We start from the raw sequence: 70,208 nt of genomic DNA on the forward strand, positions 1-70,208 counted from the left end.
GAATGATGCCAAGGATATCCGGGACATGGTCATTAAGCCCCCAAAGGCGTTAAACAAACAAAACAGCATTTTCAAACGGGTTAATTTGACTGCACATAACCAAGACCGGTTAAGGTCAATTCCCCAACCAAGCGGTATTTTATATACCGTACCCCAAGCCCGTATAGGGAAAATAAGTTAAACGTATTTACCTGAGCAAAGTATAAACCAAATATAACGAGTGCACGTAGCTTTTACTGGGCTCCTAGATCTGGAAATTAAGGTTTTAATAACCTATTAGAATCCTAACGGGTCTTAAGCTTAGACCGGTTAGTTTTATATAAAGATTACGGTTTTAAACGCGCAATAAGGCGAAGACCGTTTTAGAATGTGGTTTTGTCCCAACAAGCTTGCACACTTGTTTTATATGGGTAACATAATCACATTCTGGATTTTGAGACCAAAAAAGATATGGTTTGACCCGTTTCGGCTAAAATGGCCAAACTAGTCACATAAGCCGATCCGAACGCGTATAATGCGTAACGAGTAACCATAAGAGTCAAATACAAGTTTCTGAAGTCAATATGCTCAAAATATGTTGTGATATCAGAATGATACCTTCCATTATGCCCCAAATGATTTTAAACCAAAACTATGCCTCAAAAGGGCGTTTTGGTCATTTTATAAGGTGAAAAAAAGGGTTAAAACGATAACCTGAGTTACAGGTCTGAATATATTAGTAAATATACTTAATTTACTAAGTTATAACAGTAGAGTATCAAATTTATGTGAAATTTATTATCTTTAACCTTACTCTGCACCGTAGGGGCATTTTGGTAATTTCACATGTCCCTAAAAGGTCAATTCTGGAATTCTGAGTTCAAAACATTTGCCTACTGTTTAAAATATAAAAATTTACTAATTACATCAGTAGGTTCAAACCCTTATGCTTAATAAGGTTCTAGTGCACATTTATGCGTTAAAAATGCCTAAAAAGGCGATTTGGAGCCATTTCCGCGTTTTCTGTAAAAAGCTGATATTTTTAATATTCCAGAAGGCTCAAAATAATTTATTTATCATAACAAATCAGTAGAAATTGGTTTGAGGTCAAAAGGATTTGTAAAACTCATTTTATGGCTAAAAAGGGCAAAACCGGCATAAACCGAATAAATCTTAGAACCCTAAGTTATGCTCAGCCTAAAAATAAATAAAAATCTCCAAAAATCCCAAAATATTATTTTATAACAGTGGGTAAAATGTTTGGTATAAAAATTTGGGTTTTGATAGGCTATACGTAATTTACGCCATTTAATTAGTAAAGATGCTCTTAATTACGCTATTGAGCATAACTCTTAATCTAGACCTCAAACTGACTTCAAATTTTGGGTGCAAGTTTATAAATCAGTAGCTAAGGTGCCTACCCTTTTACGTTTTCAAAAATCATGTTTTAAGGTCAAATTGGCATAATGGTCAACATATAAGCGATTAACGGAAACATGCATGTGAATAGGATATCCAATGAACCAAGTTGTATAATCTCAGAGAGTTATACTAACATGTAAATAGGTTCAAAATAAGCTCTAAGGCAATCCTAATCTTGGCTTAAACGGGTCAGAACTGGAAGTCAAAGCAGAAGTCAAACTTTGCGACCTTCGGTTCCAAACCGAGCCTAAACTGAAAATTGTCGAGTTGAACATGTTGGAACATGTTCTTACATTAATTACCAAGTTATTTTACTGATCAAACAGGTTGCATGTAACCTACATTGCTAATTATGCATTAATTCGCAAATAACCTTTCTGTTGACTTTTTATAATAAGCTTTGACTCGACAATTAGCATAGTTAGAGTGGGATTCTGGAAATACCCTTTTATGGGTTTGTTATCCACATAATTACCTACTTATAGGTATTTTTAATTCGGGATATTAGTGAGTAATTATAGACTAATCCCAAAGTCAAACCTTAATTACGATGGTTTGACTTTTAGCTAAATAACTAAGCTAAAAATAATTAGAGAGGATTAAGGACACTTACAAGGGTCCTAAGAAGGATTAGGGATTTAATGAGAGCTTGTTGCTGTCCAAGGAAATTCCAGAGAAGTCTTGAACCAAAGTTGCAAGTGAGCATGTAAAGTGTTCACAACTTCAAGCTCTTATATAGTGAACCTTGAGGTCCAAGATGATGCCAAGATAGTCTAGAGTGGTTACAAGATCATCCCAGGTGTCTCTATGATGCTATATACTGCCTAGCAAGTCCCTGGTTTCGAAAACCATTCATTTAAGTCGGTGTAACAGGCTGAACAGGCAGCTGTCCATTTTCTGCTGCCAGCGACTGCCTTACGGACCGTAAGCTTAAGGCCTTGCGGTCCGTAAGCTCCTCTTGCGGACCGTATGCTGAAACAGTTACGGTCCGTAACCGACCCTTGCTGAAATCGCCCAGGTACCCTCCTTACGGACCGTAAGACTAGGGCCTTACGGTCCGTAACCGGTGATCAGAGGACAAAACTTTTAAAACTTTTAAGTCATGACCATGCAACCAAAACAATTCCGAATTCAGTCCATCTTTTTCAGTTGTGGGGCCATCTGCTCAGCCATTGCATGCTTGGATGGTTCTTACATGTCCCCTCCTTTATTTGACTTCTTAAGGGACTTGCAAGATGACGGAAATACCAAGAACATGTCTTGGATTCTCATAATAGTTTAATAAGCTACATAACTATTCTTGATTCCCTATTTACAAGGACTTTATTTAGCATTTTCAGTAGTAACAAACCTACTAATCCGAAGTTCATAATAAAGATGGAACTTTATTTATTTGGAACAACCGGTTGGCATATCAGATGTTTATCAAACAATTTAAGGGTCTTGGGATTTATGAATTCGGGTTGCTCAGAGGTGTTTTAATAACATGTCGCCCCTTGGGTCGTTCAGAGGTATTTTAATAACATGACGCCCTTTTTATTAAAAATCCTACCATACATCTTTTTATTTGACCCGGTTTTCCTGACACGTCTGTCTCTCATGACACGTGTCTTTGTTTTATTGGACAGGAATTTCCGAGGTGTTACACTTGTTGGACATGCTCTCAAGCTGACACATCAGCTTTTCTTATGTCACTTGGATTTCTCCTTTTATAGAAAGTATAGATTATTATTATTATTATTATTATTATTATTATTATTATTATTATTATTATTATTTAAATGATTAAAAGAAAAAAAATTATAAAAATGGTTTTGGATGAAAATGGCAATTTAGAAACCTTTTTCTTGTTAATGCCAAAAATACCCCTAGTTATAACCAGGTTTTTAGATTGAGTTAGGTAATGTGATCAAAATGGCAAAATAATGAAAAATTCAGGGACCTAGAAAAGAAAAAAAAACTATTTGAACTAAAACGGCAATTTATAACAAACCTCGGGTACTAAAATAGCAATTTACTCTTTTCCCTAGACTGCCTAATTTAATTGAACCTACTAATCAAACCACATCTAACATACTAAAAATGATTAAAAATAACAAAAGATACATATATCGTTGAAAAAGCTTTTATTGGAACCTACTAAAAAATGATTAAAAAAATAACAAAAATTATATATGCCGTTGAAAAAGCTTTTATTGAAACCTCATAATCGTTATAACTAATTCAGCGAATAATGATAGTATAGCTAATAGTTAAAAAATATTAAAAGATGGGAACACAGTTAATAAATTAATAATTAAAGTATCAATGCCATTTGTTTTCAAAAAAAAAAATTATGTTAAAATAAAATTTTCAAAAATAAAAAATTATGTTAATATAAAATTATCATACAAACATTAAATGCATGTCTAATATATTACAAAGATTATTAATTTTCGTCACAAACTCATTAATTTGGGTGAAAGCCACAATCTTCTCTCTCTATATATGTGTATAACTTGAGACATGGAAGTATTTGAGTATCCTTTAAAACCATGAAGTTCTTATCGAAATGGTGTTTTTTTCTTTACCTTATGTTACATTTTTGTATCATTGTAAACGGTTTTGACACTTCATTGACAAGCAAAACTCCACCTTCAAGCAAACTTTTTGAACCATATAGAGTCTACATTAGTGATAAAGATGTTAACCATGTAGTCTTTCAATGTACTGTACCTTCACCATGGGTACTTCGACCGGGAGATACGTTTACATGGAAATTTCGTAGAGATTTCTTTGGTACTAACAAATACTATTGTTACTTTGGATGGATTGCTTCAGGTTTCTTATGGAAGATTCAGATGAACGTTTTCGACCCAGATGTAGCCAAGATGTGTGGCCAGAATTTGTTTCACATGAATCGATGTTATTGGTTGCTTACTAAGGATGGTATGTATTTCTCTAATAACAATGAGACGTTTCAAAATGTCGAAGATGACAATTGGCGATTTATGTATACATGGAATCATGATTAGTTATAAAAGAGCTAAAGATGTATTGATGTTTGTTTCTTTGATATTTCTTATTCAGTGTTATAATAAACATGCATTCTCGTGTCATTTTAGTTGTGTTTATAAACACAAATCGACTAAAACTATTTATAACAATCATTTATATTTTGAAAGCAGATTATAAATCAAATTTTAATAATGTAAACTAATTTGATATCCAAAACCCGATGATCATTTCATTTGAGATGATTGACTATTTTAAATATTTAAAAAGAACCAATTGATTAGTATAATAAAAAGTTTAATAAACATAATTGATGTTTGACTATTTTAAGTCCATGATGATGTACAAACTACGTTGTTAAATCTAATTAAAATTGATATAAAAAATTTCTGTTTTCTAATACTTCATGTGATGAATAATGCCAATAAAGGTGAACAATAACTATATGTCGGCAAAGAAGTTAATAATCATTATTACGTATCAATGAATTTGTAATACAATGAAAAAAATGAAGAATGAAAGCTAGCTAGCATTAATATTAATAGTTTAAAATATATTAAAAGATAGGATAGGATGACACTCGTTTTTTTTTCTAATGGTCAACGAATCTTTTAAATGGGCTACTGGCAAAATTCACCACATCGAGATACATTTGCCTTCGAATCGGGGAAAACTCTCACTTAGGGCCGAATCCTGTGAACTTGTTAATTAAAAGAAGTTGCGTAGAGATTTATGAATTACTGATATTGTCTAAAAGAGATATATGTATTATGTTAAATTATTGATTTTATTTGTATTACGCTTTATTGTTTTAAAACAATTTAAGACGTTTGTTATTCATTGATCGTTGACAAAATGTTCCTACTTAAGCTTGTGTATCATACAATTCTTAACCTAGTAAATAAACATAAAAGAAAAAAAATTACACTGAATCATATATTCATATGAGTGTATAAGGTTCTATTTGTTTATTGAGTGAAACACCATGACGAATGAGTTTATTTTAATTTACTTTGAGATGGATAAATACAATATTATGAAATTTGGAATGACAATACTTGGAATAAGAAACATCATTTTACAAGAACTAGTGGGATTTCTTCGCGTTGCGCCGCGAGAACTCGATCGGTATCGGTTCGATTTGTTATGCTACGGATATCCGTTGCTACCGTAGAAACTCGGTCTTTATCGGTTCAATTCATTACGCTACCGACATCCGCTATAGCAACGACGTCGCCGAAACCAACCGCCAGTAATTCAGGCAGGGGAATAGTGTAATTTCCGATAGCACCTACGTGTGTGTGAGCTTTCACCATCTCTTTCTCTCTACTGACTCTTTATGTGCTTGGTGTCTTTTGAATGAAGCACAAGACTTTGGTGGCAAGGTTGAGAATCAGAGGCGTCTCTCAGAATTCACGTACTTTGTTCAAGCTTGAAAAAATGTGCCCTTCTATAATGTTTTATTATTATTTAAAAATAATAATCAAATTAGTATTTGCTCAATAAACCTAATGCCAAGTGGACTAAGTTCTAAACCATAAAAATGATTTGTAAATAGACTTATGTTGGAATTGATATGTGTTTACTATTTAATAAAAAATAACATATACATATCGGATTTTCTTTTAAATCGCGTGCCCCTCGAAATCACGGGCCTTGGGCGGAGGTCCTCCCCGCACACCATCAAAGTCGCCACTGTTGAGAATCATACAAAGTCTCTTGGCGCTAACATGTTGTGCAATTGCATATATAACTAGGTTAAATGGCCGTGTGTTACACGAGTTGTACAATTTAATTTTGACAATGAAACCTTTTATATAATAAACGTTATACAAAAATATTTGTGACATTAATTGATTTTTGAAATAATTTTCGACACACAGTTATGGTGTTGGTGTGCGACTTGAATTATTAAATCGTAAAGGGAAATAGTCTTCGAACACATTAGCAGCCGGAGCAAAAGAATAGGTGTCAAAAAGGCTGCAGTCGACCACCAGACAACTCCAAAACCAAGCATCTGTTTACCAAACTTTTGTGTGCTGATATACCAAATTACCACCAAAATCTGCAAGCGAAAAATCATGTAAAAATATTTATAGAACATGAGATTTATTGACAAAATGCCGATATATGACAACAAACAATTAGACCATAGGGTGTGGTTTGCTTAGTCCCCAAAGGGACTACCCGCCATGTAGGCGTCACATCACCAAGGGTGGAGGATCATCCCCTTGAGACTACCCAAGGGTGTGGAAGATGGATCAGCCACTTATTTTTATATATAAAAATGGATGAGGGACCCACTTTTAATGAGGGCACCACCTTTTGGTTCGTCTCAAACGTCCTAGAACCGCCGAAAGCGACGTGCCGAGCCCCAAGGGGGCAGTGTGGGACGGAGGGGGGTGAGCAAAGCCCCCAAACATCCCCACACCCTTCGGTCTTATAGTTATGTTTTCCATTCTATCTATGTAGTTCTTCAATATAAAATATTGGAGATTAAAAACAATAAGTTCAACCATATATATGATAGTTACAGTCATGTCTCTCAAGAAGTGATGCAACACCAACAAAAGTTACACAACCACAAACTTCTTTAATATAAAAAGGTCAATTTTGCAAAGACCATAACAAATATATAAATGAATATAAAAATGCTCATTATAATGTCCCAAAACTAGGTAGTTTTGATGGAAACCAATTAATTTTATTATATCATTTTATTTCATTTAAATCATCAGGGCAAATTACATAAGGATAGCAGGTAGACGAGTAACAAACTGCGCCGCCATCCCTTTCTGAATAGAAAACCCTAATCTACTAAAAACAAAGCCTCGTCCCCAAGGGGTCGAAAAGTTGTTGTGGACCACACGCTGAACTCTAGACAAGAACCGAACTGCCTCTGGCGTCAAGGAGCCGAACGTGTCAAACGCCAAGGGGACAAAGGCATGCTGATTATCCTCACAAGCTTTCGCGTGCTTTTCCACCTTCTGCGACTCTGCTTTCAGCACCGCTTGCCCCGCCACAAACCCATTTTCCCGGAACCCGGCTAGGGGGGATACACCTGTGAGATCGACACAAACATGTTTCCCGCCCTCCCAACCAAAAACTAGCACGTCAGCCGGGCGTAGGGTGGATCTCCCCTCCGACGGGTGATGCGTGTCGTGTGTTATATGTTTTTTATATATATTTTGAGCCCTTTTACACTTTTTAGCCAAGTTTTAAATTTATAAAACACGATATTTACTAACACTAAACACACATATGGGCAAGTGCACCCATCGTGGACTAGTATAGTGTTGGTAAGATACCGAGGTCGTCCAATGACACAAGAGCTTTTAGTACCGGTTTATCCTCAACGTCTAATCAAATCAAAAAGTTAGAAAAAAGGTTTTTAAAGTATAAAAATAAAACTAACTAAAATGCTGAAAAATAAAATAAAAGTAAAAACAGATAGACAAGATGAATCACTTGGATCCGACTCGTGTGTAGTGTAACCTTTGATTATTTCCGCACTTTTGCACTTTTTAAGAGATTATCTTAGTTATTGTAGTAGGCCCCTCTTTTGAAGGTGACGTTACCCTCAACCCAGTGGTTTGAGTCAGCAAGGATACAATCTTAAAGGGTCGGATTATTGAAAGATAATTAATTAAGTTATTAATGCATAATGTGGTAGGCCCCTCTTTTGAAGGTGACGTTACCCTCGGCTAAGTAGTCTGAGTCAGCAGGGATACAGTCCTAAGTAGCCGGGTTAAAGTTTTAATAGTAGCTTACTTATGAGGGGATCAAAGAGTTTGGACCCCCGTCATCCAATACTGGTGGGTATTGAAGGAGGTCCTACTAAATTTGACCCAGGTCCTTTGCAGGATCTATACACTGAACAATGGCAAGACTCTTACCAAACCGTTCCCTTAACCCCCGACCAGGTAGCCAACATATCTCCATATAGACCGTGGAGATATGAATGGTGAAAATCTTTTATTTTATATAGACAGTAAAATATTGACAAGACACCACGGACAAACGATAAGGAAGAATCACCTTCAACATAAGAAACTAGTTATTAAAGTCATTAATACATAACCAAATAAAAAGTGCGAAAAGATTATAAATAAAAAGTATTACACTAAACACTTGTCTTCACCAAGTGATGTAAGAGACTTAGGCAAACATGGTCTTTGATTGTCAAGAACTCTTACGATCAATCTTGGATCCCGAGACGACTCACACACTCTATGATGGATGACGGATGATGGTGGTGGATGATGGTGTTCTCATGGTTGTGGTGGGTGGGTGAAGTGTGAGAGAGGTGGTGTGCCAAGGGATGGTTTGCAAATGAGCCAAGCACCCCTATTTATAGCCTGAACAGCAGCTCGGGCACGACCTCGTGTCCATCTCCTTCTCTTTCTTCATTAATTGCAGTTTGTCTGCATTAGTTGACCACGCCCCCATGTCCGCTGAGCACGACCCCGTGTGCAGAAACGTATCTGTACTATCAAGATTTCCCTAGATTCTGCGAATCTTAGAGTTGACCACGACCCCGTGTCCGCTGAGCACGACCTCGTGGTGGGCGATAGAAGCTTCTACAACTTTGTCTTTTCTGCTGACACTTGGGCACGCCCCCGTGCTCATTGAGCATGAGGCGTGTCTAGTCTTTTGTTCTCTTGTTTTTGCTTGGGAAGATGTTGTCGGGGGGGGGGGGTCGGGAATGCCACGTTTGTTCCTTTTCTTGTATTTATGATTTAGCTGCCTTTTTGCTTCTTTTGTTCATTTGAGCTCATTTAATCCTGAAAATACAAAAGGAAGACAAAAACACACTTTTTCCAACGTTAGTACTAAAAAAATGGTTAGTTTTATGCCACAATTGATGTAATTTATATGTTGCATTTTGTGCACATCAACGGGTCTGTAAGAAAATTAACCGGTGCCTCTTTCTTTGCCGAGATCCCTGCTCGTCTGAGAATATCCATTAACGCGTCTCGAACAAAGTCATGGCGATACTTAAACCCCGACAACTCTCTACAGTGTAACGCATGCTCCGCGTATTTATCCAGACATGCTTTACAGCAGACTGGGCAAGTTTCATCATTCGGGAACATGGGGATCATCAAACTGTACTTAAGGATTGACCGGTACTCCACTGCTGACATACGTTGACCCAAACCTTCAATAGGAATAACAGTTAAGAAATCCTGAGCGTGAGGCCCCTGTAGGCATTCAATGACGACTTTCTGGCGGGGGGACAAATGAAAATCTTCTCCCAAACTTTGTGCGATTCGACAACAAAGGGCATTCGCCAAAGTTTTCTGTGGCTTTTTGGGAGCGGTGTCCTTGTTAGAGAAATCACCGAGATCAAAGTTAGGTAGAGATTCATGCAAGCGTTCCAAGGCGCTGACATAATCCGGATCAGTGTTAGCAACCTCACTGTTACGTAAGATGTGGTCCTACAACTCCCAAGATTGAGACCTGGAAGCCACAAAGGCATAGGTAGCCACATCCCGGGCCGAGAGAAGGCCCAACCCACCAAGCCGCATTGGCAAGGTCGCGATCTGCCACTGTAGTTCACCAAAAAAAAAGGACCCCCACATACGACAATGTCTTTTATTGCCTCCCGAACACCTTTATCAAAACATGAAACAACATCATCCACAAAGGGGGGCTGACAAGTTCGCAAACCAAATAGCAACTTTGCAACCCCCATACAAGATCTAAGCAAGAGAAGTTTGCATTAAAGATCCCGCAACAAGGGAATGTGTCCCATAATGTCAACAGCACGCGTTGCCCTCTTAGCCGCTAGACCACTAATAAAACTGGCATCACGGCTGACTGCCCCTACCTAGCAGTTTGACACCTCTCTCCGGCCTCCCAATCTCACTGGGGAAAAGCCCTGGCCGGACCTTCACCACGTTGCATGTCGGCCAAAATACTTCAGTTTTTCTAATATTAAGTCATAGCCCCAAGGTTGGACCCTCCAAACCAATGATGTCGAGAGCTTTAGCAACCTGAACAGCGTCCCCGATAATCATCCTGTCATCCAAGTACCAAGAATGGAAAGGGGGTTACATTTTTCTTGCACCTGAAGCACTAAGGGGTGTAAGGCTAGGGCAAAAAGCAAAGGTCCCAGGGGATCCCCTTGCTGCACCCCCGTGAATGCCCCGATGCGGTCATTCCCCACGTATAGCCTAGCAGGCTGAGCATACAGAAATTGAACCCACGGGAATATGAAGGGGCAATAACGATGGACCTCGCGATGCAAAACCGAACGGTCAACTAAGTTGAAAGCGTTGGAAAAATCAATCGTAAACATGGCCAGTGAGCCATCTGAATGAAAAGAATTAAGGAACCTGTTAGCGTTGTGCAGCACCGCCTCCGTCCCATTGGGGACCCCCACCCCAAATTGGTAGTCCCCCAAGTACTTAACAACTTCTTTCCCAACTTTCTTCATGGCTACTTTGGAGACTAATCTTCTCCAAATTGCCCCCACGGCAATGGGGCGAATTCCATTATCAGGCTTCAACAAAGGGGTTAGGGGCGCCGAGGCAACAAAATTCGCGAGCACCTTAGGACATAACTCCCCTAGCCAAATGTGTTAGGCTCGGAGGCCATCTCGCTCACAAGATGTCCATTTCGGGAAAGATTTCACACACCTGTGGACGCAGTCTTCATCCACGGATAACGCAGGTTGGGAAAGAGGGGTTGAAGGGAGGTTCGGGGGCAGCTCGAAGGGATGTTTGTCGATAAGGGCTTGCATGGTAGATTCCCCCCCCCCCCCGGGAGCAACCCCACTGGAACACAACACCTTAACTGCAGCACTGAAGTGACCATCACTCACTTTTCTGAGACATTGCTTGATGTTGGGGCTAACCTCCTCAACTATCTCCTGTTGTGCCTCCCCCCCCCCGCACGACCCCTTCTCCACTATCGGCAAGGAGGGAATTGACCAAAACCGCAAAACCAGAGCCCTCCTTCCACATAGCTAAGGCCCGCAAAATACTATCACATTGCAAGGACTTTCGATTACCCAACCTTCGCTCTTGCCTGGAAGACGGCTTAACCACCTTAAGGGTACAACGGGGTAAGAGCAAGAGTTTGACCCGGCTTTCAACAGTCCCAAGGGAAGCTACTACTTTATGGATGGCACCTGTCAAAGCTTATGCAAATGCCAAACGACAGCTTAGGGGATGCTCTTAACAGTTCGAACCGGAAGGGAGAAAACACGTTCAAGGAGAGCGACATCTCCCATCACTCCCTGCAGGGTCCTAAGCTCAAAAACCATCACAGGATCTTCGGGCCTTGGGATCCCCACAACAAAATCCTCATCAGACCCGGATTTTCTAGAGAACGTGAAAACACCATCAGGATGATGACACCCCCTACTAAGTGCGTGTGTCTTCATGCACCTCCCACACAACCAATATCCAAAAACTTGCAGGGTTTCCCCAACATTTGAAAACAATTCTAAATCCTTAGAAAGCGCATCTTGAAGGGATTCTTTACGATCATCTTTAAAATGAAATTGCTGAAAATGCGCGATAATCTGTTATATCCAGAAGACCCAGGCTTGCCGTCTTTACACTCGTGGAAGTTCCTGAAGGGGCATAGCCATACTCCATTGGACGAGGTGGAGCCAACATCCCCTTCAGAGGCACTGGATACTATGCTCCTACCCTTGGCAGAGCCCATTGGAAACAATCAAAACCGAGAAGTGATAACAAGTCCTCCGTCTCGATGTGAGGATGAGGCTAGGTATCAACCCACCCAAGAAACAAAGGAGAGGAAAGCAACCTACAGTTGCTCACCCTCCCTGTAAAACCCAGCTTATAAAACCAGATTTATATACATAAAAACCTTGCATTAGATGTCAAAATATTGACTTAACAAAAACTTTCATCATTTTAATCCATCTAAGCACCACAAACTTGTACAATCTTTACAAAATCATAACCAAGACATTAACTACAATTGTTTACATGGTTTTTAAAACAAAAGGTTATATGCGGAAGCGTTTGCTAGAGTGTTCGGTTCGAGTTAACTAGCTTGATCTTCATCCTTCACTTGGTACCTGAAAGCTATCATGTTTAACAAGCATTAGTAGTGTTAACCATGGAAGTCACGAAATTGGATTAGATTCGAAAACTTATTCAAAACGAGAATAAAGTTCATCAAACAGGGCTTCACCGTAATTTACGGTGTCACCGTAAATTACGGTGGCTCCTGAACATTTGGGGGTCTACCGTAACACAGTAGAGATCCACCGTAACAGAGTTGCAGGTCACCGTAAATTACGGTACCACCGTAATTTACGGTAGACTCTGCACATAACTCCCTTGTTAAATATGCAGGATTCTTGCTGATTCTTTATGTTACAAGACAGCATAGTTTCACATAAATCAATAGACGGCTGGGCTAGTTTTTCATGTATGTATTTCGGTCATCACATTCCTCAATTACAACTTAATTGGGCATGTAACGGGAGTTAACATTCACTATAAATTGCAAGATTTCCATTTATTCTTTCGTACTACAATCATGCATTCTAACCAAAACGTAGCATCTATAATAAGAACAAGGTTTAAGAGTTTATCTATGGTATTCACTACACGGCCTATGCTTCAAATGATATTCGCACAATACATTAAGTCATGGTTTGTGTTTATTTCGAGAACTTGTTTGACCCGTTTAGGTGCTGAAATTAGACACCTTACGGATGCTCAATTTTCATGCTTATAACTTGTTTTAAGGCAATAGCCGATTTCATGATATAATGGAAATTCTCGGTACTCATGCTTTCCTTTCTTTCAAGCAACGCATAAAGCTAATAATAATTATAATGTGATGAAACAATAAAATTTCATACCTTTTAGAGCGCGTCTTTTCCTCGTGAATTCCCTCCGGCTTGTCCGCTAGATGAACCGGACTCCTTGCCTAGAAAATTCAGTTTTCATAACATGTTTAGAACTCCTTTTTATGACCATAATCACATAATCATGGACCATTATCAAATCTGCGGTTTTATTCAAAATTCACATTTAATTTCCCACTTAGGCATTTCTACAAACACCTAGCGGGTCGAATTTTCCCACCTTCATAAACAAGTTCATGACTTTATGATTTGCCATCAAATATCACTATAATAGAAATTTTGCATACATTTAGCATCAATATCACTGGAATTACATCTTATAATGGACTTTATACTAGGATTACACTCGAAATCCCAATATTCATCATCAACATACAAAACCCATAACTTAACATCTATGGATTCATGGAATTTTCCTGAATTAGGGCATGATTTCACATATAGTTGTCTAGGTTTTAATCCTAGACACTATATCATCTTTAATCTAACTAATTACTATCATGCATCAACAAAATTTCAGATTTGCTAGATTCATGAGAATTTCAAGTAGTGAATTCTCACAAAATTTTACATACCTCTTAACCCTCTCGCGATGAGGAACACGATTCTAAGCTCGGATTTTGTTTTGGTTAGGATTTGAGCCTTCAATTTGCAAGAAATGGTGATGTTAGGGTTTTGGAACAATGGGGGTCGCCCCTTGCCTTGCTTCTGTCGACCAGACACACTAATTTGGTGTGTTTGGTTTAATTTTGTTACAATTAACAATTTACTTTTGATTCTTGGCAAGATTAGTCCCTTAGTTACCATTTCTTTTTAAATACAAGAGTTTTAACTAAGTGTAAGTTATTTTCAAGACTTGTAAACTTTAACTAGGTTAAAGTTTCTACATGTTTATTTCTTGTTTATGAAATCCTTATATTCTTATATAAAGATTTATATTTTCGGGGTGTTACAAGTCCACCCCCCTTAAAAAGGGTTTCGTCCCCGAAACCGAATTACGTACCAAATAATGTCGGGTGTAGACGTCGCATTTCCTCTTCGGATTCCAATGTAGTGTCTGACCCTTTTCTGTGCTCCCACTTGACCTTGACTTGGGTTATCACTTTGTTCCTCAAACTTTTCTCCTTACGATCTAAAATTGCAGTTGGTTTTACTGCATAGTTGAGGCTGTTATCCACTTCGATATCGTCGTAGTGGATATGAGCAGTTTCGTCGGCCAAACATTTTCGAAGATGTGATACGTGGAAAGTGCTATGAATTCCACTCAATTCTTCGGGTAATTCAAGTCGATAAGCTACCTTACCAACCCGTTCAATGATTCTAAATGGCCCAATGAATCTCGGGCTTAATTTTCCCCTTTTTCGGAATCTAATAATACCCTTCCATGGGGAAACCTTTAGCATGACCATATCGCCAACCTGAAACTCGATTGGCCTATTTCTTTTGTCTGCGTATGCTTTTTGTCGGTCTTGAGCCGCTTTCAAATGTGTCCGAACTATATCAATTTTCGCATTTGTAGCTCGGATTACATCAGTTGGTGCTAGCCCTCGCGGCCCCACCTCTCCCCAACATACCGGAGTCCGACACTTTCTGCCATATAATAGCTCATACGGGGCCATTTTAATGCTCGCGTGATAGCTATTATTATATGCGAATTCGACCAAGGGTAAATGGACATCCCAACTACCCCCAAAGTCAATAATGCAAGCCCGTAGCATATCCCCCAATGTTTGTATTGTTCTTTCGCTCTACCCATCCGTTTGTGGATGATAAGCAGTGCTAAGGAACAATTTAGTTCCCATCTGTTCTTGGAATTCACGCCAGAATTTCGAGGTGAACCGAGTATCTCTATCTGATACAATGGATATCGGTACCCCATGCCTTGCTATGATTTCATTGGTGTATACCTCCGACATTTTCTCAGATGTATAAGTTTCACGAATCGGAATAAAGTGGGCGCTTTTAGTTAACCTATCCACGATCACCCAAATAGCATCATAACCACGACTTGTTTTAGGTAGTTTAGTCAATAGGTCCATCGTGATTTGCTCCCATTTCCAAACCGGAATTTCTAACGGTTGGAGTTTACCATACGGCTTTTGGTGTTCCGCCTTGACTTGCAGGCATGTCAAGCATTTTTCCACGTATTTCACAGTGTCTCGCTTCATTCCGGGCCACCAATAGTTTTGCTTCAAGTCATGATACATTTTGGTCGCCCCCGGGTGAATGGAATAACGGGATTTATGAGCTTCATCTAGCAGAAGCTTCTTAACACCACATGTGTTAGGAACCCAGATTCTACTAAAACGAGTTCTTAGGCCGTGACTGCCCACTTCAAGGTCTTTAACTTAACCAATTATTCTTTCCTTTTTCCAGTTTTCCGTCTTTACAGCTTCATCTTGTGCTTCTCGAATTCGTTCTAGTAAACTTGAAGTCACAACCAGTTGCATTGATCGTACCCGTATCGGGGCATAATCTGTTTTGCGACTCAGCGCATCGGCAACTACATTGGCCTTACCGGGGTGGTAATGTATTTCGCAGTCATAGTCCTTGACGGTTTCTAACCACCGCCTTTGCCGCATGTTTAATTCCTTCTGGTCGAAGAAATATTTCAAGCTTTTATGGTCGGTAAAGATTGTAAACTTTACTCCGTACAAGTAATGTCTCCATATCTTTAAGACAAACACCACCGCCGCCAATTCTAAGTCGTGAACCGGATATTTATTTTCATGAATCTTCAATTGCCTCGAGGCGTAGGCGATAACCTTACCTCGTTGCATTAACACACATCCGAGCCCCAATTGAGAAGCGTCCGAGTAAACCACCATGTCTTCAGTCCCTTCCGGTAAGGTCAGTACCGGAGCGTGGGTCAACTTTTCCTTGAGTGTTTGGAAAGCTTCCTCTTGTTTAATGCCCCACACAAACTTTTCCTCCTTACGAGTTAGTTTGGTCAAGGGTAAGGCAATTTTGGAGAAATCCTGTATGAATCTCCGATAATATCCCGCAAGCCCTAGAAAGCTTCGGATTTCCGAGGGATTTCTTGGAGGGTTCCATTTCGTCACAGCTTCTATCTTTGACGGATCTACTAGTACTCCATCAGCACTAATAAGATGCCCAAGAAACTGTACTTCTCGTAACCAGAAAGCACACTTCGCGAATTTTGCATACAGCTTCTCTCGTCTAAGTGTGTCTAATATTTCCCGCAAATGACACACGTGCTCGGCTTCACTCTTTGAATATACCAGAATGTCGTCGATAAATACAATTACCGACTTATCTAGCATGGGTTTGCAAACCCGGTTCATGAGGTCCATGAAAGCCGCGGGCGCATTGGTCAATCCGAAAGGCATTACAAGGAATTCATAATGCCCGTACCTCGTACGGAAAGCCGTTTTGGGTACGTCCTCCTCCTTGACTTTCAATTGGTGATAACCGGATCGGAGATCAATTTTGGAAAACCAACTTGCTCCTTGCAGTTGGTCGAATAAATCGTCAATTCTTGGAAGTAGGTATCGATTCTTCACCGTGAGTTTGTTTAACTCCCGGTAATCGATACACATGCGCATACTGCCATCTTTCTTTTTCACGAATAAGACTGGTGCGCCCCACGGTGACACACTCGGTCGGATAAATCCCTTGTCAAGAAATTCTTGGATTTGAGACATCAATTCTTGTAACTCCGACGGTGCAAGTCGGTATGGCGCCTTGGCCACGGGTTTCGCGCCTGGAATCAACTCGATTCCGAACTCTACCTCCCGTTCTGGCGGTATCCCCGGTAGTTCTTCCGGAAACACGTCTTCATAATCTCGCACGACTGGTACATCCCCAATTTTGAGGAGTTCCTTTTCCGTTTCGCTCGCATATACCATAAAGGCCTTGCATCCATGTTTCATGAGTTTGCGAGCTTCTAGCGTTGAGCATATCACCGGGTTACCTCCCTTTTCTCCATATATTGTAACTTGCTTTCCACTAGGGGAAGTTAGTTTTATTTCCTTTCGGAAACAAACCACTTTTGCGTGGTAACGGGATAGCCAATCCATTCCCACTACCACTTGGAATTCTCCCATCGACATCGGGATCAAGTCTATTGCATATTCCTCGTCATCAATATTCATCGTGCAGTTTTGACATACATCACAGACAACAAAGCTTTTATTATTACCTATCTCTACCTCTAAAGGCATAGGTAATTTTGTTAGAACAAATGAGGGGTGTCGAATAAATCCATATGAAACAAAGGATTTATTCGCACCGGTATCAAATAACACACGTGCGGGAATTGAATTTATAGTGAATATACCTGAGACCACGTCAGGTTCGACCTTTGCTTCAGCAGCGGTCAATTGAAAGGATCTTGCTTTGGCTTTTGCGGCTTCACCTTTTGAGTCTTGCCCTTCTTTCTTTCCCGCCAATTCTGGGCACTCCGATCTTTTATGACCCGTTCGGTAACAGTTGTAACAAACGGTTACTTTTTCCGGGCATGATATAGCCATATGTCCCGTTTTTCGACATATAGGACAAGGCTTATCTTTGAAGCGACATTCACCCTTATGATTCTTGCCGCAGATTTTACAACTTGATGTACCGCCCTTTGCATCTGATTTCTTTGACGTTTCATTCGTTCTTGCTTTCTTGGTAGGGCTTGGATTTATATCCTGTGCCCTTCGTTCACCCCGCTCTATACTCTTCTTCAACTCAATCTCCCTTTCCCGAGCAGCATTGACAATCTCGGTAAGGGTCTCATACTTTGAAGGGGTTATGAACTCCCTGTATTCAGCGCTCAGCATATTATGGTAGTAATAGACTTTTTGTTCTTCGTTCGTGATCAGATCGTCACAGAACTTCATTTTGTCCATAAACACCCCTGTGATCTTGTCTATGGATTCACCCTTATGTCTGAGTTGCATGAACTCTTCCTTGATCTTGTTTATAACCGCTTTGGGGCTATGGTGTTTAAGAAACGGCGTCTTAAACTCCTCCCACGTCATGGCCTTAGCCGCTTCGTTTCCAATCTCCTTCTTTTTGTTATCCCACCAATCCTTCGCTTGACCTCTTAACTGACCCGTGCCATAAGCTACGTAGTCATTTTCATCACAATGTGTTCTCTCGAACACTCCCTCGATATCGCCTATCCATCGCTGACACACGATTGGATCAACTTCCCCATTATAGATAGGCGGTTTACAAGCTATGAATTCCTTGTATGAACAAGGTTTTCGTTCCCCGGATTTTTCCTTTGCTAGATTTGAATTATCTTCTAGCTTCTTGATTCTTTCTTCTACCACTGATAAAACCGTATTTTGGATTTTATCAATGAAGTTCGATAAGTTGTTTTCGATCGCCTTTCCAACTTCTTCGGCAATCACTATTCTCATCTGTTCGGTGACTCTTGGCACCGCATCACCGTCACCTCCGCTTGCCATCTTTGATACTGAAATGTTTACATATATTGTTAAACATTTCATTGTAATACATGTTTTACTTGTTTTGATTTGATCAAGTTCGCAACTTGACTCAATCATTCTTGTCTCATGCTTTTCTCGTGTTTGAGTGTGCTTACCCACTCTTGATTCTATTATTCTTGTTTCATGCTTTTCTTGTGTTTGAGTGTGTTTATACACTCTTTTCCATGTATATTCTTTTGTGAATTATTTCTATACTTCTAAATTTTACTTAAGCAATAACTCTTACCGGATGTTGATCAAGCTTGAACCGAACACTTATTGGCAACCTTAAGCTCTGATTACCAACTTGTAAGACCCAGCTTATAAAACCAGATTTATATACATAAAAACCTTGCATTAGATGTCAAAATATTGACTTAACAAAAACTTTCATCATTTTAATCCATCTAAGCACCACAAACTTGTACAATCTTTACAAAATCATAACCAAGACATTAACTACAATTGTTTACATGGTTTTTAAAACAAAAGGTTATATGCGGAAGCGTTTGCTAGAGTGTTCGGTTCGAGTTAACTAGCTTGATCTTCATCCTTCACTTGGTACCTGAAAGCTATCATGTTTAACAAGCATTAGTAGTGTTAACCATGGAAGTCACGAAATTGGATTAGATTCGAAAACTTATTCAAAACGAGAATAAAGTTCATCAAACAGGGCTTCACCGTAATTTACGGTGTCACCGTAAATTACGGTGGCTCCTGAACATTTGGGGGTCTACCGTAACACAGTAGAGATCCACCGTAACAGAGTTGCAGGTCACCGTAAATTACGGTACCACCGTAATTTACGGTAGACTCTGCACATAACTCCCTTGTTAAATATGCAGGATTCTTGCTGATTCTTTATGTTACAAGACAGCATAGTTTCACATAAATCAATAGACGGCTGGGCTAGTTTTTCATGTATGTATTTCGGTCATCACATTCCTCAATTACAACTTAATTGGGCATGTAACGGGAGTTAACATTCACTCTAAATTGCAAGATTTCCATTTATTCTTTCGTACTACAATCATGCATTCTAACCAAAACGTAGCATCTATAATAAGAACAAGGTTTAAGAGTTTATCTATGGTATTCACTACACGGCCTATGCTTCAAATGATATTCGCACAATACATTAAGTCATGCTTCGTGTTTATTTCCAGAACTTGTTTGACCCGTTTAGGTGCTGAAATTAGACACCTTACGGATGCTCAATTTTCATGCTTATAACTTGTTTTAAGGCAATAGCCGATTTCATGATATAATGGAAATTCTCGGTACTCATGCTTTCCTTTCTTTCAAGCAACGCATAAAGCTAATAATAATTATAATGTGATGAAACAATAAAATTTCATACCTTTTAGAGCGCGTCTTTTCCTCGTGAATTCCCTCCGGCTTGTCCGCTAGATGAACCGGACTCCTTGCCTAGAAAATTCAGTTTTCATAACATGTTTAGAACTCCTTTTTATGACCATAATCACATAATCATGGACCATTATCAAATCTGCGGTTTTATTCAAAATTCACATTTAATTTCCCACTTAGGCATTTCTACAAACACCTAGCGGGTCGAATTTTCCCACCTTCATAAACAAGTTCATGACTTTATGATTTGCCATCAAATATCACTATAATAGAAATTTTGCATACATTTAGCATCAATATCACTGGAATTACATCTTATAATGGACTTTATACTAGGATTACACTCGAAATCCCAATATTCATCATCAACATACAAAACCCATAACTTAACATCTATGGATTCATGGAATTTTCCTGAATTAGGGCATGATTTCACATATAGTTGTCTAGGTTTTAATCCTAGACACTATATCATCTTTAATCTAACTAATTACTATCATGCATCAACAAAATTTCAGATTTGCTAGATTCATGAGAATTTCAAGTAGTGAATTCTCACAAAATTTTACATACCTCTTAACCCTCTCGCGATGAGGAACACGATTCTATGCTCGGATTTTGTTTTGGTTAGGATTTGAGCCTTCAATTTGCAAGAAATGGTGATGTTAGGGTTTTGGAACAATGGGGGTCGCCCCTTGCCTTGCTTCTGTCGACCAGACACACTAATTTGGTGTGTTTGGTTTAATTTTGTTACAATTAACAATTTACTTTTGATTCTTGGCAAGATTAGTCCCTTAGTTACCATTTCTTTTTAAATACAAGAGTTTTAACTAAGTGTAAGTTATTTTCAAGACTTGTAAACTTTAACTAGGTTAAAGTTTCTACATGTTTATTTCTTGTTTATGAAATCCTTATATTCTTATATAAAGATTTATATTTTCGGGGTGTTACACTCCCAGACACCCCACCAAGAAATAGAGCTACGTCATGAGTGCGCCACTTGTGGCAGATTCAATTTTAACTTCAATAAGAATTAATCACCCAAGAGCCCTAAAATGTTCCCATTTTGCTCCAACCAATTGCAGCCAAAATTCCCCCCAAATTTCAAAGAAATTAATCAAACAAACAAATGAAGAGTTATTACCTCGGTTGACTTGTTTGGATTAGAATGCAGATACTGATGGTGAAATTGAAGTGTTGTCAAATGCAGACACTTGTTTGGATTGGAATTACAACAAAATCATGTCCATAACCAGATCAAATCAGAAGCTAACCTCCAAAACTATTCTCATATCAGAAACCGAAACCGATAGCAATCAATTCACAGCTAAACGTCCAATTCTCTAACCAATTTCTAAACCCCAGACCGTGCCCTAATAAACAAAATACCCCTTCTTCAATCTCCATACTTTATTTCAAAACAATTACGAACATAACAAGAAAACATCGAAACAATTCATTGAAAAGTAAATAATCAAATAAGTTTTGTAAGAGAAAACGAACCAATGACGAGTGGAGCGAAGAATCAAGGAGAGAGGGGAAATTGCGAGTGTTTTTTTACAGGGGCAGGCTCCGTGTTCATCACTCGTTACTCGGTTGTCCAGTATCCCATTCCAATCTATAGTTTCTCTTTCAATACAATAATAATAATATATTCCCTCCATCTCACCACAGGTACGAATTGTATGAGAATATATACATGTTTTTATTTAGGAAAATTACCAAAATGTCTCTTGACCAAGTGCATTTGCAAAATTGTCACATTCCTGCGTCCTTGGAAGGTCCTCCTAGCATCGGAAGCGTCCGCCTTTCGCGTTTAAGCGTCCGCCTGTCACGTTGAAGCATCCGTTCCCTTTCAATCGACACGTGTTGAAGCGTCCGTTCCGTTACGAAATTGCGTCAGTCACCGACGTATGATCAGATCGGTTTTGCAAATTTGATCAGATCATATCGGATCGGCTCATTCTCGGATTGAATTACAACCGATCCGATCTGATCTGATCAAATTTGCAAAACCAAGTACAAAAGTGATGCTCATGCTTAGATTGAATTTGAATCGATCGGACCGCTTTCGCTCGGTTTCGCTCAGTTTTTATCAAATCCTAACTAAAATCGAGCGGATCGTTTTCGCTCGATTAAATTATAACGCTGCGTTAAACAAAAACAAATCCTAACTTAATTAAAATATGTACAACACTTTACTAACAAAAGCAATACATAACTAAAATCATGATTATAAAAATGTTCCAGGGCCGGTCCAACTTTTTTGAAGGCCCTAAGCGAAGTACAAAGCTGAGGCCCTTGTGAGACTTGAACCTGAATAAAAATATCAAACCACAAAATTGTTTTTTATGGTTACTGATCAATCGCAAATCTCACCATCAGCAGCATTTGATTATCCGTAGCTTCTCCCCCATCGGCAGAGGATGCATAATTGCGTTCAAGAAAAAGGGACCTGGTAACTTATGGATTCAAGAAATTTCACCAATAATCCTTCAAGTTTTGGCTGTAGACCATTTATTTGTTTGGGTCATTATATGTTTGTTCATCTATGCCAAATATACATACACATGTAATATATGAAAAAAAAAACTAGAGGCCCTTATTTTTTGGTGGCCCTAGGCCTTCGCCTAGAATGCTAAGCCTATAGGTCCGGCCCTGAAATGTTCTTAACAATATCAAGAAGCACAAAATAAAGTGTGAAATACAAATAGTCATTTACTTCAAAATCCATAAACTTCTTCTTTAAGCTTGATCATCTCCATCCGCAAAATTCAACTTCAAATCAACATATAACCTATAACACAAGCATTAAACAAAACCATTAAGTTCTACACATTACATAACAACTTTTATGGTTTGTTAATTATAAAAATACCTTTCATTTATTATCAGACCCGTCTGGAGTCAACACATCAGTTTGTTAATTATAACAACTTTTTAATTTTTTTGGGCTAGTATATTTTTTGGGGTTTTAATCTTAAAAATATATATATATATATATATATATATATATATATATATATATATATATATATATTATTAATAAAAATAATTCGAGTGAAACCGAGCGATCGAAGAGCGAGCAGACCTTTGCTCATGCTTTGATTGAATTTGAATCGAACCGATCCGAGCGGCTCATTTACAAACTGAGCGGGAATCGAATGAGCAGTTTGGACAGCCCTACTAGTAGGTTTAATGCTTGTGTTATGGAATTAGCCAAAAAAAAAAAAAACATAACGACAATGTCAACCATCGCTCTATTTATCATCTTTTTTTGTTTCGTTTATAAACCAAGCCGAGCCGATTGGCTCGTTTATAACCGTGCCGAAAATCAAATGAACATTTTGAGACAATAAATTTCCGAGTGAGCGTTTGGACAACACTTTTGTCTACTGTGTCATCCGGTTTAAATTTGCAAAGGGAGGCAGTGACAATGTTGAGTCTCAAATTTTTTATACCTAAAAAGTAGCCAAATTTCATAGTATAGCATTTTTCATAAGTGACAATGTTATGGCCGGTGATGAGGCTGAGGGCCTGAGGCTACGGCTGATGAGGCGATGAGCAGGTTGTAGAGAATGATGACGGGAGAGCAGGAGACAATCAACTTAGGGTGAGAGCAAGAGACAATGAGACGATGAGCATCTTGTCTGTATAGAGGAATATACCCGATCAACCGATGATAATGTCACCCGGGACATGCGACGGTAGATTAACGACACATTCACCAATAATAGCATCACACTTCTTACCTTACGGTTGTACCACGCATATCAAATCACACACCTTACACAACCTGAGTGTGGATTCCCTTTCCGCCAATTGGAGCAAGATGGCGTCAACACCCTATGAACACCTTGGGCATGCTAGGTGTCACCAAAATAGGTATGGTGGTGGGGACCATCTCACTTGAATGAAAGTGGCATCTAACAAAGTCTACTATAAATAGGAAGAAGATCTACATTCACAAGGTACACACGTTCTCTCTCACTCTCTCACTAGACCTTAATTTCTCCAATTAAGCATAAACTTATTTCACGCCGGATGGTGGTCAAAGGAAGGAATCCCATCCTGTGGCGATCCTATCGGTGTTTCTTTTTTGCAGGTCACTCAGGTGATTGAACGCTCAAGCCTTGCTCGAAGAGGTCTGTTGGTTGAACTGATCCAAGTCATCCCGTGACTAAGATTTGATTCTTCAGTCCGGATCAAAAACTATCGCTTCGCGGCTTACAATTTTACTTTTAGATTTAGTGTTAAAATTTTGATGTTGGGCGGGCTAAATGCATTTTCCAAAAGAACGACCAGTGGTTTGAACAACCCCGCGACAAAGTAAGCAACAATACTGCTAATATTCCCCTGAAGCATGCGAATTAAATTCCCTCTTTTTGACTCACATGTTCTTATTCTCCACCCAAGTACATATTCCTTTTATTTAAAACTAAACAATTCAAAATCGTTAATGGGATCCGTAAACAAAAATTCCTTGTCCTCACTGCTTCACTGTGTTATAAGGTAATCAAAGATTTCTGTTCACAAAATTTGTAATTTTTCTGTAAGTTTTCTTTGGTTTTGGAATCTTCGAAATACTAGTTGGGTGTGTTTTCTTTTCGATTTTTGATGATACGATGTGCTTATGTTTGGATTTGGGATATGTTTGTATGCGTTTGATAGTTCATGGCATTTGAGTGTAATCAATAGATTAAAGCTAGATAAAGTTGGATTACTTTAGTTTTGTTAGGATCTTTATCGACTATTTTCCAAATATGATCATTTTTTTTTTGGATGAATCTCATGTTTACGTGCTTGGGATGTTTGATCTCATATGATTTCTTTTTTATGTACCGTATTTTTTTTTTTTTTGTGATTTTGAATATAACATTGCAGCGTGTTTTATAATCTATATTTCAATATTCACTATATATTTAACCATGTCAATGTCACCCTCTTGAATACAACATTGCAGCGTGTTTTATAATCTACATTTCAATATTCACTATATATTTAACCATGTCAATGTCACCCTCATAAAATATGGGTACTAGTATCGACATTCGTTTTAGTTTCTTTCGGCTGCTATACAAAGTGCCGATACCGTACTGAATCGAATCGAACCGATACCAACCAAATTCTCACTGTAACTCACGTGGTAAAAAAAATGTTTTTTTTTTTAAAAACTTTTTGCCAGTTATTTTCCAATTACTTAAAATTATCAAAGATTAATATTTAATAACTGTTATACATAACTTTATAAATATTTGAAAAATAAGAATTGTTCTTTAAGAGGCGAGAGCTTACGGATTCCATCCGGTTCCCATACATCAAGATGGAAGGCACACTTTCATAACGGTCGAAGAGTCGACACAAGATTCTTTACACTCAAAAAATTGTTATTTACATTTGATTAAGAGGAATTGTAGGAGTGAATCAATCAATACTTGGTGGAGTATTCGATTCCCAATTCCCATCACTTCATTCTTTATAAAGTATTTTATTATAACTCTTTTGAAATTAAATTATTCTATCTAAATTGTGATTAAAAATTGTATTATGTAGGGTGTTTAAAGTTTGGTTTCATACCGTCAAATCTTTTAAACCGTTTATCGGCTCCGCTTCACGTGGGTTTTTTCTTTAACTTTTGGAGGCCAATTTTAAACTTTTAAATCATAGCAAATGGTTTGGTTTACGGGTTTTATCGAAAAATGATTGTATAAAAGTGAACTAGATCGTAAAATTTAGCTACATATTTTTGTTATTTATCACTATCTCGTTTAAATCAATAGTTACTGTATAAAATTTATCACTATCTTTGTAGTTTATTTAAATTTTTGGTTTTACTAAATTCTATTATAGTGTTAATTTATCAAATTTAAGATTTTTTTTTTGCATTTATTTAACTTTTTAATTAAGACATATAAAATAAGTATAATAAAGATATTTTTCTATTTAGAAAGTATTTTTCACTATGAAGTTTATTAATATTGAATTACCGAGGGAGCAAGATGTGTAACATTTGTTTGATTCAAATATAAGATGTCTGGTTACAGTGTTTGTTCTCAACTAGGTGGTGGCGCCAGCGCATTGCGACGGTGACATTGACGTACGATGCATAGGGAATTTGGTGAGTATTGATATAGTACCGACACTAGGTATAGCAAGCGAAAGTGAAAACAAAAAAAAAATATAAAATTGTGATATGTTTCGTGATTCTTTGAAATAAGTGCACGATTAAAAGAAGAAACTCCAATTGACGAGAATTACCAAAAAATATAAAAAAACAAAGCACTAAAATATGACCTAGACAAAACCGAACAAAAGAGATTGCATATATTTTTTCCAAAATATTTAAGAGATAACATAAAATTTATAACCGGAATAGATGAATACAATAATAAGCATTAATTAGTAAATTGACTAGGATTATGTTTTGCATGAAGCTTTTAGGAGTTTCTAGTTTTAAGCTTTTAAGAAAAAATTCATACTCAATAAAAAGCCTTGTTTGGTTGAAGGAGCTTGAAACTAACGGTTGAACGCTCCTACTAGTAGCGTTTAGAAGGATCTACAAGCTTTTAGGGAAAAATGACTATTTTACCTCTAAAGATAATGAACCTTTTAATGTACAAACTTTTTAAATTTTTAGTTATGTCTATTTTGGTTATTTTATACATTTTATTAAAAGATCCAGCTATGCCAAACAACAAATATATCAAAAAAGATACAGCTACTAGCTACCAGCTTTCAGCCACAAATCACCAGCTACTTCTGTCAAACATACCCTTAATATGGATAAGTTATGAGTTTATTTTTATAGTTATATCTTTATTTTTTTCCCACTTTTTCTTTTCTAATTTAATGCTCCTACCTTTTTTTTCCTTTTGGTTATACTATTTTAGCAAGGCTAATGCTAATGTAAATGTCGTTAAAATTATAAGTTTTGTCCTTTATCTTTATACTACTTTTTAGACGGTGTTATTTTTAATGAATGTTGACAGGCGGTGTCCTTTACTATGTATTTTGTTGCAATTTTAGTCCTTTACATTGTTGGGTGTAAAGGACTAAACTTGCAACAAGATACCTAGGTAAAGGACTAAACCTGCAACAAAATACCTAGTAAAGGACACCGTCTGTCAACAATTAACAGGGTTTTTTAACTGGGTTAGGTGTAAAGGACTAAACTTGCAACAAAATGCCTAGTAAAGGACACCGCCTGTCAACATTCATTAAAAAAGACACCGTCTGAAAAGTGGTATAAAGATAAAAGACAAAACTTGTAATTTTTCCATATTATTTGTTCCCCAAGTTTGTCAACATGGATAATTTCCATTCTCTGGCGAAGAACTACACAATTTAAAAGTTAAAGATCTGAATATGTCAGTTAATCGTAGTACAGGGACCATATATGTAAGTTTTAACCTACTATTGTTTAAAAAAAAACTATTAACGAATTAAAACCCTAGCGTTACGATGTTTATAATCGAAAAATCGTTTCTCTCCCCTCGCCTGTCTCTTCTCCGCCCCGCTCCTCATCCTCATCCGCTGTGGTCGCGTAATCGTAAGTTCAAACTCTTCTCGTCCGATCATTTCTTTTCACTTCATTTCTATTGCAATAATTCATAGTTGTAACATGATATTGTGATGTAAAATGTTTAATGCCACAGTAATTTCAGTACTGTTAGCTTCTAAGCTAGGTTATGGAGTAATATTAGTAAATTAAGTTCAGTTATTGACTGCAAATTGCATTTAGAGTCGGATAAATTGCGATTTAAGTTATCGTTGTTGGAGTTTGCTTCTTAAAATTAGGCTCTGTTATTGTGACCTGATGTTGTGATTTTAGTTTTTACTTCATTTCTGTTGTTAGGATTTATAGTTGTAATGTGACACTGTGATTGAAAAATTTGTGGTTGTATACAGTCGGAAATGAATAGATGATGTGTAATTCGATAGTAATTGACTAATTTCAGTAGTTGTTTGCTTGCAGTTGGAGTTAGATAGCTTGCGATTTAAGCTAGGTTTTAGAGGTGAAAATAGTTTCAGCAGGTGAATTTGACTTTTTTGCTTGCAGTTGGAGTTAGATAGCTTGCGATTTAAGCTATCATTGTTGAAGTTTGCTGATTAAACCGGTGAACGTAGGCTCTTTTATTGTAAGTTTGTAACGTGATGCTGAGATTTATGTTTTTGTTTTGATTTGATTTCTGTTGTCAGAATTTATAGTTGTAACTAGGAAAATAGTTTCATTGAATGAATTTGAGTTATTGCTTGCAAATAGCAGTTAGAGTCAGATAAATTGCGATTCAAGTTATCATTGGTGGAGCTTGCTGATATACTGATATTTGTTAAGTTAATGTTACATTTGACAAATTTGTAATCTTCATAGTGGTTAGGAGTTTGGTGAGATGTGTATACAATATACATATCTACATGTGTGGTTCTTTTCATGAAAATGAGTCGGTTGTTATATCTATTTTTTTTCCTTAGTTATCTGTCTGATACAAATAAAGGCAATTGTTCAGCCATGGCTCATTTGTTGGTAAATAAGTAAAAAAAGTCAATTGCTCTTTATTGTAATGTGAAGTTCTTATATTTTGTTACTGCAAAACTAGACAGGTATTCTGAAAGAAGCTTTCAGAAGAAACTTTCCAGTCAAGTGGGCACATTCCACATCAACCATGGCAGATACAACTGTAAGCAAGTCTTTTAACTTACACATCATCATGCACATTTTGTATGTGTATTGATAGTTGAAACTAGTATTTGATGAATTGATGTACACAAGAAGCATAAATACAAAAGCCTAAAGTTTGGACTTTGGAGCTACATAGTATGTATATTATGTTATATAAGTTCACAGAGTAAAGATGATGACATAAGTTTTGGAATGCAGAAAGATGATACTGGGAGCCTTAAAGAACAATTAGCAAAGGTATTTGAGGTCTCACTGAAAGTTACCGTCCCAGATGAACCAGAAGTGCTGCCTCTAATTGCTCCGTGCTCCAGAAAGGAAGCTGGTGATTACCAATGGTATACAATTGTTTTTCATGTTTGTGCATAGTTTGTCTCAATGTATATTCTTGTTTCGATATTCATGTAGCAATAGTATTAATAATTTTGGCTTTACCGTTCTTTGTATTGATTACCTTTCTTCAGAATGTTGGGTACTAATGCATAAAGTTTCGTTTATGTAACAGCAACAATGCCATGAGCTTATGGTCTAAAATAAAAGGCAAGGGTACCGACTATAAAGGTCCACAACCTGTTGGACAGGTACTACTGTATTACTGTTATTTTTAGGTGAAAGTGGACTGTCATGTACAGAGTAGATTATATTCTAACACCATATATATGGTTCTATGTGATCTTTATAACATGTAGGCGATCATGCGAAATCTTCCAGCATCTGACATGATTGAATCATGCTCTATAGCTGGTCCTGGCTTTATAAACGTTAAGTTATCAACACAATGGATAGCTAAGGTATTTGTTGTTCTCAACCTTTTTGAGCATGCATTACAATCTTGACCAGTTGACCTAACTTTTGGCTTACTTTACTGTTGTCACTTTTTTTTTTCTGCAGAGCATCCAGAAGATGCTAATTGATGGTATAGACACATGGGCACCAAAGCTTCCGGTCAAAACGGCAGTAGTTGACTTTTCGTCACCCAACATTGCAAAGGAAATGCATGTGGGCCATTTAAGGTCAACTATCATTGGAGACACGCTAGCCCGTATGCTTGAGTATTCTAAAGTTGATGTCCTTCGCAGAAACCATGTCGGGGATTGGGGCACTCAGGTATGTGAAATTTTGTTATTTTAAATCTTATATATCAATATTGTGGGAACTAATAAGCATGTGGTATTGCAATTTGCAAATATATTTATTATTATGTTACTTTCTTTTTGCAGTTTGGAATGTTGATTGAGTTTCTATTTGAAAAGTTTCCAGACGGCAAAGTTAATGATCAGGATATTGGAGAACTTGAGGTAGCATATCTTACTAAGAAAATACACCACTTTTGATGTTCCATTCTTATATGGTTCCTATGTGATGGTTTTTTACATTGTTAAGTTACTGTTTCAAGTACTATGCACTTTTAATTGATCATTAATATAACATGTATAAGAAACATCACATGCTTTCAATTTTTTGAATTATTTTTCTTCTTTCTAATTAATTATATACTTATATCCAATATATTGTTGTTATTCTGACTTAGTTGGTAATTTCATAGGTGTTCTATAAGGCCTCAAAACAGCGGTTTGATGGTGATGCTGCATTTAAAGAGAGAGCCCAACAAGCAGTAGTCAGTCTCCAGGTAAATTAACTAACTTTGTGGCCTACATAACCATCAATCTTCAGATAACTCAGTGTGTGTGTGTGTGTGTGTGTGTATATTTCTAATATATGTAAACTAATGGATACTTAAAATAGGGCGGGGAGGAGAAGTACAGGAAGGCATGGGCACAAATCTGTGAGATAAGTCGGAAGGGTTTTGAAAAAGTGTATCAGCGTTTAGGGGTCCACTTGGAAGAAAAGGTATTATTTTTCTATTTTCTTGATAAATATAGGCATACATGTTTATTTATTATTTTACGAGTGAGTGTTTAATTCCTTTTTTCAGGGTGAAAGCTTTTACAATCCCTTTATTCCTGGAACCCTAGATCTTCTCAGGCAAAAGGGTTTGATTGAAGAAAGTGAAGGAGCTCAGGTGATCTTTATCGAAGGAAAAAAGATACCTCTTATAGTTGTCAAGAGAGATGGAGGTTTCAATTATGCTTCAACAGATCTTGCAGCTCTATGGTTAGTTTTCTTTAATAAACTTTATCTTTATTAGCTGCCAATAGGTTTAACTTTTTTATTTATGATTTGATCAGTATTTCATGTTGTATGTAGGTATCGTCTTAACGAGGAAAAAGCTGAGTGGATAATATACGTGACTGATGTAGGGCAGAGAGAGCACTTTGAAATGTTTTTCACCGTAAGTCTCTTTTACACATTTTAACATTTTTCTTTAAATGAAATTGAATATTAACGGAAGTATGAAACTAAACGATTGTTTTTCAGGCTGCTAAACGTGCAGGATGGCTACCAACTGATGAGAACAAACACCCTAAAACAAGTCATGTAGGGTTTGGTCTTGTTCTTGGGGATGATGGAAAGAGATTTAGAACGCGTAGTACGGAAGTAGTTAAGTTGGTCGATTTGCTTGATGAAGCTAAAACTCGTTGTAAAGCTGCTCTTGTAGAGCGAGGTATAACCATATTTTGGCTTATTGTTAAAACTAATTCAGAATCAAGATGGGTTAAGTACTTAAATTATCTTCTAATTCTATTAGGTAAAGCGGCTGAGTGGACTCCTGAGGAGCTTGAGCAAACTGCTGAAGCTGTTGGATATGGTGCTGTTAAGTAAGATTCTCATGCTTTATGATATAAATAGTTATGGTTATAGTCATGCTATCAGCACTAATAAAGCGAGTAGTTTTTTATATGACGGACCATAGTCACATGGATCGCGGTTCGCTCTGGTACACGGAACCGCGGTTCATGCATTTCTAAAATTAGGTACGAAGGGGGGTAGGTTCATGCGGAACGCCAATTCGGTACGCGGTACAGTGTACAAGTACAATACAGTTTGGTACGTCGTATCTTATACAAAACAGTTTATAATAGATTTTTTTTTTCAAAAAAAATCCATTTTAAAATAACACATTTTATAATAGATATTTATACATACCCAGTTGTGAATTTAAGCCATTAAAAACAGCGGGAAAGAAGAGTATTGACGACGTAATCGAACATTTAGATTTTAATTCGCGTTCCACAAGTCTAATTACTGGTCTGAGTCAGCCTTTTCGTTTCCAGCACGCGTATCAGAGCGTTTCGGAACGCCGAATTACTCAATCGGAAACGCGTTTGTATATGATTTTAAACGAATTTAGTGACAATCGGGTACGGCCAATTTTTCCCATCCGGAGTACGAACTCGTAACGTTTGGTTTGATTATGTACCCGATTCCGGTACGGGCGATCTGGTTCGCGATACGTGGGGGGTTCTGCGAGTCCTGTGACTATGTGACGGACCTGCTTTACTATAGTTTTTATTTCTCAATTCTCAATTGAGGCGTTGATAAACAAAGGGTTGAAACTGCCCCTCAATATTTGGATACTGCAACCTGTTCATTTGCTCATTCTCTTGATAAACTAATTGTATTGATAACAGGTATGCAGACCTGAAGAATAACCGATTGACGAATTACACATTCAATTTTGATCAGATGCTTAACGATAAAGTATGTATAGTGATGTTATCCCGTTTCTAATTTATTTAAATGTTCAACTGCTATGCAATGCCATCATATATTGTAGTAGGACAAATGTGAAAAAAAAAATACTATATACTCTCTTTGAATTCACACATAAGTCTCCTAGCCTTAATGTTATATGATAAAAACCCTTAACTTGTAAATAGTAAATATTCCTCAAATTTAACTATTAAGGAATACATGCTTTTTTTAGATAAATAACCTTTTTATTGAGTTTTTATAAGTTGATTTTTGGCACTTGATCATGCAAAAATAAATTTGGAGGACCTGTGTGTGAGCTCAGCGAAAGTTCATACATATTTTTTTTTTCATTTGCCTTGCATTGTTTTTCGAACATCTTTTCTCCTGTTTTCTGTTATTTCTTTAACTTGAATTCCGTACGCCGTTCTTGTTTCTGACCTGCTCGTATTCTTTGATAAATAGGGAAATACTGCTGTATATTTGCTGTATGCACATGCTCGAATCTGTTCAATTATAAGAAAATCCGGTAAAGACATCGAGGAATTGAAAAGGGTAAGAGTCCCACTTTCATAGTGTTTTTATTTAAATTTTTTATTTTGGGTTCCTGAATCGGATACTAAATTTTTTGATTGAATTTAATTGTTTGTGGCAGGAGGGACAAATAAAATTGGAGAAAGACGAAGAACGCAAGCTGGGATTACATTTGCTCCAGTTTCCTGAGGTAAATACAAATTTGCATAGCAACTATTTTTCAAAGCAAGTTTTTTGCTGTATTTCTTTTGGCGGGTTGGGTATGGTTCAACCCTACCCTACGCGTCGAAAAGTTCGGGGGGCGGGCGCCCCCTCCCGCCCCAAGGAAGCTGCGCCCCTGTATACAACCTTTTGTTTTTATTTAGTTTTAACAGAAATTATTTTCTTTTTTGTGTAATGGAAAGTGGCGAAACTTGAGATTTCCGACCGGGGGGTCAAAAACGTGTATACCCAAAAATTTCTATACGAAAACTATATACTCTCCACTACTAAGCGAAAAGTTCGGGGGTCGGTCGCCTCCTCTCGCCCCTACTATGCTACGCCCATGCTAAAAAGCCTGTTTGTTTATTCAGGTTGTCGAAGAGGCGTGCACAAATTTGCTACCAAATGTTCTGTGTGAGTACCTATATGATTTATCTGAGAAGTTCACGAGTTTCTACTCCGAGTGCCAGGTATATATACATATTATATTCTATTATATTTGTTTGACTTTACAAAAGTCACCAATGATTTTTGTTAACATTGTTTAAATTGGGTAGGTTGTTGGGTCTGCTGAGGAGACAAGCAGATTACTGTTGTGTGAGGCAACTGCAGTCGTCATGAGGAAATGCTTTCATCTTTTGGGGATTACTCCTGTCTACAAAATATGATACGTAGTTTTACAATTTGGACCCTGTAGAATTTCATTGAATCTCAATACACCCAAGAAGATTTTAAATGTTTGTATGGGTCCTTTTTTGCTGATTTCTGTGACTAGATTCTGATTGTAACACAAATTTATGATTTATGCACTTAGCATGCTAAAAGTTTTATATGCTTGATCTATTTAAAGGTTGGTTTCAGTAGATTTGTCGGTGCTGTCAATTCGGGTTGGTTTATCGTTTCAAGCGGGTTGGTTTTTCGATTCAAGCTGGGTTTGGTTACTTTTCTATCCAAGTCTTGTTTGGGTTGACCTAGCCAGTCAACAAGCTGTATACCAATTCTTCAACATGCTTCGAAGGCTTAAGTGGACATGTCTATAAAGTATAAACAGATAATCAAATTGACATAAAAAAAAGGTAGGGAAACTAGATTTTAATAACCCTAATCAACCTTCAAATTATTTTCTTCATCAAGTCTTTTCTAACATAGATATAACGCAGTTAGTTATCTTGCTGATGTGACAACTTATGTGACAAAAAACTTGATTATTTACTGATGTGGTTGTTATGTGGCACCAAGACCATTAGCCACCATAGCACTCCCATCACTGTCACAAGTGGTAAAAAGTGGATGATGGTGGGGTTAGGTTTAGGGCTTGTGACGATGATGAGAGTGGCATGGTGTTTGTGGTGGGTGGGTGGTTGGTTTTGGTGGTGGAGGTGGACAGGTGGTTATGATGTCACACACGCCAGCAAAAAAACCAATTTAATTACACCTTGATTAGAAAAGAGTCGATAGAGCAAATAATTTGAAAGTTTGATTGTTCTAAGGAATTTTTAAGAGGGTTATTAATGTCAGCCAACGGACGAATGAAAGCTATAATTATTAAAATCTAATTTCCTAGAAAGGAAATAAAAATGGTGTAAAAGTTAAAAAGTAAAGATTTTTATTTTTGTATAAACAATCTTTACTTTATTTACAAAGTTATGTAACATGTCCAAGTTCAAGTATTTCATTGTCGGCTTATTACGAGAAAGAGAGGTTGGGGGTTCTTCTCGTGGCCACTCTCCGACGTGAGAATAAGTATTGTTCTTGGATACTAAATAGTAAGTGAGAGTAAAGAGTGTAGAATGAATTCACCTTGAAGTGTGGTATTTATAGTCGGGATGGTGAGAGAAAAAAGTTGATTGAGTGAGAAGTCACTATTAGAATATCCATTTGCTCCCCTCTTTGCTGACAGCTAGAGGTGGCAGAAAAGGGTGTGTGCCCGCCTGCGATCTGCTAGTGTCATACGTCGCTATCAGGATGTCCTTTCGGTCTCTTTTACGATTCTTGCTAGTGGAAGTTGACAGGAGTACGAATACGTGGACTGTGATTGGCTGGACGTCGTTATCAACTCTACTTCTTGTCCCTCCTGTGATAACCGCTAGTAGAGATCAGCGGTACAGTGGCCCCCCGGAACGTCATTGGCTACATGTCGCTTTCACAGTGTCCTTTTTGTCTCCTCTGTCGTGGCATATCCGACATGATGATGGGCTCGCAAATGATCTATCTTTACTAGTTGTCCGGGTTATGGCTCGAGATTGGGCTTTCTCCGGGCCTGCGAGGGGGAAGGGTTCGGGCCCATATCTCCTCAATATCTAACTATTAATATTAACTTATTCGGCCTTTTCAATGTGTGATAGTCCACTTGGTAGAAGCATTTGCCTCTTAGATAAGAGGTCTTAGATTCAAACCTAGACAAATGAATAAGGATTACTAGGAGTAACATTTGCCGTTAAAAAAAAAAAAACTCACCAATTTATATTTATATTATAACATTTAGCAAAGGCTACCCTATTTGTTCAGTAGCACAATTTCTTTATTTTTAATATTTTAATATCTTATTGTATTTTTTTTTAAAATATACTGTTTTTATTTATAATTTTTAACATATGATTTTTTTTTTTATAAATTCCGAGCATATAAATGTGGGGTGTCTATTTTTATCTACGTTTTGATATCATTTTTTAATTTTTATTTGAATTGTGAGTAATAATGTACAAGTAATTGAATCTCTAGTTTACACGTTATTAAAGCTACTTCACATTTAGTTTTTTTTATAACAATAATATAATGTAATGTTTTGTGAAATTACGAATATACCATTACGACATGAAGATTTTATCTACATTTCGATAAAAGTTTTGTTTATAACCGAACGTGTCAAATATTTATATAATTGACTTTTTGGTTTTTATTGTGACGAATCAAACTGATACCATCCTAACAACTTCGGTAACGGTAAAAACATTTACTTTTGTCATTTCCGACATAACTTTCGTTTTGATTTCCGCCAAACAATGTTGAAAATTAATTTTGTATTTCAAATAGATTTTTTTTATCGAAAACTATAGCAAGTGCTGCTGGTCACGTGTCCATGTTGTGACCAACCGATTCCGAATTGGTATTATTAAAACAATTTTTGGTATTCGTTTTTATGGTTTTCGATTGATGTAACACATGTGTCCGTATCCTTTTGGGCATATCACGACTTTTTTTTGGTTCCTCTCTTTTGGTTGTTACACCATATGCAGGTAGTGTACATATACCTTGATTAATCAATCAATATCGTCCGAATTTCCTTGTAACGCAGGACTCTCCCACTAGTTTTCTTCAATTTAAGAAAAAAAATCTTTAAAAGTAAAAATAAATAAAATAAAAAAAACTTCTACTTTTTTAACAAAAACATTATCAGTTATGCTAAATATCTATTCAAGTCCAAGAATCGATAATAAGAACGAATGAAATAACTCTCCAAGAACTTTTATCATAAGCAAAAAAAAATATATATAACTCAAAAAACTTGATTACAATAACTCATACAAGAGAAGACCCTATGGTTTGCTATGTATATTTACACTAAATATGTAAAGATCAAATACAAATGAGTCTTTAACATCATAAGTGAAAGAATTTTATTTTTTATTTATTTATTTTTTGAGTTATTTTTCCATCTATTTAGCATATGTTTAGTTTCAAATTGTATAAAAAAATAAAAAAAAGATCGTAAATTTATTCTATAATTATGTGTAATTATTTAAAGTGATTATCATTACTATAAAGTGATACTAGTGTAAATACACAACTTTTTTTAGACTTTGGGATTAAAATAACTCTATATTGACTATAATTACTATAAAGTGATTATAATTACTCTACTAGTTTAAATACACGACTTCTTTTGATATTTTAAGATTAAAATACGTGCTTGACAAGTTAGTTTTTTTTTATTAAAAAAAACCCCTCTTTCACACTTATGTTTTGTATGTTAAGCCACAATTGTACGATAAACTTAAGTATTGTTTGTTTAACTCTTAACGAGACTCTTAATGATTTAGACCTCTTACTGGTTCAATAATGGTTTAGACTGTTTGTTTCGGGAGGAGATGTGTGACAATTCGAAATTCCAAGGTTAGTGCCTTCGACTTTACGCGTTCTCTATCCTTGTCTTAATCTATCTATTCGACCCGTGACTCGGATAAACGTGCTTGGATGTTTCTTTTTTTTGGTATTCTTGTGGTGTGTGTGTGTAACGGGTAAATCGCTAAGTCGTGCGGATAGTTGGGTCATAACATATAGATTGGGCTAAATGCAAATTGTAGCACTTGAATGAACCTTCATCATAACCGGCCCAATTTCACTGTGTGGATTAAACAATTGTAACCGGCCTCTTCTTATTTTTCTAATTAGGCGATTGGGCTTGAGCCCATTACTTGTTCAATACTCCAATTAATAGCTTAGTCGGCCCAAAACCTTACCTATTTGAATACGTATTACTCTATCATGAGGATCTGGATTAGCTTATAAACTAAAACAAACCTCCACCCTTTCATACCATCTACGCACGGCACAAGATAACCCCCACCTTCGAGACTTCAGCCTACCGATCAAACTTTTCCGGGTTAGTAAAATCATCTCGGTTTCTTTTAGATATATGTGTGTGTAGTGATATCGGCACGTATAGGGAATCATAGGGTTATTTTGTTGGGTCGATGGATGACCTTCTTGCTGATTAACTGCAGTAATTGTTGTAATCTGGTAGGTATAATCTGATTCGATTCGGCATATATATGTGGCAATATGCGTAGGCACTATATACTTGTAATTTCGGATTAATGAATAATGATATTATGTGATCTTGTTGGTGATTTAATGATATGCAAATGGGGTGTAGGTTGTAATCGGAGTTCAATGTACTTGCTACAAAAATCAGTAGGTGTATTGCTTGTATATATATGTTATTAACAGTTGGAATACTTTAATTATGTGCAAGGGTCTTACAAAACAAAAATCAATTTTTGTTACTGTTGCATTGTGCTAGATGAGAAGTTAAGGGTATTGGGCCGAGGGGCTAAATGTGGGCCGCTTAGCCCATGACATATATGGCTGGGCTGCATGACCTCGGGTCATCAGCCAAGCCCACACTAAGGAAATTATCGCTTAAAGTTTATAACAAATTAAACTGGGCCGATACATGGTTGCTAGAATAAGATATGTGGTATATAATGGGTTAATAATATATATTGTTTGGGCTGCTAGTATGAATGAATAAGAGATCCATACGTTACCTTTGGGCTACGCATAGGAATTGTGAACTGTGCTTGTTAACTGGGCTGCATAATATTATGAATACTATAATGGATTGTCAATATGTTACTTGTCTAGTATGCATGCTACACGAAATTGTAGGTGACCCGAATGCTTATGGTGCATTACGTGAATGACTTGTGTGATTATATACAAACTGTTATGAGGCTTCAGGATGGCATGGGGTCATCATATTGCATGAACAAATATATTAACGAGCATGAAAGTAAGTGTGGGTACTATTTGTATACTAAGTATAGGGACTAACTTGATTTAATGGCACACTTGAACATTGGGCCATTAGACTGACTGGGCCGCACACTATATATAATAATATGATGGGCTGTGTAATTGATACCCGAACCATGGATTTATGTTAGTGATGTTTATGTGGACGATGAATACGTGAATTAATTGTATATGTGATACGCAATCTATGTGCATATAAAACTGACTGTTACCAGTAACCATGATAGGACGCGGTTGATCAACTGGTAATTAAGTAATTAAGTCTAACCGAGCAAACCAAAGGTGAGTTCATTGCTCTTTCTCAAGCATGGATCCCAGGGAAGGGATAATGGGTAACGTTCCGAGGGGGAATGCATGTGTAATGGGATGTTGGTTATCGTACTCAGTTTTCTATCATTGTAAGACCACTACATCTACCGGGTCGTTGCTTGTAGGGCAACGGGGGTTATTAGTTGATAGCGCTATTAGGTTTGGCACCCTCACGACGTTCGAGGAGAACGGTCGTGAACTAATTACCTTAAAACATGACCAATGCTTTGATAGAGGCATTGGGGTTGGCAATCACATATTATATGGCCGTTCGGTAATCGAGTAATAACAACATCGAAACATCAAACATCATAACGACAAACAACATATCGTCTTGTAAACTGTTTTACTCACATGATCGGTAACATAACTTGGTAAACAAACACAAACCTTGAACTCACCAGCGTAGTCTGACACACTTGTTTACATGCTTGTAGGTAATTATTGAAGGAACTTGGGAGCTTGCCGTCTGATGCTGCTGGAGTGGTTGTGGTCATAATAAACAATTATGTTGATTTGGTTTTCATTCATTTACGCACTTATACATTTATGCTTCCGCTTAATACTTTGGTTTTGGTTTAACTTTTCAAACGATACATTTCTTTCAATTGGGTATTTTAATACATTATAACTTGTGTTTGATATGATTGGTGGCTCTTTGTTGGATCGTTACACCTCCAATAGGGACATACCCTAGGTGGTAATTTGGGGGTGTGACAGTTTGGTATCAGAGCCACTGGTTATAGAGAACTCGGTTTTAAAATGTTTTCATAAAACCAGACTATAACCGAATTGATCCAAACGATGACCATGACACTCAGCTTCAGATTGCAAGGTTCGTTCCTCATCAGTTTACACATTATATGCTTAGTAAACGTAACTACATTTATAGCATACACGATACGGCATGGTAGGCATCATGACACATTGATAGTGTAACATAACACTTACAACTAGTAAATCCTAATCTTGTTGGTAGTGCATATTTTGTGTTGATTGGGGTGGGAGAAACTTCAAACATAAGTTAAGAAGCATCGAGAGGAGCATGCAAACCGCCTTATTATCATGGGTGCACACATAATAATAACGTGTGGTGCATGCAAATCCCAATGAGGCTTAACGAGTGTAAGAGGGGTTCTTCCCTGTTTGTGTATGAACATGGTAGTTAATTGTTCTTAACGTGATAAACCTGAACACTTTCCTCGTTTTCGACTCCTAAATTAGTTCATTTCCATATATAGAAACATGAGTGGACGAGGACACGGACGTGGTAGCATCAACATGACTCAGGCTGAGTTAACAAATCTGATAAACACACGTGTGGCTGAGGCCCTGGCAGCCTACCAAGCTGCGCACCCGAACAACCAGCCTGCCTGTACGTTCAAGATGTTTATGGATTGTAAGCCACAGACCTTCAGCGGGACGGAAGGGGCTGTGGGACTATTGAGGTGGTTCGAGAAAGCTGAGTCAGTGTTCGCTATGTGCAACTGTCCCGTGGGGGACCGCGTGAAGTATGCGACAGGCACGCTTGAGGATGGTGCCTTAACCTGGTGGAATGCCCAGGTTCAGCTGTTGGGCATTGATGCAGCAAACGCTACTACTTGGGACGACTTCAAAGAATTAATGAGGGAGGAATATTGTCCTCGTGATGAGATACAGAAGCTAGAGAACGAGTATTACGATCTGAAACTGGTGGGATCTGAGGTTGAAGCGTACGTGAAACGATCGTATGAGTTGGCTGACTTGTGTCCGAATTTGTCTCGACCTATGTCTCGAAGGATCGAGTTATTCATCAAGGGGTTACCTCCACGAGTGAAGGGTTTGGTTACTGCTGCAAACCTCAATAACTTAACCCAGATTGTCTGGTTGACTCACAAGATTATTGATCAGGAGGTGGAAAGCAACTCACTGCCACCGCGTGTTTCTAAAGCTACTACTGCCACCACCACAGCCACTACTCCTGTCACTGATAGTAAGCGCAAGTGGGGTGATATGGACAAGGCGTCCCACTCAATTCAGCCCCAAAAGAAGACAGACACTGGCAGTACTCGTAGCTTTAGCCAATCATCCTCAGTGAATCAAAATCAGAGATCTTATGTGGGAAAGAAGCCTCAGTGTAACAAATGTGGGTTTCATCATTATGGGCAGTGTGATCGAGTTTGTCGCAGGTGCGACAAGGTAGGCCATGAAGCCAAGGATTGTAGGGCACCTCAGCCAAAACAGCAGCAGCAGCAGACTCAGCCGAATCAGAGACAGCAAGGGCAGCAATCTCAGCAGAGTCAGGGGTCTAGAAAAGGATGTTATCAGTGTGGGGCTGAGGGGCATATGAAGCGGGATTGCCCACAATTGAAGCAGAATACAGGTGGTAACAACGCAGGGAGCAATGGTGGGAACTATGGGGGCAACGTAGCGCGTGGGCGTGGATTTACTATTGGAGCTGGTGAAGCTCGGAGCGACGGCAATGTAGTTACTGGTACGTTCTCTGTGAATGGTGTTTATGCTTCTATTTTATTTGATTCGGGTGCCGATTGGAGTTACGTGTCTACGGGGTTCAGTAGTCGTTTAGGATTGAGTCCTACACCTCTTGTTGTTAAGCATGTAGTGGAAATAGCAAATGGTAAAACTATTGAAGCGTCTTATGTCCTCATGGGTTGCAAATTAGATCTCTTAGGTCAAGTATTTGACATTGACCTACTTCCTGTCACTCTCGGAAGCTTCGATGTAGTTGTTGGAATGGATTGGTTATCCAAATATCAGGCGGAAATTCTCTGCAAGGAGAAAGTCGTTCGTATTCCCCTTGCTAGTGGTGAATCTTTATCGGTTCAGGGTCATCGTAGCGGTGCGACAGTAGGTATTATCTCAGCCATGAAGGCTCTAAGTTGTCTACGCAAGGGCTATCCTTCCCTTTTGGCCCTTGTTACTGACTCTCAGACTGACGAGAGGAAACTCGAAGACCTTCCTGTTGTTCGAGAGTTTCCCGATGTTTTTCCTGAAGAGCTCCCTGGTCTACCTCCACATCGTCAGGTAGAATTTCAGATTGAACTCCAGCCAGGAGCAGCACCGATTGCTCGTGCTCCATACCGTCTTGCACCAGGAGAGTTGCAAGAATTATCGAATCAACTTCAAGAGTTACTAGACAGGGGTTTCATTCGTCCTAGCTCTTCTCCTTGGGGAGCCCCTGTATTATTTGTGAAGAAGAAGGACGGGTCTTTTCGTATGTGCATCGACTATCGCGAGCTCAACAAGGTGACGATCAAAAACCGCTACCCTTTACCACGCATTGACGACTTGTTTGACCAGCTGCAAGGGTCAAGTTTCTATTAAAAGATTGACTTGAGGTCAGGATATCATCAGGTACGAGTTAGAGAGGAGGATGTGCCTCGAACAGCTTTTCGAACGCGGTACGGCCACTATGAATTTCTGGTTATGCCATTTGGGATGACCAACGCACCAGCGGTCTTCATGGATCTCATGAACCGCGTGTGCAAACCTTACCTTGATGACTTCGTTATCGTTTTCATTGACGACATATTGATCTACTCCAAGAACAAGGAAGACCACGAGCGCCATCTTCGTCTTATTTTGGAGCTCCTGAGGAAGGAACAGTTGTACGCAAAGTTTTCTAAGTGTGACTTCTGGATTCGGGAAGTACACTTTCTCGGGCACATTGTTAACGAAATGGGTATTCATGTGGATCCTGCCAAGATCGATGCTATTCGAAATTGGGCGGCACCAAAGAATCCTTCGGAGGTGCGTCAATTTCTTGGTCTTGCGGGATATTATCGTCGGTTTATTCGAGACTTTTCTAAGATTGCTCAACCCCTCACCGCCCTGACTCAAAAGAAAGTTGTTTATTCTTGGGGATCGAACCAGGAAGAAGCTTTTCAGCTCTTAAAGCAAAAGTTATGCAGCGCGCCGATTTTATCGCTACCAGAGGGTACTGAAGATTTTGTGGTTTATTGCGATGCGTCTATTCAGGGTCTCGGCTGTGTGTTGATGCAGCGAGACAAGGTGATAGCTTATGCTTCTCGACAGTTGAAGGTACACGAGAAGAACTATACGACACACGACCTGGAGTTGGGAGCAGTAGTCTTTGCGTTGAAGATTTGGAGGCATTACCTGTACGGTACCAAGTGTACCATCTATACCGATCACAGGAGTCTTCAGCATATCTTCGACCAGAAGGAATTGAATATGCGGCAACGTCGTTGGGTCGAGCTTTTCAATGATTATGAGTGTGCTATCAAGTATCATCCGGGTAAAGCTAATGTTGTAGCCGATGCCCTTAGTCGCAAGGAACCGAAACAGAAGCGTGTTCGTGCCCTACAGCTTACTATTCACTCGGATTTACCTGCCCGGATCCGTTCAGCTCAGATTGAAGCATTAAAGGAAGAAAATATCGAAGCCGAAGGATTACGAGGGCTACACAAGAAGAAGTTCGAGCAACGGTCTGACAATATCTACTACTTCATGGAACGGATATGGGTTCCTTTATTTGGTGATCTTCGAAAACTTGTGATGGACGAAGCACACAAGTCACGATACTCTATTCATCCAGGGTCTGATAAGATGTACCAGGACCTCAAGGTTTTGTATTGGTGGCCGAACATGAAAGCTAATATTGCCACCTACGTGAGTAAGTGTTTGACCTGTGCTAGGGTCAAGGCAGAGTACCAGAAGCCTTCGGGACCACTTCAGCAGCCGGAAATACCTATGTGGAAATGGGAACAGATCGCTATGGATTTTGTTACGGGGTTACCTAGAACACAGGCAGGGAACGATACTATATGGGTGATTGTCGACCGTCTCACAAAGTCAGCACATTTCCTAGCAATCAAGGAGACAGATAAGTATTCGCAGCTCGCAGCAGTGTACCTTAAAGAGGTGGTTTCTAGGCACGGGGTGCCGACTTCTATTATTTCTGATCGAGATCCCCGTTTTACTTCGGAGTTATGGCAGGCTATGCATAAGTCGTTCGGCTCACGCCTCGATATGAGCACGGCCTATCATCCACAAACGGATGGTCAGAGTGAGCGCACTATTCAGACACTAGAGGATATGCTGCGGGCATGCGTTATTGATTTTGGGAAAGGATGGGAGAAGCACTTGCCGTTGGTAGAGTTTTCCTACAATAACAGCTACCACACCAGTATCAAAGCGGCACCATTTGAGGCACTGTATGGGAGGAAATGTCATTCACCCCTCTGCTGGGCTGAGGTGGGTGATAGTCAGATCACAGGTCCTGAGATGGTACTCGAAACTTCAGATATGATCGTGAAAATCAGAGAACGTATGGCAGCTGCTCGTGATCGCCAGAAGGCCTATGCGGACAAGCGTGCCAAAGAGGTAGTGTTCGAAGTAGATGATCGCGTCATGCTGAAAGTCTCACCATGGAAAGGGGTTGTACGCTTTGGGAAGCGTGGCAAGCTGAACCCACGCTATGTTGGGCCGTTTAAAGTTCTTGAGCGTATCGGTAAGGTGGCTTACAGGTTGGAGTTACCTACTGAGCTGGGTAATGTTCACGACGTATTTCATGTATCACAGTTAAAGAAGTGTTATGCTGATGACCCATTAGCGGTACCTCTTCAAGAGTTAAAAGTCGACGACAAGTTGCAATTTGTGGAAGAACCCATCGAGATCATGGACCGTGAGGTCAAAGTGCGTAAACACAGTCGTATTCCCATCGTTAGGGTTCGTTGGAACTCAAGACGTGGACCGGAATTCACGTGGGAGCGCGAGGATCAGATGAAACTAAAGTATCCTCACCTCTTTCCCAAAGACAAAGCAGAGTCAAGCAAAACTGGTGAATCTCGGGGCGAGATTCCTCTTCAAGTTGGGGATGATGTCACAACTGAGCAGAATCCGCAATAATCTTGATCTCCTCACCTCGCTCCTCTGCATTCACTCGTCAAATTTCGGGACGAAATTCCTTTCAAGTTGGGGATGATGTGACAATTCGAAATTCCAAGGTTAGTGCCTTCGACTTTACGCGTTCTCTATCCTTGTCTTAATCTATCTATTCGACCCGTGACTCGGATAAACATGCTTGGATGTTTCTTTTTTTTGGTATTCTTGTGGTGTGTGTGTGTAACGGGTAAATCGCTAAGTCGTGCGGATAGTTGGGTCATAACATATAGATTGGGCTAAATGCAAATTGTAGCACTTGAATGAACCTTCATCATAACCGGCCCAATTTCACTGTGTGGATTAAACAATTGTAACCGGCCTCTTCTTATTTTTCTAATTAGGCGATTGGGCTTGAGCCCATTACTTGTTCAATACTCCAATTAATAGCTTAGTCGGCCCAAAACCTTACCTATTTGAATACGTATTACTCTATCATGAGGATCTGGATTAGCTTATAAACTAAAACAAACCTCCACCCTTTCATACCATCTACGCACGGCACAAGATAACCCCCACCTTCGAGACTTCAGCCTACCGATCAAACTTTTCCGGGTTAGTAAAATCATCTCGGTTTCTTTTAGATATATGTGTGTGTAGTGATATCGGCACGTATAGGGAATCATAGGGTTATTTTGTTGGGTCGATGGATGACCTTCTTGCTGATTAACTGCAGTAATTGTTGTAATCTGGTAGGTATAATCTGATTCGATTCGGCATATATATGTGGCAATATGCGTAGGCACTATATACTTGTAATTTCGGATTAATGAATAATGATATTATGTGATCTTGTTGGTGATTTAATGATATGCAAATGGGGTGTAGGTTGTAATCGGAGTTCAATGTACTTGCTACAAAAATCAGTAGGTGTATTGCTTGTATATATATGTTATTAACAGTTGGAATACTTTAATTATGTGCAAGGGTCTTACAAAACAAAAATCAATTTTTGTTACTGTTGCATTGTGCTAGATGAGAAGTTAAGGGTATTGGGCCGAGGGGCTAAATGTGGGCCGCTTAGCCCATGACATATATGGCTGGGCTGCATGACCTCGGGTCATCAGCCAAGCCCACACTAAGGAAATTATCGCTTAAAGTTTATAACAAATTAAACTGGGCCGATACATGGTTGCTAGAATAAGATATGTGGTATATAATGGGTTAATAATATATATTGTTTGGGCTGCTAGTATGAATGAATAAGAGATCCATACGTTACCTTTGGGCTACGCATAGGAATTGTGAACTGTGCTTGTTAACTGGGCTGCATAATATTATGAATACTATAATGGATTGTCAATATGTTACTTGTCTAGTATGCATGCTACACGAAATTGTAGGTGACCCGAATGCTTATGGTGCATTACGTGAATGACTTGTGTGATTATATACAAACTGTTATGAGGCTTCAGGATGGCATGGGGTCATCATATTGCATGAACAAATATATTAACGAGCATGAAAGTAAGTGTGGGTACTATTTGTATACTAAGTATAGGGACTAACTTGATTTAATGGCACACTTAACATTGGGCCATTAGACTGACTGGGCCGCACACTATATATAATAATATGATGGGCTGTGTAATTGATACCCGAACCATGGATTTATGTTAGTGATGTTTATGTGGACGATGAATACGTGAATTAATTGTATATGTGATACGCAATCTATGTGCATATAAAACTGACCGTTACCAGTAACCATGATAGGACGCGGTTGATCAACTGGTAATTAAGTAATTAAGTCTAACCGAGCAAACCAAAGGTGAGTTCATTGCTCTTTCTCAAGCATGGATCCCAGGGAAGGGATAATGGGTAACGTTCCGAGGGGGAATGCATGTGTAATGGGATGTTGGTTATCGTACTCAGTTTTCTATCATTGTAAGACCACTACATCTACCGGGTCGTTGCTTGTAGGGCAACGGGGGTTATTAGTTGATAGCGCTATTAGGTTTGGCACCCTCACGACGTTCGAGGAGAACGGTCGTGAACTAATTACCTTAAAACATGACCAATGCTTTGATAGAGGCATTGGGGTTGGCAATCACATATTATATGGCCGTTCGGTAATCGAGTAATAACAACATCGAAACATCAAACATCATAACGACAAACAACATATCGTCTTGTAAACTGTTTTACTCACATGATCGGTAACATAACTTGGTAAACAAACACAAACCTTGAACTCACCAGCGTAGTCTGACACACTTGTTTACATGCTTGTAGGTAATTATTGAAGGAACTTGGGAGCTTGCCGTCTGATGCTGCTGGAGTGGTTGTGGTCATAATAAACAATTATGTTGATTTGGTTTTCATTCATTTACGCACTTATACATTTATGCTTCCGCTTAATACTTTGGTTTTGGTTTAACTTTTCAAACGATACATTTCTTTCAATTGGGTATTTTAATACATTATAACTTGTGTTTGATATGATTGGTGGCTCTTTGTTGGATCGTTACACCTCCAATAGGGACATACCCTAGGTGGTAATTTGGGGGTGTGACAAGATGTCTGAATGGTTCTGACATTTGCATCTGAATTGTTAAACATTAAACGTTTACCTCTGAACGGTTAAGTGTTATAGTATCTCTTAATGGTTCATGGGAGATGGGATCAAATACAAACACTTATGTTTGTAAGAACCGTAAGAAACAACACATAATTGACAAGTGTCCCTCAATAAAAAAAATAGTTTAGGGGTAATTTAGACCTTTTCACCATATTTATTTATAACTAGTTAAAAATAATTATTAAAACATCCTTAAATCAATGCAAGCTTAATTCAAATCAAAGTTTGATTTTTTTAACATATCCATGATCTAGTAACTCTCCATGATCGAACCAACCTGTAGGAACCACCACAAAAAATATAATCAGCACAACACTATATAATTAGCATAACATCCTTAATCGTTCTCCATTATCAGCACATTGTCCTCAATCGTCTTCCATTATCAACATAAACGACATTAGCACAACATCCTCAATCGTTCTCCATTATCAGCACATCAGATGTGCTGATTATATCTACTTTTGGTGTTTGTTTGTATTATATTGTAATTAACACATAATTAGCACATTATCAGCACAATTATAAAACAACTTTTGGTAACTTTTTTGATAAATAAAAAAAAGTATAGCAATATGGTACTCATATTAAAGATAAAAAAATACTTGATTTTATGGTACATTTAAAAAAAAAATAATGAAGTATATAAAAATTATTTTAGTTTAAAAAACCTTGGTGAAATTTATATTTAATAGAAAATGATCAAATGACTAGCAATTTTACGAAATTACCCCTATAACTTGTTAGTACTAATTTTTAATTATAAGAGTTTTATTTATAATCAACCCCAACCCTTGATTTAAACTATCAATAGTTCATATATGTTCTTACGGTGCTAACACTATTTGTACAGGATCTCAACCCTGGTTCATGGTTCGGGATTTGATGCATTGAGAAGTTGCTAAACACTCCCTTACTCGTATACGATAACAACCCAACTTGGTCAACAGGTAACTAAAGTCAGAACCCTAAGCTAAACCAGCGACTTGCGAATATATATATATATATATATAACATGTAGTCTACAAACAAAATAATCTTTACGCTTCTTCTCCGTGGTGCGTAATTGATCTATACTTTGTTTTTACTTCAATTCTGTTGTTGTCTGTAGACTGTATTCATAATTCTCAATTATTGAAACGTGATATTGTGATTGAATTCATAATTGTTTGCTTCGATTATTGAATTCATATTAGTCGATTGTGATACCTCATCTTTAGTTTTCTGTCTGATTTTAGTAGTCCAGCCTTTTTGATTGCTCTATCTAGCATAATTGTAATGTCAAGGTTTTTTTTTTTTTTTTTTTTTTTTTTTTTTTTTTTGTTGATTAGTAAAAAGTCAGTAGTTCAGCCTTTTTGATTGCTCTATTTGCATAATTGTAATGTGAAGTTTTTTTTTTTTTTTTGTTACTACAAAGGTAGACAGATATTCGGAACGAAGCATATAGACGAAGGGCACATTCCACAAACAACCATGGCAGATGCACCTGTAAGCAAGTCTTTCAACTTACACATCATCATACACATATCTTGTATGTGTATTCATAGTTGGAACCATAGTTATCAAAGGCGCTAGGCGCATAGGCCAAAAGTGAGGGCATGAGAAAATAAATAAAAGCGCACAATGAAAAAGAAACTAAAATATATTATGTATTAGAAAAATAGAAAAAGTATATCGTACAATATGCCTTAATGTACATTGCGTACGCGACAGCAAAATCGCACCTTTTGTTACCAAAAATTGAAAATCGCATGTTGCTAAAAACCTTGAAATCGCATGTGTATAAGAAGAAAGTGAAGTCGCATGTTAAAAATTAACCCAAAATCGCATGTCGTAGGAAGAAAATGAAATCGCATGTGAGAGGGAAAATTGAAAGTCACATGTTAGTTACCAATTTCGCATGTTGATAATGCCTCGCGTATGTAATGTACGTTAAGCCATTTTGTACGTTAACCGGCCTCTGGAAAAATAATAATATTTTTCAAATAAAATGAAAAAGCTATTATATAACATTTAATTTCATCTATTACTACCAAAAGTTCTAAAATATTAGTGTAGAAAAGTAGTTTTCTTTAGATAAAAGTAGGAATCTTGCGGGAATTTAGAGAATTTGGCCGGAAACTCTACAGAATCTAGGAATCGCGCCTGAATCTACGCCTAAACCATCAACTGGAGAATTAAAGCGTGATTGCCTCGCCTAGCCTGAAAAATGTGCCTAGGCGCAAGAGGCGATGGCTTTTAACAACTATGGTTGAAACTATTTTTTGACTTTATAGAATATGTATATTATTTTTTTTTATAAATTCACACAGTAAAGATGATGACATAAGTTTTGTAATGCAGGAAGATAATACAGGAAGCCTTAAAGAACAGTTAGCAAAGGTATTTGAGGTCTCAATCAAAGTTACCGTCCCCGATGAGTCACAAGTGGTGCCTATAATTGCTCCCTGCTCCAAAAAGGAATCCGGTGATTACCAATGGTATACACTATTTCTCGTGTTTGTGTACATAGCTTGTTTCAATGCATGTTCTTGTTTTTATAATGCTTACAACAATTGTTACCTTTTTTAGGCTTGTAACATGCTAGACAGTATTAGGAATTTAGGCGGCACCGTCACTTGTATTGATTGCGTTTCTTCAGAATGTTGGGTACTAATGCATAAAGTTTTATATATGTAACAGCAACAATGCCATGAGCTTATGGTCAAAAATAAAAGGCAAGGGTACCGAGTTTAAAGGTCCACAACCTGTTGGACAGGTAATACTTTTTTTTTTATGTATGTTGAATGTATAGAGTCGATTCTATTCTAACCCCAATTATATGGATCTATGTGATGTTTATAACATGTAGGCGATCATGCGAAATCTTCCAGCATCTGACATGATTGAATCATGCTCTGTAGCTGGTCCTGGCTTTATAAACGTTAAGTTATCAACACAATGGATAGCTAAGGTAGTTATTCTTAACCTATTCAAACATGCATTGCAATCTTGACCGAAGTTTTTGCTTACGTTAGTTATGTCACTGTTTTTTTTTTCTTCTGTAGAGCATCCAGAAGATGCTAATTGATGGTATAGACACATGGGCGCCAAAGCTTCCGGTCAAAAGAGCAGTAGTTGACTTTTCATCACCCAACATTGCAAAGGAAATGCATGTGGGTCATTTAAGGTCAACTATCATTGGAGACACACTAGCCCGTATGCTCGAGTATTCTAAAGTCGATGTCCTTCGCAGAAACCATGTTGGGGATTGGGGCACTCAGGTATGTGAATTTTCGTTATTTTAAGTTTTATGTATCAATTTTGTTGGAACTAAGAAGCATGTGGTATTAGTATTACACATATATGCGCTTATTTTATTCTCTGCGTAAATAAGTAATGCGCATAATTATTATGTTACGTTTTTGCAGTTTGGGATGTTGATTGAGTTCCTGTTTGAGAAGTTCCCAGACGGGGAAGTTAATGATCAGGATATTGGAGAACTTGAGGTAGTGTAGTTACTTCGATAGAACACGACTTTTGAAATTTCATTCTTATATGGTATCTATGTGATGGGTAAAGATCCGGTACAAAAAGTTCTTAACCTAGGAAGTGTAGGAAATCGGGTCAAACGAACTCCGATTGAGCTCATTTCAGCGGCGTTGGACCGGCTCGTCGAAACCTAACCAGAAACCCTAACCCCTTAAACCTAAACCCTAAAAAAACCCCTAAAGCTAAACCCTAAGGCTAAACCCTATGCTAAACTCTACGCTAAACCCTAAAATCTAAATTATAAACCCTAAAAGCTAAACCCTAAGGCTAAACCCTAAATGCTAAACTCTAAAGCTAAACCCTAAATACTAATGCCAAACCCTAAAACTAAACCCTAAAGCTAAAATCTAAAGCTAAACCCTAAAAGTTAAACTCTAAACCCTAAAAGCTAAACCCTATATATATTTAAATAGGATTCGACGAGCCGGTTCTAACGCCGCTGGAATGAGGTTAATCGGAGTTTGTTTGACCCGGTTTCCTACACTTTGTAGGTTAAGATTGTTTTGTATTTGATCCTACCCCTCTATGTGATGACTTCTTACATTGTTATTTGTTAAGTTATTGTTTCAACTACAGACTTTTAAGTTTTAACTGATCATTTACAAAACATGTACAAGAAACATTAAATACCTTAACAATTGATGTTATTCTGACTCAGTTGGTAGTTTAATAGGTGTTCTATAAGGCCTCTAAACAGCGATTTGATGGTGATAAGGAATTCAAAGAGACAGCCCAACAGGCGGTAGTCAGGCTCCAGGTGAACTAACCAACTTTGTAGCCCACAACCTGTAATCAATCCACATATAATTAAATTCAATATATAAACAAAATCTTCGTTTTTCTTAAATGTAAACTAATGGATTTTGAAATAGGGTGGGGAGGAAAAGTACAGGAAGGCATGGGCACAAATCTGTGAGATAAGTCGAAGGGGTTTCGAACAAGTCTATCGGCGTTTAGGGGTCCACTTGGAAGAAAAGGTATCATTTTTCTCTTCTCAATATAAAATAGGCATATATGCATATTTATTAACTAAAAGGGTGACCGCGCGATGCGGTAGGAAACACATGACACTGCCTCGGTGTGCATTGTTTGGTTGGTTAGGTTATTATTCTCAACCGAAGTCACCAGTTTTTTTTTAATTTAAAAAAACTATAGCAATACTATACTCAAATTAAACAGAATAAAATACTCGTTTTTATGGTGTAATTTTTTTTTTTTAAAGTACTAACGTACAAAAAGGTTATGACCGCTTAAAAATCGCGGGGGTAGTTAGTTTTTTATAAGGGGATAAAGTGTAACTACTAATTATCTATAGTTTTGGTAAAGATGAGGGAATTAAAGTGTAATTAAGATGGGGGGGATTAAAGTTTAACTAGTGTTTGAAAGACTAATTTACCCTCATTTTTAGGGTGTACCTTATATATAGCATAGATTTATGAGTTAGTAGTGTTCATCTTTTTTGTTATTTTCAGGGTGAAAGCTTTTACAATCCCTACATTCCTGGAACCCTAGATCTTCTCAGGCAAAAGGGTTTGATTAAAAATGAAGCTCAGGCGATCAAATTTAAGGAAGGTCAGGTGATCAAAATTGAAGGAGCTAAGGTGGAAAAAAATAAAGAAGATTTGGTGATCAAAATAGAAAGAGGTCAGGTGATCACAATTGAAGGAGCTAAGGTGATAAAAAATGAAGGAGCTAAGGTGGTCAAAATTGAAGGAGCTCGGGTGATCAAAACCGAAGAAGGTGAGGTGATAAAAAATGAAAAAGGTGAGGTGATAAAAAATGAAGAAGGTAAGGTGATCAAAGTCGAAGAAGGTCAGGTGATCAAAATTGAAGGAGCTCAGGTGATCGAAACTGAAGGAGGCCAGGTAATCGAAATTGAAGGAGCTCAGGTGATCGAAATTGAAGGAAAAGATATACCTCTTATAGTTGTCAAGAAAGATGGAGGTTATAACTATGCCTCAACAGATCTTGCAGCTCTGTGGTTAGTTTTCTTAGATAAAGTGCTTTTTGTGGTGGGAAAAACCAATAAGTCATTTTTCTTTGAGTAAACTGCCATTTTGGTCCTTGTGGTTTGGTCACTTTTGCCACTTTAGTCCAAAACTCAAACTTTTTGCATCTGGGTCCCTATGGTTTCAGTTTTATTGCCATTTTGGTCCAAAAATGAAATCAGATCATATTTGTCTTATAAAATCCTGCAATTTTGTCATTTTTCTCAGAGGCAAATCAGGTCATATTTGTCTTATAAAATATGGTATTTATTTATAAAAAGAAATGATCATTTTGCCCCTGCGGAAAATGACAAAATTTGGAGGATTTTATAAGACAAATATGACATGATTTCATTTTTGGACCAAAATGGCAATAAAACTGAAACCACAGGGACCCAGATGCAAAAAGTTTGAGTTTTGGACTAAAGTGGCAAAAGTGACCAAACCACAAGGACCAAAATGGCAGTTCACTCTTTTTCTTTTAAAAAGTGTTTGACTTAGCTTATTCATGTAAAATGACCAAAAAGATAGGGTAAGTTTCCATGTTTGGTTGATGTTTAAAAGGGTGGGGGTAGATTGGTAATTTTATGTTCAAAAAGCCAAAAGCCATTTAAAAAGCCACGTTTTTGTGGCTTTTGGAAAACAACTTTTTACCCTTTTTTAAGAAGCCAAAATAAAAAACACTTTTATTAATGCCAAACATTTTTTTTAATTTATTGGCTTTTTAAAAAAACCAATAAGTCAATAAGTCATTTTCAAATTCAATCCCAAACACCCTCTTAATCAGTATTTCATGTTGTATGTAGGTATCGTCTTAATGAGGAAAAAGCTGAGTGGATAATATATCTGACCGATGTAGGTCAGAGAGAACACTTTGAGATGTTCTTCGCTGTAAGTCACTTTTACACACCATAACAATTTCTTTATAATAATGAATTGAATATTAATGCAACTAAATTTTTTTTTTCAGGCTGCTAAACTTGCAGGGTGGCTACCAACTGATAAGAACAAATACCCTAAAACAAGTCATGTAGGATTTGGCCTTGTTCTTGGTGATGATAAAAAGAGATTTAGAACTCGTAGTACGGAAGTAGTTAAGTTGGTTGATTTGCTTGATGAAGCTAAACGTCGTTGTAAAGAGGCTCTTGAAGAGCGAGGTATAACCGTATTTCGGCTTATTGTTAATACTAATTTAGAATCAAGATGGTTTAAGTACTTAAATTATTTTTTTAATTTATTAGGTAAAGCTGCTCAGTGGACTCCTGAGGAGCTTGAGCAAACGTCCGAAGCAATTGGATATGGTGCTGTTAAGTAAGATTCCCATACTTCATGATAAATAATTATGGTTATATTCATGTCATTCGCACCGATAAATTGAGTATTGCTATTTATGATGAGCATGCCTTAATATATTCTTTTTAACCGTATTTTAATAATTATATTGTTAACAGGTATGCAGACCTGAAGAACAACAGGTTGACCAACTACACATTCAATTTTGATCAGATGCTTAATGATAAAGTACGTCTAATGAGGTTCCCCCGTTCCTATTTTGTTTAAACGTTCAACTAGTGATGCAATGGCATCTTGATTATTTCCCAGTTTTCCATTCGTGTTGACTTGAATCCATACGCCATTCTTGCTCCTGACCTGCTTGGATTCTTTGATAAATAGGGAAATACTGCTGTATATCTGCTGTATGCACATGCTCGAATATGTTCAATTATTAGAAAATCGGGTAAAGACATCGAGGAACTGAAAAGGGTAAGAGTCCCATTTTTATAGTTTTTTTACATTTTTATATTTAATTTTGAATATATGATTGAATTTAAATGTTTGTGACAGGAGGGACAATTAAAATTAGAGAGAGATGAAGAACGCAAGCTCGGATTACATTTGCTCCAGTTTCCCGAGGTAAATACAATTTTGCAATGAAGAAACCGTTGCTCCAAGCATCTTTTTTCTTCAGGCGGGTTAGGGTTGGGTAACGGGTCAAAATGGTCAACCTTTTAGTACGGGCCAAGCGTCTTCTTATTTAATGTGCCAAAAATCTTTTTTTTTTTCAGGCTGTAAAAGAGGCATGCACAAATCTGTTACCGAATGTCCTGTGTGAGTACCTATATGATTTATCTGAGAAGTTTACGAGCTTCTACTCCGAGTGCCAGGTAGATATATACATGCGCTATTTCGTATGCAATTGTTTGTTTATACAAATAATCAAATACCTATATGATTTATCAAATTGTTTTTATCAAATTTATTTGACTTTACAAAAGTCAACTATGGTTTTTGTTGACATTGATAACATTGGGCAGGTGGTTGGGTCTGCTGAGGAGAGAAGCAGATTATTGTTGTGTGAGGCAACTGCAGTCGTAATGAGGAAGTGCTTTTATCTCTTGGGGATTACTCCTGTCTACAAAATCTAATCTCTAGTTTTTCATTGAATCGTAATACATCCTTACAGATTGTAAATATTTTTATTGGTATTTTTTTGCAGATTTTTGCCTTTGGGCATCTTCATATGATTGTTACACAAGTTTATTATTTATTTAAGATGTTCTTGTTTCTTGCTATCCATAAACATATAGTTGCTATGTATATTGCCTGCACCGCTTTTTCGAGAGCACCACTGTACTGCTGCAATAGTGCAATTTAGGGCAAGATAACACCTGTCTCACTAATCCATAATTTGAGATTGGCAAGTTGCACCACATATTAACCTGACTCTAAACCTCCTCCGCAATTTTGCAAAACGCCAGAAGATCCGTCTTCTCTGTTTACCTGAGAAAATCATTACTTCATAACCAAATCATGATAAACTTCAACTAATCATGTGAAAGGCCTTCTTTAAGTCAACTTTGGCTATTATTACCTTATAAATAACCAAACTTTTTGTGCATCATGAGTTGTACCATGTGTCTTGGGAGTGTTTCAAAAAAAAAAAAACATGAAGTCAAGGTAGTCAAAGTATGTATGTTGTTGATTCTATGTCTTTTATTGATTTATGATGCTTTTAGTGTATGTACCCATGATCCGACAAGGAGACAGAAAACATGGAAGCATAAAAAAACAAAACATCCATCTCACCAAAATTAAAATAACGCCGAATTATTAAAAAATAATTATTTTTTTACTTTTAACCCAAATGTTTTTATCTTTTGCAATTTTAACCATACATAATTTCTTTTTTTTTTTTTAACTTTAACTCAAAACTCATAATTTCTTTTTTTAACTTTAACCCAAAACTTTTCATTATTTGCAATTTAACTTGACAACTTTTGTCACTTATACTTTTTATCTTTCTCAAATTTTCATTTTACGTATAGTTCTAAATTTTTCGAGTTAATACGACGCAACATGCATGTATAGTTCAACGTTTTTACCTATATTTTCCCATGTTTGACAGGTTCGTCGCAACACGCATATCCTAGGTCGAGTTAGTGCTGGTGGTCGATGACGGTTGTGTGATATTAGTAGTATTGGACACCGTTTTACGCATCGCCGCAACGCGAGATGTGCTTTGGGTGTTTTTCAAAGAAAAAATGGTTATGCATATGGTTGTTTAACGTTTTTACCTCTATTCTTCCATGTTAGATAGGTTCCTCGCAATACGCATATCCTAGGTCGAGTTAGTGTTGGTGGTCGATGACGGTTGTTTGACATTAGTACTATTTGACACCATTTTACGTCCCGCCGCAACGCGGAGTGTGCTTTGGGTGTTTTTCAAAGAAAAAATGGTTATGCATATGGTTGTCGTAACGTTGGCTTTGAGGGTTTTCAAAAAAAAAATTGATTTTTTTTACTTTTCACCCAAAAGTATTTCATAAATTACTTTTAACCCAAAACTATTTGTTTTTTTTTTACTTTTAACCCAAAACTTTTTATCTTTTACAATATATCCTCATAACCTTTTTTACTTTCAACTTTGGTCCTTTATACTTTTTATTTTCCGCAAATTTTTCGCTTTATGCTTGGTACAAAATTTTGTGACTTAACACATTGCAACGTGCGTCTTTGGTTTAACGTTTTTACGTTTCGTTATAAATTTTGCGAATTAATACGACGCAACGTGCGTGTATGGGTGAACGTTTTTACATCGTCTATTTTTTCCCCGTTTGACAGATTTAACATAACGTGTGGGTCCTAGATCGACTTAGTTATAACTAAAGAATCCCCGCCGCATTGCGGCGGGTCTTAATCCTAGTTAGAGATTAGAAACAACAATTAAAACTTGCTTAAAATTAAAAGTTCACTTTTTTACAAAAACAAAAAAAAAAAACATAAATGTTAAATAATTTTCGTATTTGTCTCCAAAGGACATCCTAATGATAAAGATCTATTCAAAAGGTGTGGAAGATTCAAATCCGATTGTGCAAATCAGCTATAGCTCAATCAACGTTCTAGGCGAAGTGAAGATTTGGGTTTTGAGGCAAGAGGTCTCAAGTTTGAATCCGATCTCAATCGGGTTTTACAGCAGACAGCTAGTTTTCTCTAAAACTGATGATGGTGAACTTGGGCTGTGTACGATCGAGAGTGTGGGATTACCTTTTGCCATAACTTTTATTTCATTAGCTAGTGGTTAGACCATCAGTAGTGGTAAGGTTTTTTTGGGCGTTTTACCCTTGAAAAATGCCCAATCGACTGCCCCAAGGGGCGTTTTGTTCGAATATTTGCTCCAAGGTTTCATTTTTTCCACGCCGAAGAAGGGGATGAAGTGGCCAATCAGAGTTAATCTCCTTTTTTTGGTCAATAAGATTTTTTTGATGGCTTTTTATTTATTTAATTGCTTAACACCCCTTTTAACATAATGCCCCAAATCCACACTACACCCATTTTAAAAAACACCTCATTGCTGACTGGGCTGTCAAATAAGGCAAAACGCCCGAGGATAGAGAGATTACCACTACATACAGTCTTTTTTTTGAACGGCCAACAAACTCAATTCCGAGCACTCTCGGGGCACTCACTGGACAAACGGAGTATTCCGAGAGTAACCCGAGTCCACCACCAATTCCGGGGAAAACCCGGTAACCCACCCGCCCGTAGGCACGACAATGAAATTACCGGTAAAACTCGTTTGGCTTAAGGATCCAACCCAGGTTTTCCTGGGTCTCCTATCATTGTCCACTAGTGCCTCACTTTGCACCAAGTGAGAGTCGAACCTGCATCTCTCAAGAGAAATACATACATTACATTACATATAGTCTTGCCAGGAATAGTTTTGGTATCTCAAATTTCAATCACTTTACCATCTATTTATTACAGCTATTTATTTTCTAGTTATTGCACACCCAACCCAACTAACCCTACAACAATCAAACACATCGAACCAAAAAAGTAATAACCTCCAAATCCCCCATACCTACAAATGTTTAAATACTGTCACCCACCAGGCCACGTTTTCAACACTCACCATTTATATACACACACATATACATATCAGTCAACAAAACACCACAACTCTCTTCAATTACGACGGAGTCTACAACAACTCTAACCCTAACTAATCTATAGATTCCGTAGGTCTTCTGGTCCTCATTCAAATCAATGGCGGTCTCGAAGGTTCATATCCTTCTCCTGTTATCGCTTTTTGCCCTAATCTTCACTCCGATTAGAGCTGATGAGTCCGGTGACGGAGTTGTTGTTGTTGGATCTGATGATTCTGAAGCGTTTCGAATCGAATTGGAAAAGCTCACATCGAAGATCCAGTCACTTGGTTTGTCTTTTTTTTTTTTATTTACAGAATTTAGATGTTATATTGTTATGTCAGTAGCAGTATTAGAGAATTAGGGATTTAGGTTACTTGTTTGGCAAGTAATGTTGAATTGAAGTGAATAGATGGTTAAGGTTAAGTGTGTGTTTGATTTAGTTTGGATTTAATATTCTGATTAGCTGATTTACATAATTTTAGTAGAATTAGATATTCAAGAAACTTGTCTTGCAAGTAATATCAAATTGAAGCAAATAGATGGTTAAGTGTGTGTTCAGTTTACTATGGAATTGATGTTCCGATTTTACATGATTTAGTTCTTTTCGACATTGTGTTAGTAGCAGCATTAGTAGAATTAGAGATCTGGTAACTTGTTTGGCAAGTAATGTTCAATTGAAGTGAATATGTGGTTAAGGTTACGTGTGTGTTTGATTTGGCTTGAATTTGATGTTTTGTTTTGTTTGAAGAATCACTTGTTCACAAGAAGAGTGAAGAGTTAAGAAGTAAAGATGAGATCATTGCTGCGAAAGAGAAAGCAGTTGCGGATAAGGAGAAGACAATTAAAGAGAAATCGGATAACATTGCTTCGTTGCAAAATGATGTAGCTTCTCTTAAGGTAGGGTTACAATGAAATCATGACTGTCTTTTTGGTTTATTGATTTTTTATATCTTTTTTTTCTAGGTTAAAGGGTCTTCGGATGCTAAGGAGCAGGTGCAAAAGGCTAACAAGCGATCGCAGGAGTTAGAGAAGCAGGTTTTTATGCAGTGGAATTGGTTTGTTGAAGTGTTTAATGATTTACATTCAGTATGGTTTATGTTTTTTTGTTTTTTTGTTGCAGGTGGAGAAACTACAGTTGGAATTGGACCTTAAGGCCGGTTTAAGGGAAGTCATGGAAACTCGATCAAAAGAATTGGAGAAGAAGATGCTTGAAACAAATTCCAAGATTAAGGATGTAAGTTATTGTAGTAGTGTTTATATTTTTGGTCCAGTTGAGGGGGGAAGGCTGAGCGCGATATTCAAAATTGCATTTATCCCCATATGTGGTACAAGGGTAGGGATCCTGTACATTAATCCAGAAGTGTGAGAAGTGTATTATAACACTATATAACACCATATAAACACCGTAAAACAAGATGTACCACCATATAACACTATGTAACACTATGTGACACTATATAACAATATATAACACTATACATCTATCATAGACATGCTATCAGACAACCTATAGTGTTATATTTGTTATATAGTGTTACATAGTGTTATATGGTGTTACATATTGTTATACGGTGTTTATATGGTGTTATATAGTGTTATAATACACTTCTCACACTTCTGGATTAGTGTACAGGATCCTCAATCTGTGGCACAAAGCTTGTACATTTCATAAGCCCAAAATGATGCAGTAAATGGTAATCTTTTTGTTTTTCTGTTTCTTTGTTTCAGCTTCAGCAGACTATTGAAGAACAGAAGGCGAAACTTCTTAAAACTGAGCGTGCTCTTAAAGTTGCTGAGGTATGCTTGCATCGTGTTGTAATTATTTAGCTGTTTAAAGTAACAGTGTGATGTGTATATATCTTTAATTTTATATAGGAGGAACTTATGAAGACTAAGAATGAAGCTGCACAGAAAATCAAAGAATTGACAGAGGTAAATCCTGAATTATTTTATTAGTCAGTACAAGTATTTTGTATTAGGTTGGTATACAGATGGTAATCATGTTTTATTTTGTGGACCAATCGTTTTCCGGCTCATTTGACGAAATCTTATTACGTGTTACGCATTTGTATTCAGGTTCATTCTGCATGGTTGCCACCTTGGCTTGCAGCCAGTTTGTCATCTAGTCAGGTAGCTGTCTTTTGAATATGCCACACATGCTTATAAGAATATAGTTGTGAGGTTTGACCGTTTGACCCCATCAATAATTTGCAGTCTTATTTGGAAGCTCATTGGAGTAAGCATGGAAAACCTGCTTTTGATACTTTCACAAAGAAGGTAATTTTTATTTGTTCTTTTTTTGGTGTATTCTTATTCTATGTATAAATTACTGTAAATCATGTTAAGATAGTTTCTTTTCATTATGGCAGACTTTGGAGAAGAAGGCACAAGCCGAAAAGTGGGCTGAACCTCATATAGACACGATCAAAACTGTAAGAAAATTTTCCGATTGTAATCTAACTGTTCATATTTCACCTATATGGCTATATCGTTGATAATCACTGGTATTTTGTTGTAATCCTAAATTATGCAGAAGTGGATTCCTGCTGCAAAGGAACAATGGGTGATTGTCAAAACTAATGTTGAGCCACGTGTGCAACTATTGACCAAAAAGACCAAAGAGGTCTATGCTCAATCAAAGGAGGCTGTCACTCCACATGTGATTAAAATAAAAGAAGTTGTAGACCCTCATTTCCAGGTAAGCTTTCATCGATCTTCTTGCTAGTTTCTCAAAAAAAAAAAAAAGTGTCGGGTCATGATATGAAAGTTGTGTCGGGCCAGGTGGCAAAGAAGTTTTGCAAGCCGTACATTGATCAGGTTGCTGTTGCAACAAAACCTCATCTTGATAAAGCACAGGAAGCGATGAAGCCCTACACGAATCAGGCGGTTCAAGCGTATGCTCAGTTTCTTGAATCTGCAACTACATACCATAATCAGGTACTACTTTATCTATTGATGTTCTTCACTTCTTCATATTCCATTTGATGGGCGTTTGGATGTGTGCTATGAAACTTGTTATCTGATTAATGCGTCTTCAAATCACAAATCATAATAACTAGTTTTAGTGTTTGGATAAAGTGAATTGGATTGGGGGTCAAACAACTAGTTATGGAAAATGGCTTTATATCAGCTGCAAGGAAACCAATTATACAAAATGTGTTATAGTTGATAAAACAAGGTGCATAAGCAATCGAAAAACCGTCTCAAGTCACACGTTTTAAGCGTTTAACTACAGCTGATTGTTTGATTTTGGTTATGTAATGTCACATAACCAGTGTTTCTTTTTTCATGTTCTAGATTGTGTCAATGATTATGGTGGGATATCTAATTGAAATTCATGCTACAAGCTGATCTTATATTATATACACTTAATCTTGATACAGTTATTGTTTTTTGATCTACACCAAAAAAATGTAAAAAAAAAAAATACTATTTAAATGTGAAGGTTCAAGGAACTGTTGAAGAATCGCTGAAAAAACATGAACTTACAGAATCTCTTGCAACTAAGGAGTTTGTATGGTTTGCTGTATGTCTCTCTTCCCTCAACCCAAAATAAACGGCTTTCTATTTTTACAAACAAGCATGAATTGGTATATTAATCTTTCAGGCCTCCGCTTTGTTGGCACTGCCTGTCATCATTTTATTCAGAGCTTTATCAGCCATCTTTTTGTAAGTTTTCGTAATCTGCATGTTTCATTCGTCCACTTATTATTCGTAATGTATACATCATAATGCTTCCTGTGACTTTTACACGTTTTATAATCTTATATTTCAAATAAATAACCTTACAACTTCCCTGAATTTGTTATTGGAATGCAGTGGGACCGCTAAGAAGCCCACTAAAACTAGCAAGACAAGCCATACACGTCGCAAGGCTAAACGAGCACATGCAGATAAGTAGTGAGACAGAAAGCCGATATGCTCATTTTACATGCATTTTAGGTATGCAGCTTTCAATCCCCCTACCATTGTCCATTTTTCTAAATATACAATGTATTCAATATGATTTCAAAACTATTTTTATTAAACGAATAATAATATTTCTTGTAAATAAAGTGCTTTAGGGCGTTGTAACTTGTAAGCATTCGGCTACATCTTATCAAGTTTGATATGCTTTTAAACTGGTACGATCCATCTAACTAGTTTCATTTTCAAAACTATTTTTTAAACATATATATTGGACATTGATTTTTTACTTTTCTTAGTCTTGAAATGCTCAATTACGGCATTGCGTTATAATATAGTGCAATAATGATACATATAACCTAGAAACCTAGTGAATCTTGACCAAGTTGTGAAGATTAAACAATAATCCATTTGACACTAAAAAGTCAAACATGAATCAACACTTCAAGATAACTGGATGGATTTGAAGTGATGTATTATTGTAATGAGATTTTAATTTCCTTTTTCTTTATTTTTGTGATATACAGAGCAGAAATTCTCCATTCATGGAGGTCTTACTTGTGTTTTCCGACAGCTGCTATTTACAGACGTCATCAAAGTTTGCTTCACATAGAAGAAGAAAGAACAGAAAGATAAAAATGGTGTTTAAGAAGTAGGTTAGTACGGACATGTGTGTATCATGAGTGTTTAATTATTGTAGTTTATCTACTTGTACCTTATATTTCAAAGCCTTCTCATTTTGACATTTTGGTGATTGCGATTCATACTTGATAACCTTCGTTTTCTCTGTGTTCTTATTGAGATGAGATAGGTTGTCTGTCTTAATTTGCCACACATTTGTATATGTGCATAACATAATATTACACGTTATGTTATATAGTGTTAACTCATCAACTATGCACAAACATACAATTTCGTGTTCCTCTACCAAGTTTGAGCACGAAGCTCTTACTCTGGCTGGAGGTTCTTTTTTCGTGATTTTGGCGTTGGTGGAAACTTCAGCGTATAGACATGGACTAATCCGATCTTACATGTCCAACAAAGCATTGAGAATTTGACACTTTTGTTAGAAAGTTGTTCATGGAAATCCCTACGTTTAACTTATATTGAAAATGATAAAATATATTGATATCTTTAAAGAGTTGTTACCTCATAGATTTCATATTTTTTTACTTGATTGTAATTCGAGCCTGGGGTTTGAGGAGGGTAAGATGTAGACAGTCTTACCTCTACGCCGTAAGAATAGAGAGGTTATTGGTGGGATTTAGATGATGATGATGATTACTTGATTGTAATTATCAATTTATCATAGTATAGAAAATATTTATGTGTAATAACAAACTATACATGTAGAATCTCCATGCAACCTTGACAATTTGACACATGACCTTTATGGTTGAAATGCATGCCATTTCGTTGTTAACTTCTTGATAAACCAGACATGGTTTTTCTACTGTATATGTATACATATGATTGATAATAACCATAAGATGGTTGATAGGCACTTTAAAAAATGTAATTAGCTATTGCCTATTGCACATACCCTTATTTGTATGTGTTGTATTGTTATTAATTGATTAAAGGCTTGTTCTTGGTTGCCAAAAACAAGGAAAGGTATAAAATGCTTCTCCTGGTGAGTATAGCGAACAATGATGAAAGATTACTGGTGAGTAGTGTGGATTGAGAGATAAGATCTATTTCAACAATAAACCCTCGATCTCCCTTTTATAGCCAATTTTCTATTACTTCGTGCAGTGGGTTTGAACGGTTATGTCTATATTTGGCATGTCGTTTTCTCCTTTCCACTGTTTCAAATCTAGGAACCTTTATCATATCCTAATCGGGTAAGGGTTTGACAATTGACTCTGTTGTGGTTAGCGTATAGTAACATCTTTTGTCCTCATGCATCTGACACCTTTTAATTGTCATCTCTGAATCACCTCAACTGCACCGTCTTTTCTTGGTCCAAAGTTATGGTGGAGAGGTCGTGTCATCCACCCCTTATGATGTTTGTGCTGGGAGTCGCCTTGCTTTGAGTTTTTTATGTTGGATATAATGTTCAATTGTCTGATTAAAATTCGAAGTTGCCGTCAAGGTACGATCCAAAGAGTTACACTTTGGGCAATGAACATTTAGCGGTGTTTTAATCGTTAATCACCGGATCACGAAATTATAAGCGTAATGAAAGAAACGAGTAATTATTTGGAATAATTACGGAGAGCCGATTTAATGTTATAATTAATTTGTTAATTATAATAAATCGTGTATATATAGGTAGAGGATCCTGTAAAAAGTGGGACTTTTGTGAGAAGTGTGAGAAATAATTTGGGAGTGACAAGTGTCCTTTATCCTAATTAATTCAAAAGGGTATATTAGTAATTTGACATTTTTATCATTTAATTGATTTCCAAGAATAATTGCCAAAAAAAAAAAAAAACTGCCGATGAGTTTTTTAAGGTTTGAATCGAATTTTGAATTAGGAGAAATTTTAGGAAACATTATACATCTGATTGTTTTATATTCTTCATCATCTTTTAATTGCAACATCTTTTAATCATACATTGTTCATGGCGTGGTGTTTTAAAAAACTGGAGACATTGACTATGATTCAAGTCATGGTGTTTTATCTGGAGACATTGTTCATGGCGTGGTGTTTTATCTATGACTTGAATCATACATTGTTCATGGCGTGGTGTTTTAAAAAACTGGAGACATTGACTATGATTCAAGTCATGGTGTTTTATCTGGAGACATTGTTCATGGCGTGGTGTTTTAAACATCTATGACATAGATGTTTAAAACACCACGCCATGAACAATGTCTCCAGATAAAACACCATGACTTGAATCATAGTCATGGTGTTTTAAAATCTGAGAATGTTTTGTTTTGATAAAACACCACGCCATGAACAATGTCTCCAGATAAAACACCATGACTTGAATCATAGATGTTTAAAACACCACGCCATGAACAATGTCTCCAGATAAAACACCATGACTTGAATCATAGATATTTAAAACACCACGCCATGAACAATGTCTCCAGATAAAACACAATGACTTGAATCATAGTCAATTTTATCCAGTTGTTTTAAAACACCACGCCATTAATCTGATTGCAGTTCTCTTTATGATAATGTATGACGAATATGTAACCAAAGATCTCCTACAATTAAGGTGAATTATTAATTCCTATATTTAAGGAAAAAGGAGTGAATGTAGGAGGTTTTGGTCGTGTATGATATGGTTACCATATTTCAAACATTGAAAAAGACACTCTTGCCCTTCAATTTTACATAAGGTCCCTCTAATTAAAACACAATTTACATTTTTATACCCTATTGATCTCAACCATTAGATCAAATATCCAATGGTTTAAAACACTTCTTACCCTTCTTACATTTTAGACACTTTTTACCATATCCCTACCCTGTATATATATTGTTAATTATCTAGATAATTAAAATGATTGATAATTGTTTTAATTATGAGATAATTGTGGAGGAATTGTGTTTAGAATACAATTGGTTTAAACTAAAAGAGATATATATATATATATATATATATATATATCTTTTATATAATAAACTCCCACAGTAATCTCAAATTAAACTCTAATAATGATATATATACGGACTTTTCAAAAGGAATTGGTTTTTTTTGGGGTGCTAAGGTATATATCAAAAAGAAAAACTCTCAGTTCAAGGATATATAACAAAACGAATATATATGGTTGTTTTGGGGGCTTTCCTGCTAGTTTTTTTTTACGGTGATTGTCACTTGCAATATATACAAGGGGATACATAAAGTTTTTCTTTCTTTGATTACGCAAAAAGGTAACTAAAGCTTTGAACTTTATTTCTTTAGATTATGGTTTCGTTTGAAATCGTTTCAAACAAACAAATATGATTTCGTGGTCAACGATCATCTAGCGAGATCGTTCGTTGAACCAAGGTGTCTCACTTGGTAGTCACGATTCTTTAATTTTATTATAACCTATTTTGATTGTAAAGAGATCACTGGTGGAAACGGTTTAGAACCGAACCTCGTGTACATGTTTTCCGCTGCGTTCAGTTTGTTTGACAAATTGACTAAAAATTATTTTCTAAAAGTTACACGAAAAATCCAACAGTGGTATCAGAGCCACCTTACAAATCAAAGTAGGTTAATGTGTTTATATATCTATAAAATAGTTATAGAATTGCATGCTTAAAATCGAGTAAATTTGGCATAGGAACCTGTCACTTATAATAGTTATAGGCAAGTTTGTATTAAGGCCAAAAACGAACACTTTTCAAAGTCCTCTTTGACAAAATACTTGGCCTTAACCTATTTCGTTTAGCTTAATGATCGTAGTATGCAAATCCGGGTCTAGAATCGTTTTTCATAACACGTGTACTAAATTAGTTTTTGGAGCTACACGCGTTAAATTAGTTTAAAGAAAAACGAATATATTAAAATAATTATTTTTAATATATACCAAACTAAAATATTAAAAAAAAACGTAACTAAAGACTTTATTTTAAAAATAAAGTTAAAATTTTGTTAAGTCTTTTCGTTACAATATCTAAAGGAAATTTAAGTTTTCTTTATATTAAAGTTTTTTTTTATTATTTTGATTGGATCTAAAATTAAGTGGGAGCACAAAAGCGTTTGTGCTACACTTAATGGGCTCGGTTCATATTCTTGGGCTCGAAGGAACCGAATATAATCTTAACCCGGAATTGCATATTTATTTATTTTATTATGCGTTTTGCCATGAGATGTTTGTTACATACATAAAATTAATAATTAATACACGATCGTTAAAACGACAATTTTAATAAAAGGTTTATTAAGTATTGGATAGGTAATTATAATAAACAGTTTATTTTAAAATACAAAAATCAAAATTGGTTTTTCAAAAATTAAAAGTTAATTTGAAAACCGTAATTAATAAACATTATTAATTAAAATAAATTTGCGACACGACCAACTTAGATTAAATAAGGTATTTAAAATTAATCGGTCGAGTGATTGAAAGGTGTTTCAAGTCGTCACAAATTAAAACGTAAAATTGAATTTTACAAAGGAATTGTATAGCTTATGTTCATGCCATAGGCCGTACAAGTATTTTAAAACAACCCGAACTGGTAATTTTAAAATATAACCCAAATTAAAATCGATATTCTACGCCACCCTAAATTAAGAACACCCGAACTGATCTATCCGAACCCCTGGTGCTAGTGTTTACCCTGCATCCAGATCTACGGTTTTGGTTAGGGGTAGTTCCGCGATTTCCATGCTTACATGGGCCGGGCTACAGTTCTGATTTGAAGACAAATATCACTTTTGCGACACGAGAGCGAATGTTAGTGTGTACCCTGCATTTGTTTTCTACGGTTGTGAAAGTAGCGTAGTTGGGGTTAACGTACCAATGCTTGACAACACTCGTCATGCGACCCCAAACCGAGAATTGTGTAGTTGACACAATTGGTGATTGTCACCTACCCTTTAATCTATGCCAGTGAAGAGTGCTAAGTCCATTCACTGAGTTATGGGGAGATGGGATCTCATCCTAATTCCTAAAATTTTGTAAATCTTGGGTCAAAATTGAATTAGGTTAACGCATGAAAATTACTAATAAAATTTTCTTCTAAATTATACAGATGTCTACAAACAATTCTGATAACACCAAATTCTCGCTTAAGTCCATCCTTGAAAATGCTAAACTTGATAATTCTAACTTCATGGATTGGTACCGCAACCTGAAAATTGTTCTCAGAGCGGAGAAAAAGGCTTATGTCCTTGAAGGATCAATTCCCGAAGCACATGATGCTAATACGGGTGCAGCCCGTAGGACATGGGAAAAACATGTTGATGATTCCCAAGATGTGACGTGTCTTATGCTTGCTATGATGATTCCAGAACTTCAGAAGAATCTGGAAAACTTAGGAGCATATGAGATGAGTCAGTAGCTGAGAGACATGTTTCAGCAGCAAGCTCGTCATGAGCGTTTTGAGGTGATGAGATCTCTCATTACATGTCGCATGCAGGAAGGTACTTCGGTCAGTGCTCATGTACTGAAAATGAAGTCTTTCGTTGATCAACTGGAGCGTCTGAACGCACCCCTTAGTAATGAGTTAGCTACGGATGTGATCCTTAACTCGCTACCCAATTCATATCATCAATTCGTTTTGAACTATAACATGAATGGGTGGGAAAGAACGATCCCAGAGTTGCATCAGATGCTAAAAACTGCTGAGACAAACATCCCAACTAAGGGCAATCCAGTGCTGGCGATCAGGGAAGGAAGAATTACCAAGAAGAAGCAATCCAAGGGAAAAGGCAAGGCGAGTAAGCAAGATAAGGGCAAAGGCAAAAAGGTTGCCACTCCGAAGGCAAAGCCTCATAAAGATGCCAAGTGTTTTCACTGTGATGAGATCGGGCATTGGAAGAGGAATTGTCCCTGGTACCTGGCTGAGTTGAAGCTTAAGAAGCTGCAAATAGGAGAATCCTCAGGTATACATGTTATTGATCTATTTTCCTTTTCGAGCAAATCTTGGGTGTTTGACACTGGATGTGGTTTTCACATTTGTAATGATTTGCAGGGACTAAAAAGGATTAGGAAGCTGATGCAAGGTGACTTAGAGCTGCACGTTGGGAACAGGCAGAACGTTCCTGTGAAGGCAGTTGGAGAATTTATTCTTGAATTACCTTCTGGATTGTTTATTACTTTAGACAATGTTTTTTATGTTCCTAGTTTGACTAGGAATATTATTTATGTTTCTGCTTTAAGAGAACAAGGTTTTAATTATGCTTTTGATATTGTTAATGGTAGCATTTCTGCATTTTTAAATGGTGTGTTCTATTTTGAGGCTAAGTCTCACAATGGTGTCTATGAAATAGATACTTCTAACAATAGATCAAATAATATGGTATGCTCTCTTTCCTCTAAACGTGTTAAAACTAGCTTTAATCAAACATATCGTTGGCATTGTCGTCTTAGCCATATTAACATCAATCGCATGAGGAAGCTCCAGACCACAGGGATTCTAGAATCCACGGGTCAAGAGACTTATGATTTATGCAAATGTTGTTTAAGTGGCAAGATGACTAAGGCCCCTTTTACCGGAACTAGTAAAAGGGCCAAAGACCTGTTAGGACTCATACATACTGATGTATGTGGTCCATTCAGGACTATGTCAAGGAACGGGGAAAGATACTTCGTTACATTTACTGATGATTATAGTAGATATGGATATGTTTATCTTATGAAGCTTAAACATGAAACATTTGAAAAGTTCTAAGAATTCCAAAATGAAGTACAAAATCAACTAGGGAAAACGATTAAGGCACTTCGATACGATCGAGGTGGTGAATACATTAATCAAGAGTTTTATGAACATCTCAAGAAGTGTGGGATTATATCCCAACTAACTCCACCTGGAACACCACAATTTAATGGTGTGTCTGAGAGGAGAAATCGAACCTTATTAGATATTGTTCGATCAATGATGTGTCGTACAAACTTACCACACTCCTTTTGGAGTTATGCTTTTGAAACTGCTACACGTCTTGTGAATATTGCTCCTACTAAAAAGGTAGAAAAGACACCATATGAGATGTGGCATCGTAAACCACCTAAAGTCTCTTACCTTCGCATATGGGGATGTAGCTTATGTTACCAGTGAGTCTTCAGACAAACTTGATCCTCGCGGTGAAAAAGTTGTTTTCATTGGATATGCATATCCGGTTGGTTATTATTTCTATAATCCTGCTGAAAATAGAGTTTTCACTAAGCGTCGAGGAACATTCTTAGAGGATGAGCTTATGGCGCGAGGAATTGGAGATAATCTTGTGGATCTTGAGGAAATTCGAGAACCACAAATGGATCAACCAATAGTCGAATCTGCCTCTCAACAAAATATTGTTGGACCTGAACCTGATAGGATTGAGGCATCTGATGTA

At 37.1% G+C, this 70,208-nt stretch overlaps 3 protein-coding genes and 2 long non-coding RNA genes across 10 annotated transcripts; 3 read left to right on the plus strand and 2 right to left on the minus strand.

The window, feature by feature from the left end:
* Positions 1 to 12,321: 12,321 nt before the first annotated feature.
* On the minus strand, positions 12,322 to 13,291 carry LOC110928129. Its single transcript, XR_002586157.2, has 2 exons — positions 13,250 to 13,291; positions 12,322 to 12,461 (listed from the first exon to the last, which is right to left on the minus strand). It is a non-coding gene; the product is annotated as an uncharacterized LOC110928129 (long non-coding RNA).
* A 5,840-nt stretch (positions 13,292 to 19,131) lies between these two features.
* LOC110928130 lies at positions 19,132 to 20,101 on the minus strand. The gene is made up of 2 exons (XR_002586158.2): positions 20,060 to 20,101; positions 19,132 to 19,271 (listed from the first exon to the last, which is right to left on the minus strand). It is a non-coding gene; the product is annotated as an uncharacterized LOC110928130 (long non-coding RNA).
* Positions 20,102 to 27,484: 7,383 nt separating this feature from the next.
* On the plus strand, positions 27,485 to 33,922 carry LOC110930199 (arginine--tRNA ligase, chloroplastic/mitochondrial). Of its 4 annotated transcripts, none has more exons than XM_035987588.1 (19): positions 27,513 to 27,616; positions 28,043 to 28,205; positions 28,665 to 28,745; positions 28,946 to 29,082; positions 29,250 to 29,325; positions 29,434 to 29,535; positions 29,636 to 29,851; positions 29,965 to 30,042; positions 30,291 to 30,374; positions 30,491 to 30,595; positions 30,681 to 30,859; positions 30,953 to 31,037; positions 31,124 to 31,310; positions 31,395 to 31,464; positions 32,278 to 32,347; positions 32,804 to 32,893; positions 32,994 to 33,062; positions 33,445 to 33,543; positions 33,631 to 33,922. In XM_035987588.1, exons 3-19 carry the CDS (start codon positions 28,731 to 28,733, stop codon positions 33,739 to 33,741), a joined length of 1,773 nt encoding a protein of 590 aa, XP_035843481.1. In that variant the 5' UTR covers positions 27,513 to 27,616; positions 28,043 to 28,205; positions 28,665 to 28,730; the 3' UTR covers positions 33,742 to 33,922. The 4 variants fall into 4 exon arrangements, with proteins under 4 accessions (XP_022029139.1, XP_035843481.1, XP_022029140.1 ...); XM_035987589.1 differs by having other exon boundaries at positions 27,545 to 27,616; positions 28,127 to 28,205; XM_022173447.2 differs by lacking the exon at positions 28,043 to 28,205 and having other exon boundaries at positions 27,485 to 27,616; positions 28,669 to 28,745.
* Positions 33,923 to 48,326: 14,404 nt separating this feature from the next.
* On the plus strand, positions 48,327 to 55,497 carry LOC110930198 (arginine--tRNA ligase, cytoplasmic). Of its 2 annotated transcripts, none has more exons than XM_022173445.2 (18): positions 48,327 to 48,463; positions 48,827 to 48,893; positions 49,749 to 49,885; positions 50,088 to 50,163; positions 50,257 to 50,358; positions 50,453 to 50,668; positions 50,816 to 50,893; positions 51,610 to 51,693; positions 51,809 to 51,913; positions 52,409 to 52,917; positions 53,731 to 53,815; positions 53,895 to 54,081; positions 54,166 to 54,235; positions 54,376 to 54,445; positions 54,599 to 54,688; positions 54,770 to 54,838; positions 54,991 to 55,089; positions 55,240 to 55,497. In XM_022173445.2, the coding sequence occupies exons 2-18, from the start codon at positions 48,879 to 48,881 to the stop codon at positions 55,348 to 55,350; spliced, it is 2,103 nt and encodes a 700-aa protein (XP_022029137.1). In that variant the 5' UTR covers positions 48,327 to 48,463; positions 48,827 to 48,878; the 3' UTR covers positions 55,351 to 55,497. The 2 variants fall into 2 exon arrangements, with proteins under 2 accessions (XP_022029137.1, XP_022029136.1); XM_022173444.2 differs by having other exon boundaries at positions 48,360 to 48,463; positions 48,823 to 48,893.
* Positions 55,498 to 58,289: 2,792 nt separating this feature from the next.
* LOC110930200 lies at positions 58,290 to 63,084 on the plus strand. Of its 2 annotated transcripts, none has more exons than XM_022173449.2 (15): positions 58,290 to 58,640; positions 59,102 to 59,250; positions 59,317 to 59,388; positions 59,474 to 59,587; positions 60,082 to 60,150; positions 60,229 to 60,285; positions 60,430 to 60,483; positions 60,568 to 60,630; positions 60,723 to 60,785; positions 60,887 to 61,051; positions 61,135 to 61,290; positions 61,799 to 61,879; positions 61,961 to 62,022; positions 62,173 to 62,295; positions 62,787 to 63,084. In XM_022173449.2, exons 1-14 carry the CDS (start codon positions 58,472 to 58,474, stop codon positions 62,252 to 62,254), a joined length of 1,356 nt encoding a protein of 451 aa, XP_022029141.1. In that variant the 5' UTR covers positions 58,290 to 58,471; the 3' UTR covers positions 62,255 to 62,295; positions 62,787 to 63,084. The 2 variants fall into 2 exon arrangements, with proteins under 2 accessions (XP_022029141.1, XP_022029142.1); XM_022173450.2 differs by having other exon boundaries at positions 62,792 to 63,084.
* The last annotated feature ends 7,124 nt before the right edge of the window (positions 63,085 to 70,208 follow it).

The sequence above is a fragment of the Helianthus annuus genome, chromosome 3, assembly GCF_002127325.2.
Source record: "Helianthus annuus cultivar XRQ/B chromosome 3, HanXRQr2.0-SUNRISE, whole genome shotgun sequence".
Classification (NCBI taxonomy): domain Eukaryota; kingdom Viridiplantae; phylum Streptophyta; class Magnoliopsida; order Asterales; family Asteraceae; genus Helianthus; species Helianthus annuus.

What these genes read in the sequence shown, in the direction of transcription:
- LOC110930199 (XM_022173447.2), top strand. Translation starts at nt 27,529, where the DNA reads ATGTTTATAATCGAAAAATCGTTTCTCTCCCCTCGCCTGTCTCTTCTC. An exon ending in GAAGCTGGTGATTACCAATG is followed by an intron (nt 29,083 to 29,249) that starts GTATACAATTGT and finishes TTTATGTAACAG; the next exon opens with CAACAATGCCATGAGCTTAT. An exon ending in AGGATATTGGAGAACTTGAG is followed by an intron (nt 30,043 to 30,290) that starts GTAGCATATCTT and finishes GTAATTTCATAG; the next exon opens with GTGTTCTATAAGGCCTCAAA.
- LOC110930198 (XM_022173445.2), top strand. An exon ending in AGAGGCTCTTGAAGAGCGAG is followed by an intron (nt 54,082 to 54,165) that starts GTATAACCGTAT and finishes TTAATTTATTAG; the next exon opens with GTAAAGCTGCTCAGTGGACT. An exon ending in ATCAGATGCTTAATGATAAA is followed by an intron (nt 54,446 to 54,598) that starts GTACGTCTAATG and finishes TTTGATAAATAG; the next exon opens with GGAAATACTGCTGTATATCT.
- LOC110930200 (XM_022173449.2), top strand. Translation starts at nt 58,472, where the DNA reads ATGGCGGTCTCGAAGGTTCATATCCTTCTCCTGTTATCGCTTTTTGCC. An exon ending in AAATCAAAGAATTGACAGAG is followed by an intron (nt 60,286 to 60,429) that starts GTAAATCCTGAA and finishes ATTTGTATTCAG; the next exon opens with GTTCATTCTGCATGGTTGCC. An exon ending in GCTTTATCAGCCATCTTTTT is followed by an intron (nt 62,023 to 62,172) that starts GTAAGTTTTCGT and finishes ATTGGAATGCAG; the next exon opens with TGGGACCGCTAAGAAGCCCA.